The 72,089-nt window shown below is 34.9% G+C and overlaps 1 protein-coding gene across 1 annotated transcript; it reads left to right on the forward strand.

Annotated features, from left to right (window-relative positions):
• Positions 1-27,304: 27,304 nt before the first annotated feature.
• TYRP1 (tyrosinase related protein 1) lies at positions 27,305-40,962 on the forward strand. Its single transcript, XM_069474202.1, has 7 exons — positions 27,305-27,772; positions 28,914-29,233; positions 31,864-32,068; positions 35,615-35,782; positions 37,800-37,979; positions 39,266-39,412; positions 40,223-40,962. Exons 1-7 carry the CDS (start codon positions 27,388-27,390, stop codon positions 40,426-40,428), a joined length of 1,611 nt encoding a protein of 536 aa, XP_069330303.1. The 5' UTR covers positions 27,305-27,387; the 3' UTR covers positions 40,429-40,962.
• The last annotated feature ends 31,127 nt before the right edge of the window (positions 40,963-72,089 follow it).

The following is a 72,089-nucleotide window of genomic DNA, read 5'->3' on the forward strand; positions in this document are numbered from 1 at the left end:
GGCTTCAGCAAAAGCATTCCTAAGGGGAAAATTGATAGCCTGAAATGCTTATATTAAAAATAGAGAAAGATCACAAATTAACAATGTAATGTCACATCTCAAGGAACTAGAAAAGGAAGAATGAATTAAACCCAAAAACAGCAGAAGAAAAGAAATAACAAAGCTCGAAGCAGAAGTAAATGAATTGGACACCAAAATAATAATAATAATAATAATACAAAGGATCAACAAAACAAAAAGCTGGTTCTTTTAAAAGATAAACAAAGTTGATAGACCTCTTGTTAGAATAACTAGGAATAGAAAAGAAAGGACCCAAATAAGTTCAATCAGAAATGAAAAAGGAGATACTACAAACGATACCACAAAAATATAAAATATCATCCATGAATACCAGGAAAATCTCTATGTGCAAAAAGTAGAAAATGAAGAGGTGATAGACAAATTCCTGGAAACACACAATCTCCTAAGACTCAATCAGGAAGAAATAGAACTTCTGAACAGACAAATAATTAGCAGCAGGATCAAAGCAGGGATAAAAAATCTCCCCCAAAGAAAGGCCCAGACTGGATAGACCATAGGGATTCACAGCTGAATTCTAATAGATCTACAATGAGGAATTGGTACTCATAATACAAAAATTATTTCATAACATCAAGAAAGAGGAAATCCACCCTAACTCATTCTATGAAGCCAGTATCACCTTGATACCAAAGCCAGGGAAGGATACAACAACAACAAAAAAAGAAAACTACTGACCAGTATCCCTTATGAATATAGATGCAAAAATCCTCAATAAAATACTAGCAAACCAAATTTAACAGCACATAAAAAAATTCGTCCACCATTACCAAGTGGGCTTCATCCCAGGGATGTAAGGATGGTTCAACATACATAAATCAATAAATGTGTTTCATCAAGAAGCAAAAACAAAGTTCATATCTCAATAAGTGCAGAAAAAACATTTGACAAAATACAATACCCTTTCAGGATAAAAACCCTCAGCAAACTAGGCCTAGAAGGAACATATCTCAAAATTGCAAAAGCCATATATGACAAACCCACAGCCAACATCATATTGACTGGGGAAAAGTTAAAATCATTCCCCCTAAGAATTAGAAAAAAGACAAGGGTGCCCACTGTCACCACTTCTATTCAATATAGTGCTAGAAGTCATAGCCAGAGCAATCAGGCAAGAGAAAGAAAGGAAGGGCATCCAAATTAGGAAAAAGAAGGTAAAACTATCACTTTTCACTGATGATATGATCTTGGATCTAGAAAATCCCAAAGTCTCCACCAAAAGATTCTTAGAATTGATAAACAAATTCAGCAAGGTCTCAGGGTACAAAATCAATGTACACAAATCATTAACATTTCTATAAACTAATAACAGTCAAGTTGAGAGTCAAAGACTCAATATCATTCACAAGAGCTACAAAGAAAATAAAATACTTAGCAATATACTTAACCAAGGAGGTGACAGATCTCTACAAGGAGAACTATGAAACATTGATAAAAGTAATCGCAGATGACACAAACAAATGGAACAACATATCATGCTCATGGATTGATAGAATTAACATTGTTAAAATGGCCATACTGCCCAAAGTAATTAACAGATTCAATACAATCCCCATCAAAATATCAATATCATCTTTCACACATCCAGAAAAAATAATTTTATGCTTTATTTGGAACCAAAAAAGAGCCCGGATAGCCGAAGCAATCTTAAGCAAAAAGAATAATTTTTGCTATGTGCCACAGTGTCTGGCACATAGATGATCAATTTAAAGTTATATCCTTCAATTCTATCTATAACACAGGTAATTAATTTCTTCTTAGTTTTTTTCATTCCCACTATCAAGAGAAGAAATACTTGATTATACCTGACCCAACTTCCCTATTTCTTTTTTTACTCTTTCTGTGTGTGTCTGTGTGTGTGTGCACATATGTGTATGTGATTGTGTGTGTGTGTTTATCCCGGTTCTTTGACTAGAATCCAAGCATCTTGAGACCAAGACCGCTTTTATATTGTACGTATTGGTATTCACATTGTCTGGCACATAGATGATCAATAATTTTTTAAAATAATATAATAGCCCTATATCACTAAAGAAAATTAATAATTCCATCTTCTATGTTCCCATTTATTTGATCATTTACCTGTCTTTTAGCAATGAATATTATGTGCCATTTTTTAATGATTTGATATCCTTAAGAACAGAGAGCATATCTCATTTGTCTTTGTGTGCCATTCCATTAGCCAGTACCAGGCCCATAGATGGATTTATTAAATGTTAGCTGAAATGACAATGGAAGACACAGAAAGCTGATTCTATTGCTTCTCTGCAACAAAGACAGGATTATTTGGCCAGACTTTGAGATGCTTAACTGCTCAGAGGCTGGAGTTCATTCTCAAAACATTGGGTTTATTCCAGGATCATATGAGTGACGATGAAAAAGAAAGAAAAGAATGCAAACTATTTCTGCCTGAAAGCACAATCTTACTCTAAAAGTCATATGAAAAATCCATCAGCAAGTCACTGACAAATCACAAGCATCGCTGTCTGAGTTTCCTAATTATATATTATATTTTGAATACTATGTATTAGGAGACAAAGAAATGGCATTATAAAATGACCTGATTCTGGTGCATGCTTCCAACTTCTATAAAATTGGATAATTGGTTAGTGTGAGGAGCATAAAAATAGCTTAAATTTTCCTCCACATCAGATAATGAAAAAGGAAACTTGGCTTTCTCCTTTAAGGCTTTAGATCTGGGATAGATAAGAGGATGATGCTGATTTGTTAACAATTTGACACCATGCAACATCCATAAGAATGAATGTGATGAATTGGTGAAAGTCCTACATGGCAAGTAGAGGGGGCCTGTGGTTTGCCTACTGCTGTTATCACATGCTGACTTAAACCAATGCTGGCAGCTGGTTCTTTGCACTTCAGTTGAGGAGCAATGAATATATCAGTTCTATTCATATCAAATTATCCACATTCTTTGTTTGAGAATAATCTGCATGGATAAAAATGCCCTTTTTATCTTTCAATTTAAAAAAGTTACATTGCTTTTCAAAAAATAGAATATACTATATTACGTAGTTATAGAGGTTGTGCCTTAAAAACCCTGTTAGGGTTACCAGAGTTAGCAAATAAAAATATAAGACTCCTGGATAAATTTAAATATCAATAAACAATGCAAAATATTTTCGGTATATTTTTCATGCAACATATTTATACTGAAAATTATTTGTTGTTTATTTGAAATTCAAATTCATCTGAAGTCCTGTATTGTATCTGGACATCCTACCTTAAGTTCATATTTCAATTTTACTACCTTATGCTAGTTATTTAACTTCTCTAAGCTTTACTTATCTGTGAAAATGAGAGTAAACATATCTGTATCTTGCATGGATTTTTTTTTCCATTTTTTTACTGTGATAGAATACACAGCATAACTTTTACTGTCTTAACCATTTTTAGGTGTAGAGCTCAGTGACATTAAGTACATTCATATTGTTGTGCACCCATCACCACAATCCATCTCCAGAATTCTTTTCATCTTGCAAAACTCCAGCCTAGTCCCTATAAACCACCATTCTACTATGTCTATGATTTTGACTATTCTCAGTACCTCGTATATATGAAATCATACAGTATTAGTCTTTTTGTGACTGGCTTTTTTCACTTAGCATAGTGTCCTCAAGCTCCATCCATGTTATGGTGGTTGAGGCTCAGAAGACAGTACCCCAAAATGAAGGCCTTAGAGGCAAAAGTTTTCCTCTGACCTTCTTCTATCCTTCTGTCTCTCAGGCCCATTGTCCCTCAAGGCTAGCCATAGAAATAAGAATCCCTCTTCCCCAAGGTGGGTCGTAGAAACCAGAGCCCTTTTTCTCAAAAGCCAGACATAAAACCCAAAGATGTTCTGCATAAAAACTGGCCATAAAGAAATTATCTGACTTACCTCCTTTGATTGCAGCTCATAAGACCGCCATTCCAGAGAAGGCCAGGGATGCATGCTTAGAGAGGCCAGGAAAAATCCAGACATACAGGCTTTGCTGAGTTTCCCCACTCAGCCTATTAGCATTAGATCATACACCCTTTTTATCCAATCATATTTCTACATGGCTGTCCAAACTTTGTTGAACCTAAGCAAAAAAAAAAAAAAAAAAAAAAAAAATGGATAATTTCCTCATTATCTTTTGATCTTCGTCCTAAAGTCTCCCGTGTATACACATTAAATAAAATTGAATGCCTTTTCTCCTATTAATCAATCCGATTTTTCAGTGAAACTGCAGGGGGCCAAAGGCCTAGCCCCTTGCAATTTGGCATAATGAATAAGATTATCAAAGTTGCTCCACTCTTCTGGAAGCCAGAGGTAAAGAATCTAGGAACCTAACAAGCCGGCAAAAGTGTAAGAGTTTCTTACTATCCAGGCTCCCTGTCTCTCTGTCTGTATAATCCAGTTGAATGAACAGTAAAGATCATTGTTTGTCTCCTCTGCAAGGTTTTGGTTTGTTTTGTTTTGTTTTTTTGAATCAGTCTCACTCTGTCACCATGGGTAGAATTCAGTGGCGTCATCCTAGTGCATTGCGCCTGGATAATTTTTCTATTTTTAGTAGAGACAGGATAACACTCTTGCTCAGGCTGGTCTCGAACTCCTGACCTCAAGCAATCCTCCCACCTTGGCCTCCTAGAATCCTACGATTACAGGTCTGAGCCACTCTGCAAGGTTTTGATTAATAGGAGAAAAGATATGTGTGTGATAGTCTTGATGTAGGGACTCTGGTGTACTTTTTGGTATTTTGTGATATGAATATTCATATCATTTAATCTCTTTCCTACCAGAAATAGTCTTTTCCTTTGTCTATGCCTTTCTGTGTTGTTCATAATGAAGGGTACCAGATAAAGTTTCCTCTCATCTTGTTTTATGTCCTTGAGAGCTTGATTTGTGACCAAATGGGAACACTCTCTCTTGGTCTCTGCCATCTGGGGGATGTGATATTTGAGTCACGTTAGGTGGCCAGTCTGAATATGCTTGGAAACCATTTTTATCTGCATGTATTAAGCTCTTGCCGGGTTTGTCATAAGAAGACTCATCCATAAGGGGCTTTGTTAACTCAACCCTTGTTGCTTCTTTAGTGTTAGGAAAATCCAATCCCAGAAGGGCCTACCTGGTGTCACAGCTTAACTGGTCTGTGATTGGCAGCCTCCTACATATTTGTGGGATACCAGAGGCAAGCACCATCCTTAACTGTCTGTGGCAAAAACAGTCTTTTGCTATCTTAGACTATTTCTGGGAGTGTGCAGGGAGATCTTTGGGATTGCTTCTTCTCTGAAGAGGCTATTGAATTGAGGCATGATTGGAAAAAAATGTATCACTGAAAATTTCAACTATCAATCACCAGATATGGATATTTTTAATTAGAAAAACTTCCAAATTTAAAGAAAAATTTAGGGATCTCACATTCTAAGCAATTGTCTTATTATTTATATTTATGAAAAGATCAAATTTTTAAAAGGACATGTATTAGTGACTTGGCTAGCCTTAAAAATTTTCTTTACAAAATTAAAGAGGAAAAATGTGACCTAAAACAAAGATAAAATCCTCTGTACGCTAAATTGGGAGTGACAATAAAGGCCACTCCACCTTGTGGCCTGTAAATTAAAGTTCCATGTTTTCACGGCGTGGGCTTGATTTCTGTCCCTCTTGCCCCTCTTGGTTTGATATCTGTGTGACTTAGGGGTGCCCATTTATTATTGATCCTTTTCCCATCCTTGGGCAGCTTTTAATTTCCTGTCTTCTTTAGTCTGTGGGGGACACGCAAGGCCTTTATGCCTTTGTATGTAGATGGTGAGCTGAAACATTATAGAAAATATAGCCAAACAGAAATGAAGATTTTTACCCCCATTTATGTCTAGCAAAACTTTCTATTCTTTGCACTGTCTTTGGGGCAGATCTGGGTCTTGTAAAATCTGCTTTCAACCTCTTGGAAGACACCCTGTGCATCCCTGGGTAAGTCATAAACTTGAGTATGCTTAACTTAGAAGGTGTCTTTGGTTTTAAAAAAAAAAGTTCAAAAGCCAGAAATATCAGGGGTTTGTCCTGTCTAAAATCTAATAATAAGGTATTTAAAAGGATTTTTAAGAGCTCTATAGTCAAAAGTCAACTTATACTTTATATTAAAACTAATATTTAGACTATACATGTATACAGTTTTAAGGCCTCTGTTCTCTCTGTGTAAAAATTTCTCATTCAACCAAATTCTTCTCTTCTTAACCCCTCCAAACCATATGGGCTCCCTTTGTCTGAATCTTGAAATTCTTCCCAAGTCTAAAGCTCTGCGCTCTTTTGCATTAAACTTCTCTATCTCTTTCAGCTTTAGATATGCACATGTGTACTGTAAATGTATATTGTGTCTACATATATGTATATGTGTGTCTCTCTCTCTATATATATGTTTATATATTATCTATACATGGTACCATATTAACTTAAAGATAAATGAGTACTCATAAATTAAATAACTAGCCCAAATACTTTTCAGGTTCACATGACTTTAGTAATCTCTAGTAAATAAAGATAGCTTTAACATTGTTAGTAAAGTAAAATAAAAGCTACCGTCAGAATTTAATTCAGACATTTTACTCAAGTACTGGTCAGACAGCTTAGGCTATTTCTGCTAGATGTTTTAAGGTCATAAAACTGTTGCTTTGGTGATATTTTTGATACTATCTTAACTTGTCTGTGCACTTGGGTCTTGGGATTTGAACCCTTGGGCCATAGTGAGGCCTAGAGACACCACCAGGCTAATCCTTCCTAGGCCCAGCTGTGCCTCTTGGCTGAGAAGGTTAAATTTTCTAAACATTGCCCCTTTTCATGTGCTCTGCACCTGATACATAATTAAAATTGCTTGTTTTTAGGTTTTTCACTAAAAATAAGGATCACCTAAGAATTAACACTGTGCTTAATATATGTAATCGAACCTAGTAGATTTCAGAGAAACAATTCTATATTCAAAGGGTAACGAAAATAGGATGTGTTTTGATAAGAAAGGTTATGAAAAGGTATGGGAATGTGGTTTTTATTAAAGGGAAAGTAGTTTAGAGGTTTTAAAAATTGTTTTATTTTTTTTTTTTTTTGAGACAGAGTCTCACTCTGTTGCCCAGGCTAGAGTGAGTGCCGTGGCGTCAGCCTAGCTCACAGCAACCTCAAACTCCTGAGCTCAAGCGATCCTCCTGTCTCAGCCTCCCGAGTAGCTGGGACTACAGGCATGCACCACCATGCCCAGCTAATTTTTTCTATATATATATTTTTTTTTTAGCTGTCCATATAATTTCTTTCTATTTTTAATAGAGATGGGGTCTCGCTCTTGCTCAGGCTGGTCTCGAACTCCTGAGCTCAAACGATCCGCCCACCTCGGCCTCCCAGAGTGCTAGGATTACAGGCGTGAGCCACCGCACCCGGCCTTAAAAATTGTTTTAAATTAAAGGGGAAAAGTGGTAAATAAAACTGAATGGATACAAAAAGTTAGGAAAAGAAAAAGAATGGAAAAAATTGTAAGATTATAAAAAGTTTACAAAACTTTTATTTTCTGTGGTTAAAACTGAGCTGATTGAGAATGGATGGATTTGCTTATAAGGTCTTATTAAAATTAGCTTTAACATTAATAATAAACTAATGAAAGATAAAATTTAGTTGTCTCTTTTAAACAAGATTTCATGTAATATCAATAAAAGATAGTAAAAGAGTTTTGTTGACCTTTTAAGTAAATAGCAATAAAAAAAGAGGGGAGGTAGGGACAGACTCAGTTTCTCAGTTTGTGTTATGTTGTCTTATGATTGTTTGGGAAACTGAGTCTCCTGTCTATCAAAGAGAAAAGGTTTTAATTTCATAAATATTTCAATTATGATTTTGGCTAAATAAATGACTATTATTTTACAGTGACCCGTGATCCTATTTTGAACAAGTGTTTAAACCTTTGATGTTTGACAAACTTTCCAAAATCAAAAGTTAAAATTCTAAATTCAGTAATTCAGTCTTTTTAACCTCAAACTTTGATATTAGGGTGCCTAGAAGTCCAAGAGAGACATATTAGGCCTACTTGGTATGTTAATATCATATGGAAAACATTGTCAGATATGAAATGGTGTTTAACTTTCTTTGGATTATATTTATATAAATCTGTTATTGATATATGTTCCAGATTTGTATGGGATTCCTAAAATTCTGAAATATCTTGGTGTATATTATTAGTAATAACTGTTATGTGAAATTTATGAATGCAGAACTAACCAAATTTCCTTATCAATTGTACATTTAACGATGGCTATTATACGACTTTTGTCATCCACAGATAATTATTGTTTTACTTTAATTGTTCTCAAAAAGCCATTTATAATCAGCTATAGTCCAAAATTTGCTCCTCCTTTAAGGAAATTTATGGAAAGAACTCTGAAAAGTACTATCAAAAACTGATTTCTGATAACTTTGAAGATCATACCATTGGAGTCGTAAAAAACTTCCAGGGCTTTAATTAAAAAGCTGATCCCTTAATGAAGAGTGCTAACCCATCAACAATGCACAAGGCTTCAAGTTTCTCCACATGCTTGCCAACCTTTGTTATTTTTTCTTATTTTGATGATTGTCATCCTAAGGGTGTTAGGTCATAGTATCACATTGTAGTTTTGGTTTGCACTTCCCTAATGATTAGTGATATTGAGTATCTTTTCATATGCTTATTGGCCATTTGTATATCTTCTTTGGAGAAATATAAATTCAAGTCCTTTGCCTATTTTTTAATTGGGTTTTTTTGTTGTTTTTCAATTTAGGATTTCTATATATATATCCTGATATTGAAATCTTATCAGATATATGATTTTCAAACATTTTCTCACATTCTGTGGGTATCAGAGTAATGTTAAACTCATACATACAATGAGTTAAGATATATTCCCTCTTCTTCGATTTTTTTTGAAAAGTTTGAGAAGAGTTGGATTAGTAATTTTTTAAATGTTTGGTAAAATTCACTTGTGAAGCCATCAGGTCCAGGGTTTTTCTTTGTCTGTAAATTTTTGATTATTGATTCGATTTCCTAACTAGTTATAGGATTATTCAGATTTTCTATATTGTCATGGTTTAGTCTTGGTAGATTTTGTGTTTCTAGAAATTTTTTCATTTCACTTGGGTTATCCAATTTGTTGGCATACAATTGGTCATAATACTTCCTTATAATCCTTTTTATTTCTGCAGAACTAGTAGTAATAGCTCTGATTTAGTAATTTGAATCTTCCTTTTTTCTTAGTTCATCTAGCTAACAGTCTGTCAATTTTTTTGATCTTTCTGAAGAATGACTTTTAGTTTTATGGATGTTCTCTATTATTTTTCTATTTTCCAGTTTTTAAATTTCTGGTCTAATCTTTATTATTCTCCCCCACTTTCTACTAGCTTTGGTTTTAATTTGGAGGGGTTAGTTTTTTCTCCCCTTCTCTTATATCAGTTTTTGCTTTTAATATTTTGACAGTCTGTTATTAGCTGTGTAAATGTTAATGTTGTATTCCCTTGCTGTATTGAACCTTTCATTAATATATAATGTCTTTCTTTGTCTCTTGTAATCATTTTGGATCTAAAGTCTATTTTGTATGATATTAGTATAGCCACCATGCTTTCTTTCAATTGTTATTTTCTGACAATTTTTAAAGGATTCCTTGTATGTGATAAGTCACTTTTCTCTTGCTGCTTTCAAGATTCTTTTTTTGTCTGTAGCTTTCAACTGTTTGATTATAATGTGTCTCAGTGAGGGTCTCCTTGAGTTCATTCTATTTAGAGGTCGTTGAACCTCTTGGATGTTGATATTTATGTCTTTAATCAAATTTGGAAAATTTTCAGCCATTATTTCTTCAAATATTCTCTCTGCTCCTTTCTTTCTTCTTCTGGAATGCCCACAATGCATTTGTTACTCCACTCGATGGTGTCACACACGTCCCTTAGGCTCTGTTCACTTTTCTTCAGTCTGTTTTCTTTCTGTTCTTCAGACAATAACTTTCATTGCCCTATCTTTAGGTTCACTGATTCTTTCACTTACCTGCTCAAATTTGCCTTTGAAGTCCTGTATCAAATTTTTTATTTTAATTATTATACTTTTCAGTTCCAGAATTTCTCTTTAGTTTCTTTTTAGATTTCCTATCTCTTCACTGATATTCCCATTTTGTTCATACATCATTTTGTTTTCTTTCTCTACATTTTCCTTTAGTTCTTTGAGCATCTTTAAAACAGCTGTTTTAAAGTGTTTGTCTAGGATATTTGTCATCAAGTCCTATGTAGACAGTTGCAGTTGAATGTCCTAGATGTCCACGCGTGACTTCCAACGTGCGAAAAAGAGGAAAGTGAAGTGGGTGAGATGCTGAAGTCACATGAGTCAGAGATAGAGGGGCTTGCAAAAATAAGTGAAGGTCCAATAACAATGACCAGGACAGGACATCTTTGTCTTCACCTACCATCGCTAATCACAAGTAGCGATCAGAGATCAGAGCACACACTCCAGATTTTTGGAGGATGGAGTCCTCTTTGTCTACTCCGACTCCCACAGGCTGTGTGCAAGCTGATCTAGGAATATGTGCACAGAATATTTACAGCAGACAGATGCTGCCAGTGCAGTTGTTATCTGGGTAGTGCTTCCTACCCCACCAGCTTCCCAGAATTATATAGTTTTTGAGATAATTAATTGAAATGTTACTGTGTTTTCTGGCATAGATATCAGATCAGAAGTAAATCTAAACACACCTTTCAATATGAAAACATTTTTAGTCGAGAGAAGATGAAGTATATAGTATGATAACAATTTCGGAGTCTCAATCTCTGAATATAAAAAGTTTATTTTTCATATATGTAGCATTAGTTGGAATTCTGTGCAGTGTTTCAGTAATTCAGATTGTTTGGGTCTCATAGCCCTACAATTTCAGCATGGGGCACCCTCCATAATTGTCAGATACAAGTAAAAAAGACGTAAAAAATTTTTCATTAAATGATGCAGCCTGGAAGTGAAACACTTCAATTTTGTACACAATCTATAGACAAAACCTATCATATAGCCCTGCCTAGCTATAAGGGGGAAGCAATATGTAATCCTCATATGCCTAGAAGGAGAGAAGAACCAGGTTTGTACTACAAGTCTTTACCACACTATTTACCATGATATTTAGAAGTGATAGTAGAAATTGCAAGTTAGGTAAGTACTCGGTAATCTAAAATCCTTCCTCTTGTGGAAATAGGTTCTAAGATGTCACCAGTTCTTTGTCTAGCTTTTGTTCAAATGCCTCTAATGATGTGGGGCTCACAGCCTCATTATTAAATGTTTTCTTCTTAGCTGAATATGTGAAATTGAAATCTGCTTTCTTATAATTCTTCAGATTTTCCCCACCTTGTAACTGTCATTGCCAATGCTTGTACTTTATTTAAAAAAAAGAAAAACTAGTATAGAAAATAAGGTACAAATTAAGAAGGTATAATTATTGTAAGAATGAAGAAAAACACATACTTGAAAAAAGAACAGATCACTTTTTAAAGCTAAGAATGTTTAAGAAAAATCACAATATATAATAAATCAATTATAATTTTCTTTTAATTTCTTAGACTACAAACTACCTTTCAGAAGATGGGAATAGTGGTGCAATGGGTGCCTTTCTTTTTGTTTTTATTTTCTGGTTGCTGTGAGTATGTAACATTTTTGTGTTGAAAAAAAGCTTTATGCAGAAAATTTCTAAATATACATATATAAAAAAGAAAGCTTGAGAGCTTTGACAAATTTTAGGCTAAATTTCTTAATCTATTAGCCAGGTAAAAGTATTCTGTGTACCAAGTTGTGTTTTTAAAAAAATAACAAACTCTGATAATGGCAGTGCCTAATATTTTGAGGATTTCATTGTTTTAAATTCAGGGATTAAAATAGTGATGGGAATACTTAATATATACTCTCCATTTATGTTCTCTGAGAACATAAATTATTTTGTAACTGGACAACTATGTTTCATCCACTCAAAATAAGGTTTTGTTTGTTTCCCCTTGATCTTTCCTACTGATTAATATCTAGGTTTAATTTGCTCTCTCAGGTTTCTATTTTGTTTGTTTAAACTTCTCCTACATGTTAGAGAAAAATCATCGAGCACTTCAGAAAGAATATAGAGCTCTATTTTTACTGACCTAGTTATAATTATGCATAAGAAAATAACCTACTCATGAGCTCATTTCAAAATACAGAAAAAGATTTAATAATGATCACTGACTGAAGGGAGACTCAAATAGCACCTGAAAGATTGCAGTAGGATTAGACAAGAAGTTTGATGTTAAAAGATCACAGGCTATTTTGTCTATAATTGTCAATGCAAGATATCAACACAGCTCATAGATGAAATATATGTCCTATCAATTTATGTCTTAGTTCTTAAGACATCAGTTTGACTGATTTTTGTAATTCCCTCTCTGCGCTTCCATCCCTATACCCTTCCTTTAATTACCTTGTTTATTTTAAATAATACAACAACACAACCAAAGCCAGCTGTGATGTTGTGGAAATAGTGCTGGAAATGGGACTAAGAAAACCTGTTTAGTCCCAGCAGCTTGCTTATTTACTGGTCTACAAACTTAAGCAAATCATTTTAGTTTTTTAAACCTCCATGAATAAGGATAATTACCTTATATTAATAGCACTGGTATGAGGATTAAATGTAAGATGTGTTGTAAATTTGCCCCCAAATTGTAAGTACCTCTTGAGTAATGGTTTTCTTCCCTTTTTGATGCCCACAGACATAATAAAGCTTATAACAAATGCTTAAGCTAGGTATGCCTTTACCATCAACAGTCTAGATGAGAAAATAGAATTATGAAATAAGCAAAAGCCAAATATAGAAGCTGAAAAATAGAAATTCATGATTTCTTGAAAGATATCAATATAAAATAAACAGTGCTCACAGGTCCTTCCCTAATAGGCCTTTTCTCTATATAGTCTATATCAGCACATTTTTACAATCATACTTAAGAATTTTTATAAATATTTTACAAAGGTAAGAGATCACTGTTGACAAAGCCATTCCATAGACCTCACGAATTTCCAGATACCGTGTGTAACAGATGTGACTAAACAGGCATGACAACACCAATATTTGTAATGAGGAGAGGCCAGGCTACTGAATTAACTCCCTCGTTTTCCCAGTATGACCCTTAAGAAAACCAGTACATTTTTTTCTGCCAGCTTCCTCTGTGGATATGCATTTCCACATGAGGACTACTATTTCTTACCCATTGCCTCATGGTGAACATTCCAGGTCTCTGAGCTTCCTGATTAACAGAGTATTATTAAGAAATAATAACATAACCAAGTGCCTAAATTCTTTTATATTGTTAACAATCTCTGTAACCCTCTGCTGTGACTCTACCATGAAACGGCAACGTGGCATAGCACCCCCAAATAAAAGCCTTAACTCACCAAACTCACTCAGTTAAAGACAGAATTTATTTTATTCATCTGCTTAATTTAAGTTTAATTGATATTTCTCAACCATACAGAGTCCACGGGCTAACTATGATTGGGATAGCCTCCCCGTAGTCTATCAACGTGCGTCTGAGCACAGTCACTGTACATGGACCCTCGTCCTCCTGGTGCAGCCTCCACTGTCACCTTCCAGTGACCCTCAACTTCCCTCTCCCTCCTGCCCTCTCTCCCTCCATGAGCACCCAGTGCCACCAATTTCTTCATTCCTGCCCTGTGGTAACTTCTAACCTCTAGTCTCCATGGCAGGCTGTCCAATGGAGTGGAGAGGAAGCAGAGGGTAAACTTTGACCCTGGTGAAGAAGTGGAAGGGGCAGTGAGGACTCTTCCATCGTCTGACTCCTGGAAGGTTTCCTGAAAAACAAAGAGGCATCCTTAATAAGAGTATTAACCAAATGTCAACTGTCTCCTCAAATTTCTTATTTTTTTTTTTAAACTCTGTCTTCTTACTGAGTTGGGGTTACATCACCAAAGGTCCCTTAGGCATCATAGGTAACAAGATAAGGACTATATGGTGTAAATGGTGTGTGTGTGTGTGTGTGTGTGTGTGTGTTTAGAGAGAAAAGGGAGGGGTGATAACTGTTCTAAACATATCAAAACTACTTATAAGAAAAAATAACTAATTATATACACACTCAAGTCTCTTATTTTTGGTAATGCTTTTCCTGTATTTCTCTGCATCCCCTAATTTTAATTTGCTAAATATCTCATCTTTCCCCTCTATAAATTGGAAAATTATAATAAGCTGATTCAATAAAAAAAAAGAAAATTCATTTGAAATGTAGCCAAACTCATTTGATCTTTCTCAACTCAGTACTGCATATGGGTTTCAGCCCATTTTCTTAATAAATTTGACACTGATTATGATAAATCTATCCAGAGCCACACTTCTCCACCTGTACATTTCAAGGTTTAATTTTAAATGTTTTAAGGTAGGGGCATTTTTAAAAATTCCAACCTCATAGGATTTCAAAGACCTTATTTCAAAACGTTTCAATATGGTCATTCCTATATATGAGATTTTTATACTTCTACATCAGAGATAAAATGATATAAATGTAATTTGAATTTACAAAAAGAGATTTAGGTTATTTAGGCTTTAGGTTGCTTCTCTTTATACATGAAGCTACTTTTATGAGCAAAATGATAGGATCAGTGAGATGCTTGGAAGTCTGTGTTTTGTTGGACAGACCAATCTGCTTCTTATATATAACTGATATATGTTACATGATATATTTCTATATAGTGGGTCTATAATGGGTCACTGAGATCCTTGCCTCTTCCTGTGCTTCTTCCTCTGTGGGGGCCATTGTCACAACATCATTCATGTAGTGTACGCCCTTGTCCTGAATGATGTTACATACATTTTGTAAATTGGATTTTTCAAATGGTTAATGAGGAAAAAATGGTTCAGAAGTCATTCTGTATACACTGACACTTTTTTACTATAGAGTTCTATGACTGCTTGACAGTTTTTTTGCTAACAAAGTCTATCACTATGCCTATACCTTATATTATAAATATTATAATAGAAGTTAAAGCAGAAATAGTATCAAAATTATTGATATAGAGATAAAGGCTTGATATTTTGCTCTTGTTTTCATAATTTCAAAATATGGAGCAAAAAGTAAAAGAGCCAATTTGCTCATAATACACTGATAAAATGTGTGTATACAAATACTCATGTGTTATGTATTATATATGTATAATTATCTATTTTATAAACATTTGATGTATAATCATACTACCTGTCTTTTCCAAAGCATCAGCACCTGGTTTACCTCCTTGCATAGTACATGCTAAAAAGGGGGTGATGACCATTATAGATACATGTTGAGAAATACTGAAATAATGGAAACATTATTTTTTACCATTATTATAGTCCAGACTTAATCTTTGGAAATGAGCACAATAATTTTTACTGCACAATACAATAAATACACTTCGCAATTCTACTCTAAGCACAATTATCTTTGATTATTTTGACTTTGATGCCTCACACGTATATTTAGAAATTTCTCTGTAGAGAAGTCTTAAAAGGTTATTTGCTAAAACAAGCAGAATGTAAATCATCAGTAATAGAAATATTTTAAATGCTTTAATCTTAATTTAGCAGGAGAGAATTTCACTGAACAGAAAGCAAATTATTGTTAACTGGCCCTGCACCACTATTCACAGTTTTGTGTTGGATTTTGAAAACTCAATTAAGAAACTAATTGCACAGTTTATCAGAGACCATGTTATCTGAGCCCTCAACTACATATATTCTGCCCCAAAATAAAAATGTTATATTTGACTGAATCTCTGCTCAGTGACACAAAAACACAAGCCTTTCATTTTCTCTCCCTTCCTTTCACTGAATTTAAGCTTTTCCATGAGGTAAAAACACATGACTGGTCTAACAGATGACTTCGAGTTGACTTAATGCTTGTGGAATTCTTAGCCATTAATCTAAGCTTAGTACAACTAAGCATATAATTTAATAACATGTAATCCAATTGGACAATTAATACATTCAGTATCATTTGGCACAAATGATCACTAAAGATATTAATATTCATTAACAATATTTCTGAAAAACTACAGATATCTTTCTCCTCAATTTATCCTAAATTCCTGCTCTTCATCATTTAGATTTTTTATTAATTCTTTTATAAATGACAATCGTAAGACTTCAAAAACATTGAAAGGGGGATCAGTCCTTTTCCTGAGATACGATCTTAGCATTGACTATGAATGCTCGACACACAAACCAGTGGTGATTATTATTTAGCTTATGCTGCCAATGTATGTATTTCTGAACAGTCCAATTCTTAATTCTCCATCAAGTACTCTTTTTTTTTTTTTTTTTTTTTGCTTATCCCCTGTTTTCTTCAAAGCTATTTCTTTGATTTAAAAGTGCACTCATATTAAGAGATAACTTAAAGAAGATGAAGGCTGAATAAGGGAGTAATGAATGATGAGATTAAGGATCAAGGGGTCCATTTTAGGTGGAGGGGTCAGGCAAGTTCTATCTGAAGAGATCATATTGGATCAGAGATGGAAATGAAGTGACAGAGCGAACTATTCAAAGACCTGGAGAAATGGCAGAGGGAATAGCATGAGTAAGGCCCTGAGGTAGTAATGAGCTTGCTCTTGAGCAAAGCAGCGGGGAATGGAGTCCAAATGGAGATGGTAGGTTGTTGGAGATGGGAGGAGGCAGATCACTCGTGTTGGCTTCTGTAAGGAATTGGGTTTTCTCTAGGTCGGTCCAGAAGCCATTGAAAGGTTTTCCTGTGAGCAGTAGTGATCAAGTTTTAGCAATCAAAAGCTCTCTCAGGCTCCTAAGTGGAGAATAAACTCCTAGGTGGTTAAGTATGGAAGGTGAGGGGGTAAATTATTAGGTTTTTGCCACACGCCAAGTAAAAGATAATGATGGAGTAAAATTTGAGTCAGTTAGATTAACTGATGAATGCAAGTTGTATGGACAAAGAGAAAGAAACAGTGACTTCTGTGTGTGCATTTTTTTCCCTAAGCAGTGGGTAAATGGTGATTCCATTTATTGAGATAGGAAAGACTGAGGAACATATTTTATAAATGTCTGATGGACCTAGTAGATATCTAAGTGGACTTAGCAAGTAGGGAGTTAGATATGTAAGTCAGAACCTTGATGGAAAGATTGCTATTAGAGTTATTAACTTGGGATTTACCAGCTCATATAAGAATTCCAGTGAATGTCTAAGATCATCCAGAGTAATGGTTTCCAAAGGGGGATTCCTCCAACCCCTCAGAGGGTACACAAATCCGTTAGGATACAGAAAGTATCAGAATATCATTTTATATTTATTCTTATATTTAATTGGTATTATATGGTTTGACACTTATGCCCCGACTTGATCCATAATAGTCATTTTTGTATCAGATTGCACTTAGGGTGTCCTGAGGTAACTGTGGGAATTATGCAACAAAGAAATGTAATAAGCCGGCCGGGCGCGGTGGCTCACGCCTGTAATCCTAGCACTCTGGGAGGCCGAGGTGGGCGGATCGTTTGAGCTCAGAAGTTCGAGACCAGCCTGAGCAAGAGCGAGACCCCATCTCTACTAAAAATAGAAAGAAATTATATGGACAGCTAAAAATATATATAGAAAAAAAAATTAGCCGGGCATGGTGGTGCATGCCTGTAGTCCCAGCTACTCGGGAGGCTGAGACAGGAGGATCACTTGAGCTCAGGAGTTTGAGGTTGCTGTGAGCTAGGCTAACGCCACGGCACTCACTCTAGCCTGGGCAACAGAGTGAGACTCTGTCTCAAAAAAAAAAAAAAAAAAAAAAAAAAAAGAAATGTAATAAGCAAAGCCTCAGTCTGTTTTTTTTTTTCTTTTATCATAATGTGACACACTGTAGTTTACTTGTATCTTTACAGATGAGTATGCATGAGTATATATATGCTTACCTCTAAGAAAATGTGTCAGTTTCTATTTTCTCCCATTTACCTGCTGCACCAGTTGTTAGCTACTATTTGGTAATATAATAACACGTAAAAATTGGCGCTAAAACACAGGCCATATTTTAAGGTAAACTTATTGGCATTTTAACTTTAATTTTCTGTGACAGGCCAGATTATAGGAGTAAATTTTGATATCTTTTAAGCCATCCCATATAATAGTCTGAATGCTTTACTCACATGAGGGCCAAAACAAATCTATATCAAGTTTTGTTATTGGTTAAATAGGAATAAGAAACACTTAGGAAAATTTATACCCATTCGACAACTATATATTGTAACTCAATTGGGAAATTTTAAAATACATAGATCTATTTGGAATAAGCAGGCCTCTTTTGTAACTATTACTCTAGCTCAACCATCAAATATAATTTTGGGTATCTGTATGATGACTGGTGGGGTAATTTTCATTATTTTGTTTTACAACTATGCAAGGAACAGAAAAAGTAGTCATGAATTCTTAATATGTATATTGAGCTTGGTGACTTGAGATCACATTTTATGGTTATAGAACCACTTGCTGGAGATATTGATACATTCCATAACTACCTGGGAATAGAGCCAGATTGTAATATAATGATACAATTCTCACCTTGTGTTTTATAATTATAAAATTCAGACTCAGGCTGTTGACCATATCCTTGTAAGTCCTAAAAGTCAGTGTGAGGTAGGTTTGATTGCTCACAATATTCCTGGGTGCTCATCATCGCCTACAGAAAATAATTAAATAATATTTCACAGTTTTAGAGGCAAAAAAAATTGTAGGTAAGGACCTATGGCCAAGTAATTACATTTTAGGATATAAGGTAATGATTTGAAAAAGAAAATTTAGATCTATCCAAATCACATGTTACATGAATCTCAGATGAGTTAAAGATTTAAAGAAAGAAAAAAAGAAAGTCCAATTTCTTAATGAGAAGGAATTTTTATGCAAAAAATTTCAAGAAGAAACAGTGAAATAAATCCCTGGTAGTTTTAACTATTAAAATGCATATAAACATAACACAAAGAAATCGTGAACAAAAAACTACAAACTTGGAAATATATTTGAGGTATGAAAAATAGGCAGAAGATGAATATTCTTACTATATAAAGAAGTCATATTATGCAACCTCACTTATGAAACTACAACTGCACAGATTTATCAATATACCATATTCTAATTGGAATATATTATTTTGAAAGTGGTTATAGTCATTATTTGGAAAAAGTGAATAAGTGATAATCTCTGTAGTTATCCATAGTCATTTTCCCAAGGTAGATCAAAAATCTTTCTTTTATTTTTCATTTCCTCTGTCCCAAGCATTACACTCACAGAAAAATAGCTAAGGAAGCATTCTGAGCTTAAGAGTTCACTCAAGAATCATTGATAATAATGAAGAACTGGAAACAAAGCACTAATTATTGATAAGGTGTTCATGAAAAATAACCATTGATATTAATGTTTTATAATATTTTATCCTATGGGGGAGAAGTGCGTGAAATATTAAGCTTATAAAACAGACTCCAGCAGTTTAGGAAAGATGTATACATAACTTTTATTTTATAAAATAAATACATTTCACACAGAGAGACAAACAAGTGTATGTGACAGAGAGGTTTAAGAAAGAGTAAGCAAAAGTGTCTGTGTTAGACTAAAATTAGAAAAAAGTTTAAATGGGCTCCTCTTAGTGACACTGGAATTATAGATAATTTTTTATTTTCTTTTTTATACTGCTCTGTATTTTAAAATGTTTTAATAGATATTTAATTTATTATTAGAAAGAATACTTTTAAACATAACTGGTTATTTGAAATAAAGTGACAAGTGTATCACTATTATAAAATTGATTCATCTAGCCATTTATTACAAACTATTTATTGAGAAACTTCTACATGTAAAATCTGCTGGTTTATGGAGATAAAACTGTCCCATTTACATTTTTATTCATAGAAACTGAAATATTTAAATAAATATCTTATATACAGATCCTAGTATATTAATCAGTAAATATTTGTTAATTAAATGAAATGTAACTAAATGAAAGTGAAATAATGGAGCCAAAGTATAGCAGGGACACAATAAAGAAATATTAACTAAACTTTAGTGGATAATTAATTGCAAATTAAACATATGAAAAATCAGAAACAGTCCTCTCCTTTTTTTAATAAGGTACAATTCTTTTTTTTTATTTTATTTTTTTTATTTTTATTTATTTATTTATTTTTATTTTTTTGTTTTTCAGCTCATTATGGGGGTACAAAAGTTCAGGTTATATATATTGCCCATGCTTCCCCATCCCCCCGAGTCTGAGCTTCAATTGTGTACATTCCCTAGACAGTGCACATTGCACTCATCATGTAGGTGTGCCCCCATCCCCTCCCTCCCACCCCATCCTCCCCAGTCAGAACTTCAAGCGTGTCCATTCCCCAGGCAGTGCGCATCGCACTCATCAAGTAGGTATACACCCATCCCTTCCACCCAGCCCCGACCTCTGTCCGATACCCATTGGTGTTATTCCCAAATGAGCACTCAGGGAAACCAGTTTGCTGCTGAGTACATGTGGTGCTTATTTTTCCATTCTTGGGATACTTCACTTAATAGAATGGATTCCAACTCTCTCCAGGAGAACCAAAGAGATGCCATATCGCCATTATTTCTAATAGCTGAGTAATATTCCATGGTATATATATACCACATTTTGCTAATCCATTCATGAATTGATGGGCATTTGGGTCGTTTCCACATCTTTGCAATTGTGAATTGTGCTGCTATAAACATTCAGGTGCAGGTGTATTTTTTATAGAATGACTTTTGTTCTTCTGGGTAGATGCCCAAATAATGGGATTGCTGGATCGAATGGTAGGTCTACTTGAATCTGTTTAAGGTATCTCCACATTGTTTTCCACAGGGGTTGCACTAGTTTACAGTCCCACCAGCAGTGTATGAGTGTACCTGTCTCTCCACATCCACACCAACATGTATAGTTTTGGGACTTTTTGATAAAGGCCATTCTCACTGAAGTTAAGTGATATCTCATTGTGGTTTTGATTTGCATTTCCCTGATGATTAGAGATGTTGAACACTTTTTCAAATGTTTGTTAGCCATTTTTATATCTTCTTTTGAAAAATTTCTATTCATGTCCTTTGCCCACTCATCATTTTTCACAGATATAGAAAAAATAATTTTACACTTTGTATGGAACTAGAGAAGACCCCGTTTAGCAAAAGCAATCTTAAGCAACAGAAACAAAATGGGAGTTATTAATTTGCCAGACTTCAAACTATACTACAAGGCTGTGGTTCTTAAAACTGCCTGGTATTGGCACAAGTGCAGGGACACAGACCAGTGGAACAGAACAGAAAATCCAAATATAAAACCATCCTCATATAGCCATCTAATCTTTGACAAAGCAGACAAAAACATACTCTGGGGAAAAGATTCCTTATTTAATAAATGGTGCTGGGAAAACTGGATATCCACATGTAGAAGACTAAAACAGGAAACACAGCTCTCATCTCTCACAAAAATCAAATCACAGTGGTTAACAGACTTAAACCTTAGGTCGGAAACTATTAGAATTCTACAAGAAAACATAGGAAAGACTCTTACAGACATTAGCCTAGGCAAAGAATTTATGAAGAAGACTCCTAAGGCAATCACAGCAACAACAAAAATAAATAAATGGGACCTGATCAAATAAAAAGCTTCTGCACAGCCAAAGAAACAGTCACGAGAGTAAACAGACAACCTACAGAATGGGAAAAAATTTTCTCATACTACATATCAGATAAAGGACTGATAACAAGAATCTATTTAGAACTCAGGAAAATCAGTAAGAAAAAATTGTACAATTCTTAAATATACAAAAGAATGAAATATGAGCGTAACTATTAAAGTATCCTATGAAAACTAAAGACCTAAGTTTGGTATTAATAGAAGATTTTTCCCCCAGGATTATCACTATTATTATTTCTTTTACACGTTTTAATACGATTTTACAGTTGATTTTAGGTAATTCCAACTGACTGCTATGACAATATTTTAAAAATTCAGTAACTTATATGTACCTTCCAATAGAAGCCATTGACTCTGTCTATTTGTAAACAATATAAAAGGCAGGTTAAGAGATATGGAGTATGAAATGACAGTCTCTAACATATGCCTCATCATAGTCCTGGAAGAAGTAAACCAAGTGTGGAGATGAAACAAGATTTAAAGAGAAAATTGTTGAGAAATTTCCTGAATTGATAAGGCCATAAACCCACAAATGCATAGAGCAAAAAGTACAGCATGTAGAATAAATTTAAAAAGATTCATTTCTGTCCATAATCTATGAAAGCAGAGACAAAAACAAGTCCTTAAAAATAGCCAGAGTAAGAAAAGACAGATCACGTACAAAGAAACATCCATGAGAATGACAGCAGACTTCGGAACAGCCACAATGCTAGCAAGAAAACAGCACAGTAATATCTTCAAAATTATGAGAAAAAATAACTGTCGGTCTAGAATTGAGTACTAAGTAAAACTATCACTCAGGGACTAAAGTAAAATAAGACACCTGCAGATAAAAAGTGAGAGAATTTACCACAGAGAGGTTTGCCATAGGGAGACACACAATATGCCATGTACCGGGCCATGAAGCAGATAAAACAAATTTCACATAAACAGTATTTTTTGAGACTCAAATCAATTAAATAATATTCATTTTTAAAAATATAAATAAAGTATAAAACTATACATTTCAAAACTTGGAAAATCAATGAAGCAAAAATAAAACCTAAGAGGAAATAAATAGCTGTATTAATCAGGGTTTTCTGGAGGAATAAACCAAAGGGGGTGTGCGTGTGTGTGTGTGTGTGTGTGTGTTTGTGTTTCTGTGAAGAGAGAGAGAAAGAGACAGAGAGACAGACAGGCAGACAGAGAGAAGAGAGAAGGTGATTTATTATAAGGAATTAGCCCACACAATTATGGATACTGGTGAGTTCAAAATCCACAGTGTGAGCCAGCAGGTTAGAAACTTAGGATTTCTGGTGGTGCAGATGAAGTCTGAAGGCTGTCTTCTGGAAAATTCCCTCTTGCTCAGAGAGTTCAGGCCTTTTGTTCTGTTCAGGCTTTCAACTGACGAATGAGGGGTGATGGAGGGCAATATGCTCACTCAAAGTTCACCAATTTAAATGTCAATTTCATCCAAAAATACCTTCCATGTTAACATATAAAATTAACCATTACAATAGCCTTAAATATTTAGATTTGGAAAAAGGAATTCTGAATATTAAACAAGTAAGCATGCAACTTAAGTTGGAAAAAGAACAGTAGAATAAAAGCAAAAGAAAGGGAAGATATAAAGCACAAAAATTAATGTAATAGATAAAAATATATATTTGAGGTCAACAGAACCTAAATTTCCTTCTTTGAAAGCACTGCAGTCAAACCTCTGGCCAGACTGATCAAACAAAAAGGGGCAAAGATACAAATGTATTAAATACTGCTAGGAATTTTTAAAAGAAGGGCATACCTATAAACACACAAAGATTAGCAAGTGAATAACCAATGCTATTGTATATCAGATTTACATAAATAAAATTGAAAAGTTTAGTGGAATAGAAAAGTTCCTTGGAGCAATGTATCAAAAATGGCTCAAGAAAAAGTAGAAAGCATGAATAATCATATAGGCATTGAAGATATTCAATGAATAATTTAAAATCTTTCCACAAAAAGAGCAACTATCCCAGATGAATTGACAAAGAACAAATTATCCCACTATTACCTAAACACCTTCACAGATAAGAAAAGGGGGACACACTCCACAATTTATTCAATGATTACAGAATAACTTTGATGCTGAATATAGACAAGTATAGTAGTAGAAGAAAAGACATATCTCACTCATGAACATAGATGCAAAAATATTCTAGACAAAATTTTAGCCAACCTAAGATTAGAAAACATTCTAGTTTTAATTCCACTGTGGTCTGAGAAGTTACATAGTATGATTTCTATTTTTTTTAATTTGTTGAGCCATGTTTTGTTGCCTCAGATATGATCAATCTTAGAGAATGTTCCACATGCTGATGAGAAGAATGTAAATTCAGTAGTTTTGGGGTACAGTGTTCTGTAAATGTCTGTTAGGCCCATTTCTTTGAGTGTCCCTTTTAAGTCCAGTGTTTCTTTATTTATTTTCGCGTTGGATGATCCGTCCAGTTCTGTCAGTGGGGTGTTGAAGTCCCCGGCAAATACGATGCTGCTGTTTGTCCCTTTGCTTAGATCTCGTAGGGTTTGCTATATGAATCTGTCACTCCTGTGTTAGGTGCATAAATATTTAGGATTGTTATATCTTCTTGTTGAATTGCTTCCTTTACCATTATATAATAACCATCTTTGTCTTTCTTTACTGTTGTTGATTTGAAGTCAATTTTATCTGATATGAGAATGGCTACACGTGCTTTCTTTTGGTTTCTATTTACATATAAAGATATAAAAAATACTTCATTTCCTTGGAATAGGAATGATTTCTTAACCAAGACATGGAAACTACAAACCACTAAAAAAAAGTTGGCTACAATGATATTAAAATTAAGAACTATTCATCAGAAAACTGTATAAAGAATGTGAAAATTAAGCTACAAGTTGGAATATTTTCAGTATATTATATTTATTTACCTAACAGAAGATTAGAATTCAGAATGTATAAAGAACTTCTATATATCAAGAATAAGACAAAAACACAATTGAAAAATGGTTAATAGACATGAGAAAAGCATTTCATAGTATTAAACCTCGTTAGCTATTGAGATAAATGGATTATGATTTTCCATACATATGATTGGCAATTAATTCTATTAATACAAAGTCTTAGTAAGTTTGTGAATCAATAAGAAACCTTTGCCACTGCTGGTGGGAAAAGAAATCTATACAATCACTTTGGAAAACAATTGGAATTATCTTACAAATATTCACAAACCCTATGAATAGCTATCCTCTTTCTAGATATTCACCATGAAGAAATTTTTATATATGTTCACTACGAAACATTTAAAGACTATTTACAGCAGCACTATTCATAAGACAAAAAAAAATTATCCTGGAAAATAACCCAAATGTCCACTAATAAGAGAATGGCTGAACGTATGGTGTTATGTTCTTACAATGTCATTTTAAAAATCCTACAAAATACTACTACAGTATTTTACATGCTACTGCTGGGATACATTTTAGACATAGTATTAGTGGGAAAAAAATCTGGTCAAGGAAGCCTTCTATAGTAATGATACCATTTTTGTTATTCTAATAGTCTAGAGATCCAGAAAAAAAAAGTTCTCCCCTATGTATGGGAAAAATCATCACCAGAATTGTTGTTTTTTAAAGCACTTTAGGAAATATCCTAATATGTATACACATTAATGGAATGTCATGTATATAACAGACCAGAAAAGAAAAAGAAAAAAGAAAGACATTTTAGATTCACAGACATATATCTTAAATAACTATGATTTGATATTTTTATAATAAGTCATGTTGATGGCATAGACAAGAGGCTATGAACAGGAGATTCCTGTTATTCTTTCTTTCTTTAATTTATAGATAGATATATATTTAGTAGCCTTTTTGTTTATAACCATACACTTAATTTTTTAATATAGTTTTCTAGACAATTTGATGGCTTAGAGTCAAATAGGACAGCCAAGCCAGATCATGAATTCTGATAACCTTTATACAGTAATTGTGTGTTCCAAACTAGAGATTAGATTTAAAGATTGACTTCATATGCATGGGTTTTCAATTCCAGAACAAAATTCCTCCTGAAGCACATGAATCTATTACTTTTAGTGCTCTTGGCCCTAGTTGTCTTTTTTGTTTGTAACCATACATTCAATTCTGTTCAATAATTTTCTGGAAAATTTTCTAGCTGAGAGTCAGAAAGGACAGCTAACACTGATTATGAATTCTTCTAATATTTGCAGAGTAATTATGTATTATTAAAACAAACTAAAACTGGCATTTGAAGATTGACTTCCTATGCATAAATTTTCAACTCCAAGATAAAATTGCTCTTGAAGTCTATGAATCTCTTATCCTTAGTGCCACTGGTTTTAGATTGCTTGAAGAGAATGTAGGAAATAAGAAGCCATTCAGTTGGCATCTTCTAAACAATGGAAGGAGCAGCTATCCTGTGGTGCTTTGCCACAAAAGAGATACAGCTTCTATGGAAGGAGGTGATAGAATAGGACCACCTTCTCTGTGAAAGCCCAGTGTGAAAGCCCATTGCCACCATGACAGGCAATGCTACGGTGCTGTGGTGTAATCATATCTGATGCCTTTTCTATTATAATTACTCTCTCTACAAATTGTAAGAATGGCAGCATTTGTTTTCAAGACAGAGCACAACCAAAATCTACCATTAGGTACAAGCACTGGCCTGGCCTTCGTACCACTAAGAAAAAGTAATTAATCTTATTTCCTCCTCCAAAGATACACTGTCAGAGGAAAAAAGTAAAATCTCTACAATGAAAACAAATTTCTCTAATTTCACTGACTTATATTCCAAATTAGTGCTTCTGACCTTTTCCTAAAACCTTAAGCATCACAAGGCTTCCAGTGAGAAAGGAATCATGTGCTGATCAAGTTCTTAAAGAGCAGAAAAACCCACTGAAGTGAAAAGGGATTAGTAAAGGGTAGAGAAGGGGACTAGCCCCTCCCAGCTCGGGTGAGCTGATGTGGGATTAATTATCAGGCAGAAACCCACGTGCAATTAACAGCTCTGACATCAGGGGACACACAAGTATAAAACACTCAACTCTAAGGGAAGTTCAGCAGAGAAACCCCCCTGGAATTTAAGGTACTAGAGAGAAGCTCTATGGTGAGTGGGTGGGCTCTCGCCACAACTCCATTAGCATGCGGGCCTTTAAATCACAGAAATTAACTTGCTGGAAATCTGCTCCAAATTCTTCTTTACATGGTTAAATGTAATTAATGGTGGTGACCTGCTAATAAATGCTCTTGATAAGTGATATCCAGGAGAAGTGTGTGTGTGTGTGTGTGTGTGTGTACACACACACACACACACACATAAAAGGAAGAAAACTAAATGACTAGGACAGGGAATTTAATTATGTAGTTATGACATACATCTAATTTTTAAAGGTAAATTATTATTTTTAGTATTTGTTTGAAATGTCATTTTACAGATATGGATTCCATTTTGAAGGTAAGTTGAGAAGGGCTCCTACCATTTATAAGAGTACAAAAAAAACCTTGCATAATTCCATTTTACTTTCTCCTTTTCAGGGGGATTTTAATCGGTGTGCCTTAATCTTCTCTAGGTAGAGGGCCATAAACCAGATCTCTGTTCTGCACTCTTACTTCAAGCAGAATGGAAGCTCATAAACTCCTGTCTCTGGGATGTGTCTTCTTCCCCCTGCTGCTTTTTCAGCAGGCCTGGGCTCAATTCCCACGGGAATGCGCCACCGTTGAGGCTTTGAGAAGTGGTGAGTGTTGCCCAGACCTGTCCCCTGTGTCTGGGCCCGGGACAGACCAGTGTGGCTCATCCTCCGGGAGGGGCAGGTGCGAGGTTGTGATCGCAGACTCGCGGCCCCACAGTCGCCACTACCCCCACGATGGCAGAGATGATCGGGAGGGCTGGCCCATGCGGTTCTTCAATAGGACATGCCGCTGCAATGGCAATTTCTCAGGACACAACTGTGGGACTTGCCGTCCTGGGTGGAGAGGAGCTGCCTGCGACCAGAGGGTTCTCACAGGTAAAGGGGGGGGGGGAGAAATGGGTTTATAGTCCTGATGAGACTCAAGGCTCTAAATAGAATCCTAAATCATTGGAGCTGGAATACCTAGAAATCATAGTTTTCACAGTTGGGGAAACTGAGGCTTAGAAAGGTTAGGAAACTTATTTGATTTAAAGGGTTGGGGTTGAAGCTCAGACCTTCTGACTAGTATTTCCTTCTGACACATTTGTTCAGTAATCATTATATGTTAGGAGCTGTGTTTATAACTAGTCCTTTCAGTAACTCCTCAAGGTAAATATGTTCATTGTCATAGGTGAGGTTCAAAGAAGTAAAATCCACATAGTTGGTACTTGATAAAGCTGATTCACCTGCAATCTGTCTAGCTCTTATATTTCAACTTCTTCTGCTACCCCTGCTAAAGCACAAAGAAGTTTCTTAACGTCATGATCAAATTCAGGCATTTTAGATGAACTGTCTGGCCTATCACCTAAATAGCATTAAATAAGAAAGTATTCAATAGTAACTGCCAGCAATATTTGATTATTTTCTATACACCAGAAATTGGACTAAGTATTGAACAGAACATTTATTGAGTCTTTATTATAAGCTGTGCCCTGATCTAATTGCTTTTATGTGTGTGTTCTTTGATCTTTACAACTCTATGAAGCAGGCATTATTTTCATACACATTTTACAGATGAAAAACTGAGGCTTAGAAAAATGTGCCCAAAGTCATAGAACAAGTCTCTGGTGTTTAGCCACTAAGCTACACCACCGACCTTTTCTTTGTAAGATTTATGACGTTAAAAGGCAGAAAAATCCAAGAAAAATGCCAATAGTGGGCAAAAAATAATGTGACAAGAATCACAGAATCATAAAATCCATAAGTAAAATTAAAGAAAACTAACAAGAATCCTAGATTCAACTGGAGAGAGAAAAAGACAGAGGGAGAGAAAGAAAGAGAAAGAGAAAGAGAAAGAAAGGGGTTTGAGTTAGGGGTATTTTTAAAGGTACAAAATAATTTAAAACAGATTTGAATATATGGACACAGAACCATGAACGGATAAAGGAGTCATGGGCTGTTACAAGATGAATATTATTCTTTTCTACCCATCCCCACAAAGCAGGTGTTTTCATGTTTGAATTTTGTATCCTTCAAGTCAGGAGAAATCTTCTGGACTTAAGTAAAGAAGAAAAGAACCACTTTGTCCGGGCCCTAGATATGGCAAAGCGCACAACTCACCCTTTATTTGTCATTGCCACCAGGAGATCAGAAGAAATATTGGGTCCAGATGGCAACACGCCACAATTTGAGAACATTTCCATTTATAACTACTTTATTTGGACACACTACTACTCAGTCAAAAAGACTTTCCTTGGGGCAGGGCAAGAAAGCTTTGAAGTGGATTTTTCTCATGAGGGACCAGCTTTTCTCACGTGGCACAGGTACCACCTACTGTGTTTGGAGAGAGACATGCAGGTATGTAGGAAACCTTTCAGTTTTCAGACCCTTTACAGACGAAGTGCCCTGTTGGTAAGTCATCTTAATTCACTGCTTTTCCAAATGATCAGAACATGTGATGACAAAGCAGTTTCATAGTATTAATCTGCCTCTGACACTCAGTTACGTTTCTCCTTGTTTTGATTACTTGTTAATGAATCTTTATCTTTTGTGAAGTGAAAAGAGGGTAATAGGAATAATGAGAAAGCTAACTGAGATATTTGTAGGTGTGAATTAAGAGTTTGAAAATATTCTACAACACTATAATTTAAGAAATGACTCTCATAAAATTGTAAATAAAAGAGTCTCATTTGACATGTCTCCCTTCTCCACTAACCATAAGCAAATGTCCCCCCCTGGTCTGGATGATACAGGTGTGTAGATAATTCTCAGTATTCCCAGTCTCAAATGTGTACCTCGTCATTCCACTTGGTTCTTTCCAATACAGCATAGGGTTAAATCGTGAAAAAAAAATTCCTTTCCATTTTGATTGCCATATTTTCATTGAACTACATCCTTTTCCATGCCCCTTACCACTTTGGTGCTTATAGAAGAAACCTATTGAAAAATTTTACATCGCTATATGAGATGACAAATATGTTAATTTGACATATCTTGACTGTAGTAATCACTTTACCATGTATATGTATACCAAAATACCATGTTGTACACCTTAAATATATATAATTTGAAAAAAGGATCAAAATATCAAATCAGTCAGGCATTATTTTTAGTGAGGAAACATTGGCCTTTTTTTGTCATAAAGTGAACCTCAACTTAAGCACAGTTATTTCATGCTTATTTTTCAAGCAGATATGCTCAAAACACATTACAGTATCTAGTAACATAGATACCTTATTCTTCTTTCTTTTACCAACTTCTCTGTTTCCTGAGAAAAATTATTGCTATTTTAAAATAAGAAATTATTAGATTTCAACTAGGAAATCTACAAAGTAAGCCTGTTTCCCATGTGAAATAGCAGCAATAAATTTCTCCCTCCAAATTAAAATTTAAAAATTAACCTAAAAGTGTCTAAAGACAGAAAAGATGTTTAAATTCATTTATTGATTTTCAGAATGTCTGTGCCAGCATTATTCCAAGAAAAAAATGGTTAGAAGAGAGAATTAATGCACTAAAATATGAAATAAAATATTCTTTTGAAAGTAGTCTATCCATATGCAGTTTGAGAGTGATTAAATGAATTCATCTGATACTCTGAACACCATATTTTATAGCTCTGATTACAAGTAAGACATTTAGTAGATTATGAGTAGATAAATCTGTCATTTGTAATTTACGGCAGATCTTCATGCCTGTAAAGTCATTTTCCCATGGGCACACCAAAATGAAAGGGCAGGTGGAAAGTATCTAAAAGCTTCGATTTTTCCTGTGTAAACTTCAACCTCCATGACTTACATTTTTAAAACCCAACAGCATGAGGGATCCAGCAAATTACAATCTAAATGTAATGCACAGCTGAAATGCCACATGAATATGCTCTGGCTCCCAAATGTCAGTTGCTGAACCACAAAGCTACTCTTAATGATCCCTTGGAAGCTGTTACTAATTTTTGTGAACCACAATGATGGCTTTCTAAAGGAGGGCTACAAACCCCTGGAGACCAATAAATGGGGATGACTTGGAAAGCTTTTGGCTCTCTAGAACATCCAAGGATAAGGAAATGCTTCCTAGAGAGGGATTTAAAATGAAAAAGCCAAAATGTATTGAGTGCTTGGGATTTAAGATAAAACAATGGCAATCCCTACATTTAAATCTCACACTCTAAATATAACTCTTCAAAGGCAAAAAAAAACTGAGAAATAACAAGTAAATATATGTCCTAAGGAACACAGTAAAATAAGCATGTGATCTTGAGCCCAGCATTTTTTTAAAATATGAGATCAGCTCTAAATAGAAACTAGGTCTCTGGTCTAAAGAACAATAGGCACAAAGATTAATTTTGCTTCTGTTCAGCATTTCTGTCTGTATGAGTTTTATCCAGAAGCCTGAGTCTTAATAGTTTACATTCAGAAGCAGGGTCTCTAAATGAAACACCAAATCGTGCCCAGGCAGATAAGTGTGAAAGAGCCCATGTGACCTGTGGCCAAACCAGAATCTAAATACCTAAAGTCATTCAAATGAAATTTCAAAACAGAACAAAACAAAAATCACTGTTGCACAAAACATATTTCAAGGCTGGATCTGGCTCCAGACTAAAAGTTAGTGATGCTTGAATGAAAGATTGGAAAATGGAGGACTGTGGAAATGTCAAGGAGAGGATGTTATTACTGATCATTTCTGGTATAACCAATAGAAATGTAATTACCTGTCCAAAAAAGAAAAGGAAGACCTTTTTCTCCTCCAAATCACTTGCAGATTTTCTTCATAATGAGTTGAGTTTCATTCCCTCTGGTGCTTATCATAAATTCTAAGCTTTGTTAAATTAGGTGTTTGACCCCTTTGGGGCCCTCAGACACCACTGATACACTGACTGGTACTTCAGTGGCTGAAAGGAGCTACTAGAAATAGACTGCCAGAGAGTAAACCAAGCAAAGAAGAAGAATTGGAAACAGAAACAGAAAATATTAACAAGAGTTTTTGTGATCTAGGACATGTTGCAAGAGCCTTCTTTCTCCCTTCCTTACTGGAATTTTGCAACTGGGAGAAACGTTTGTGATATCTGCACCGATGACTTGATGGGATCAACTAGCAACTTTGATTCCACTCTTATAAGCCCGAACTCTGTCTTTTCTCAATGGCGAGTGCTCTGTGACTCTTTGGAAGATTATGATACCCTGGGAACGCTTTGTAACAGTAAGTTCCAAATGACAGCTAGGAGTCAGAACTTCTCTTTAGAAGTTAAATATTTTAAAGTTTAAATATGCTGCCTGGAAGGCCCTCTCATTCTACTAGGGAGTTCAGACTAAAATCTACTTGTATTATATAGAATCAGTGTAGAACTATTCACTGAGTGCCTCGAATATTCAAGGCAATCTATAAGGTGCTCCAGAGGAAACAAAGTGCGTACACATTTTTAAATTCCTTTTCTTGAGTAATTTGGTCAGTGCATTGCTAACTTCCTTATTTTGGAAATGTCTAGGTGTATAAACTAATCCTCTTAGTTTTCTTAGCACCGCTTAGTAGTCATGTGTCTTGTGTTGGAATTTCACAGAAAATATTTCCCAAGAATATCTGAAAAAATGTGCAAAAAGAGTTGGAAATATCCTGGGAGGAAAAAAAAAAGAAAAAAAAATAGTTCTTTATGCTTATTTAGTCAGAAAGTTAAAAACCAAAAGGTGATATCAGGGATACCTTTTAGAAAAGGAAGGTATTGTATTGATGTGTGGCAGCTAGTTGCTTTCCAGCTATCCCAAAGTAAACACAGTAAAAGAATGTCTAACCATGCCTAACCCATTGACTTAGCATCCTTTCTCCAGTGATCTGAATGCCACCTCTGTCAGAGGTCAAGTTTCTGTATATTTGTCCTTAAGCTTTATATTCTCGTCCTTTGGTCATATTATAATCTGTCCCTGTGCTAATAATCAAGATTTAATTATTAGACTCTCCAAACCCACTTTATTTTTCATTTTCAGGCATGTCTGGCTATTTTGAACTTTTGTTCTTCCATATAAAACTAGAATTATGTGAATGTATTTTATTATTACAGTCATTCATATTTATTCTGCATATATTTTTATGTATAAAATATTAAGTTATTTATAAACTTATAAAAAGTGTATTCTAAATACATCAGACGGAATTAGGTATATTTTTCACCATTAGAAGATTATTTAGCTGTACATAGGAATTAAAGAAAGGATAGTGTATATGAAATTATCCTTTGTATAAGTTTAAAAATTAGAATAAATTTTTGTTTGGCATGTTGAACAAGTGGTCCCACCTTGTGGCAGAGAAATGAAATTGATGATCAGAATATCTTCAGATGCCAAAGCATTTATTTCTTTCTGACTATGCTGTTGTATTTTGGCCTGGGAATTTTCCAGACATTTTCCAATCTTCCTGATGATTGAATACCAAAATTAACACAATTTAAATGAGTAAATAAAATTATAACATAGGAGGGGAGAAGAAAGAAGAAGAGATTTTGTTTTTATCACAGTTTTTCTTGTCAGTTAATATACCAAATTTCCTAACTCAGACACATAGTTTCATGACAAATTGAAGATTATTTATTTTAAGTTAAACAAATTTCAAATTTCTTGTCTTGGTTAAAAATATAAAGACTTAGCTTAGCATTTTATTTATTAGACTAGAGAAAGAAAATAACCTAACATTTTATTGAACACATATTATGTGTCTGATATGGTGTTAAATGCTTTAATATGGTATTCTATTTAATCTTCATAGCAATTTTTTCTTCCCTCTACTTTTCTTTTGGGATGATCTTATTGCTGTGGTTTCATTGATCACTTTTTTATAAGAGACCCATACATATACATATTTAGATCAAATTTCTCTTAGGTATTTTATATCTATGTCTTCATATCCTTGTTACATAGTATCTCTTCAGCATTCCATTAATGCACCAAACTTGGTAGATTGAAAATGTAAATTGTTATACTTAACATTCTTCCAGCAACTAAAATATCATCATTGATTCTTCATGTAAAGAACATTGTTCTTTCTTCATAATACTTCTAAAGTCTATTTTTTCCTTCAGATAATTGGAACTTTCCACTTATATTTAGGTGGAACTACCACGGGACTCAGATCCATAATAGATGCAATGGCAGAGGTTGTCCATGGGCAAACAAATTTAAAAATCAGTGGGCTAAAAATATAGTGGTTTAAGTAGTTTCTTTACTGTCAGAATTCTCTGCTATGAGGTTCCATGGGCAAAATAGGATGTAGCATTTCAAAACCCAAGTAATCAATGCCTGTTTCTTGGAATTTATTGATAGTTCCCTAAGCAGTAATCCCCAAAACATCAACTTGAATTAATAGTTTAATTAGTGGAAAGTTTTTGGTAATATACACCCCAAAAATATACATGCATTTTCCAGTCCCAATATAGGCATATGTTTTATTTATATATTATATAAAGTTCATTATGCCAATTCTTCAGGTACTACTTACTATGTTAGTTGTAAAGCACAGAACACAGGAAGCTTTACGAATGAGATAAAAGGAATATGAGATGAAGTTGTAATATTATCTCTCCCAGTCTAGTGGATTAATTTGCTTGTCCTTCTAGGACACATATATTCTTCTCTGGAGACCATTGGATAGACTGGTGGAAAATGCTCCTAACCAATCTCTTCTCCCACCAATCTAAGGCTTCAATTTCTCTTTACTTCCTAATGAATTAAATATAACTTTCTCATCTTGGTATTTGATTTTTTCACAATATGGCTCTTGTCTGGCCTCCCATTTTTCCCACAGTCCACAACTCTCCTACATTGCCACATACTCCAGACAAGCTATTTCCCAAACAGGCCCTTTTGTACAGTTAGCATGATCTTTCCCATATAATGACAGGCATCAAACAACTCTTCAGCACCTATTAAATGACAGACACTATGCCAAGACTGAGAGACACAAAGATTTTTTATTATAGATAGGAGTTTTTTTAATAGAGATAAGAAAGCTTATCATCTTGTTATTTCCTCTGCCTAAAATGTTTGTCTTGTAAAATTTCTATTTCACCTGTGGAAATTCATCTCAATCCTTCAAAGCTCTTTGTAAATCTCTTCTTTATGAAGCCCCCCTCTTCCTCTCTCTCCCCCTCTCCTTTAAGGATTCTGTCATATTATCTATCCTTAGTATCACAGCTCTTTGTTTGCCTGTTTGTTCCTGCCTTTCAAAATCTTAGTTTATTCCTCACATTAATTGCTGGAAAAGGTGAGAAATATGTGTTGATTGAAATATGTCCTACTTTCCAAAGAGATTTAAGGTTATTTTTGCTTCTTTTTCTGAAGGCTAAACCAATGGCGTTTGGGTGCAAAATTTAGTGTATATATGAAATATAGATTTCAACGTGGAATTTAAGTTTATGAGATTATTTTGGCATAATTCAGTTTTCCATGGAATTTTCATTTTAGTACATTCTCGTGAAAGAAGCTTACATCGGCTTAACAAACACCAGGGCCGTATCTGTTAGTGTGATCATTTTTTTCTTCGTATGTTTTTTATGTATCACATATCTATTCTACTCACAGAAGTAGGACATAGTAACTTAGATTTTTCTCACGTTCCTGCTACTACATATGCATTTTTAAATTTTCTCTTCTACCAAGGAGAACCTATATTTCAGTGTTTGTGCTATATATGAAGTTTTAAAGAGCAATGCTAAGACCTCTAAACATTTTGTGAATGTTTGCATACCCCATCTTTTTCTAGGCACTGAGAATGGGCCAATTAGGAGAAATCCGGCAGGAAATGTGGCTAGACCAATGGTGCAACGTCTTCCTGAACCACAGGATGTCGCTCAGTGCTTGGAAGTTGGTATATTTGACACACCTCCTTTTTATTCCAATTCTACAAATAGTTTCCGAAACACTGTAGAAGGTAAGTAAACAAAATCAGTGCTTTGAATTGACCTAGTTGCCAGAGTAAACCGAAGTATTCAAAAGCAGGTCTCTTTGAAATGGATTTGAATAGCATATTGACCCTGTGAGTTTAGGTGAATGAGGTTGCCTATTATTATGCAGAAGTTCAGAAAAGAACGTTCTTAAAGAGAATTGTCAGACCATGAAACTCTTTTGAATTATTATAGGAGAAGCCCTTGGAAATTATTCTTCAGTCTCTTAAACATCTAAAAACTATTTAAATTCATATTTCTGATAACTAGCTGCCAATATGTGTAACTATACCAGGGTCTAGCATTGGCAAATATTAGTCATATTCAAAACTTTGACAGCTTACTAAAATTTTTTTCTTTAAAAAAATAAGAGTAACAATAAAAGAATTCCAAACAATCAGTTGACATGCAGTAAAGCCTGGTTTGGGCAAATGCTTTGTTTAGGTCTGTATCAACCTGTAACTTTTTTTGAAGGTCTATAAAAATTCAAATTAGCATCTACTGACATTTAATTTGATTTTCTTTGTTTCTCTCAAAGGTTTTTTAAAACTGAGGTCTAAAGAGGCAAATCCAAATCGTCTGAATCCATACTTTTATATAATAAATTCTGATATCTCCAAATCATGCTTGATATATATTTAAAGTTCAAAAGGAATATAACCACATTTAACTTTGTTATAAACTTGTTCTTGTCAAATTTTACCATAAAAATAACATGGAACATGTCAGATTTATCCTACTCCCCTCAAAAATGGTAATAGAATTCCCTGCCCTATGATCCAAGATAGTTGACACATAAATCTGATAATTATTTTTAATTCTTTCCCCTTTATGCTCAAAATTTATGCCATGTTTATTTATCTTTATGCTTATTTTAATTTTAATAACTGCATGAATACATCGATTTGGAGATCATTCAATAAATAATCACTGTATTTTGACTAAACTGACATCCATAAACTAAGGCTATAAGTACTAATATCTTAAAAAATGTGCAGATTGTGTCTTCTTAATGCCCAATCAGAAGACAAATTATACTGATTTCCTGACACAATGTATAAAAAGACTAGTGACTAGCCATAAGCCACATACATTAGAGACAATCTTTAAATGCTTTTTGAATCAAGTAATAATGCAATAAATGCATGAAAAAGTAATTAATGAATAAATAATTGTCTGTAAGTATACAATTAATCTTAGGCAAAGAGAGAACAGGTTAACATATTTTAAATTTGGATTTCATTTATAATATACAACTTTCTCCTGATCTCCCACTCCTAGTCTTTCAAGCCAATCAGACAACCTACATCATAGATCCTCCCTTTTAATTTGTGACCTGTCCTGTGTCTATCTTGGTCTTCTCCCTTATATATGGAATTTATAGAGAAATACATATGTGAAATGGAGGTATTTATCAAAAGTTTTATAAATGTTTTGACAGTAGGCTTTCCAAATGTTTAAAACTAGTACAGAGATGGTAAGAAAGATCTGGAAAATTATAACTTCCCCACAAAAATAATTTTCTAAAAATAAACATGCTGACAGTCATTCAAAAGGAGTAAGGTAGGAGGCTGAAGTAACATCTGGCAATTTAAGTTCCAAGACAATCAGAGAGGTGTTCTCCCAATTGTGTCAGCAGTTTTTAGTAGAAACTGGAGATTTCTACTATCTTTATTTCTGTGTAGAACAATGTCTGCCTTGTCAAAATAGAGTGTTCTATATATTCTGACTGGTATCCTTTGCAGGTCATTATTTTTAACCTAGAGGCTACATTTAGAATGTCATACTACTAGCTACATTTAGAATGTCATACTACCTAGCTCTGGGTATAGCAAGCAAATGTCATCAACCATAGATACAGAGAAGCAATGCTATCATATTAAGGCAAAGATTGGCCTGACATGCTTAGAAAAAATTGTTTCCCTGTATAATCACTGCCGTTGACTTGAAAAGTGAGGTATTTGCAATGGTTTTTACTATTCCCATCCTTGCTTTTATATCTAGGTTACAGTGATCCCACAGGAAAGTATGACCCTGCTGTTCGAACCCTTCACAATTTGGCTCATCTATTCCTGAATGGAACAGGGGGACAAACCCATGTATCTCCAAATGATCCTATTTTTGTCCTCCTGCATACTTTCACTGATGCAGTCTTTGATGAATGGCTGAGGAGATACAATCCTGGTGAGATACTTTCAAGTACCTTTTGCAGACTTAGCCAAACAGACGGTTATAGTGGCAAAGTTGTCAGTTGACACATAAAATACACTTCAAAATAAGGATAAAATAGCTATGATATCTAGCCATTTCCAAGTGTTCAACCCCACTTTCAAAAGGCAGGCAAGTTTCTTACAGTTATGGAGGCTGAGAAGTCCAAGGTTGAGGGGCTGCATCTATTGAGAGCTTTCTTGCTGGTGTGGACTCTGTATAGTCCCAAGTTGGCATGGGACATCGCATCCTAGACTGAACATCCTAGCTCAGGTCTCTTCTCTTTCTCTTCTTATAAAACCACCAGTTCCTCTCCCATGATGACCCATCAGTCCATTAATACGTGAAAGGATTAATCTATTCATGAGAGCAGAGTCCTCATGAAGGGGACAAATATTCAAACCCAGCCTTCTCTTACATTCTGACTCTTCCAAATATATTCCCATTAGTGTCTTCCCAAGCCCACTTCCAATTCTGATTTTATGACATTGTATTTGGTGTTTAATTTTTCCATCATAAATATAGGATAAACAAACAAACAAAACCAATATTTTGACACAAATAACCTATCACTCCTTTTATCCCTGATGGCAGAAACTCACTAATAATATAAATGCCCATTGTTTATGCTTAAATAGAAAGAGAAGAGATGGCAGCAAGCAAATAGGATTGCAGGACCTTGATTCAAAACTTTAATTATTTTTCATTAATTATATTTCATTAATTATATTTTCATTAATTATATTTCATTCCCAGAGTAAAACCCTGGGAATAAAGCAAATAATGATTTCTCTAAAAGTAAACAGAAAAAATAAAAAGTATCAAGTAGAAATATTCATAGTCAAGGACAACCTCCAGTAGATACACTGTATCTCAAATTTCAATTATAGATGATACTACAACAAATGTCAGGTCCACCTTTTTCTTTGGTTTTGAAAAATAAGTTTAATAAATTTTATTCAAATGAGTTTCTGTAATTTAAAAATAAAACGATTGATGATCATCATAGGTGATAAAATACTAAAACTCCTCTGCTTTTAAACCTTCATTTTCTATTAAGTGATATGTTGTTGCTGTGTTCAAAGCATTTGAACTCTGTTTTATGTAATTTCCTGTTCTGCTGTAGGGAAACTTTCTTTGTCTTTATTCGGTGTAAAATTTTTTCATGTTCTCCTTGAATATCGGACATCTTCAGAACATAATAATGACATTAATAGTAACTTTATTATGTTCATTAACAAGTTGTCTTTGGAATAATTTAGATATATCCACATTTCCATTGGAAAATGCCCCTATTGGACACAATAGACAATACAATATGGTGCCATTCTGGCCTCCCATTACCAACACGGAAATGTTTGTTACTGCTCCAGACAACCTGGGATATACTTATGAAGTTCAATGGCCAAGTAAGTATTGAAAATGTAATTTTACTGTGATGATTTCCCAAGGAAAATTTGTTCTCTTTAAAGTAATCACAGTATTCTGAGGCTACAGTTTCCATTTGGATTTAGAGGCTTTTATTTGGATTTTTATTTGGGGATAAAGAGAGGGAATTTAACATTTGCTAAGAGCCCACTCTAACCTGGTATTGAGCTGATTACAAAGTACTCTATCTCATTTAACCTTCACAACCCTTTGAAGTGACTATTATGATCCTCCTTTTACACATAAGGAAGCTGAGTCTTAAAGAGATTAATTGTTAAAGATCCTCATTTCTGGTAAGGGGAGAGAATGAGTTTTGAGCTTAGGCCCATGTAATAGTTCCAGTTTTTCTACTACACCATGTTGCCTCCATTCATCTATCCTAAAGCAAGAGGAAGTGAGATACTCTGAGCTACTTTTTCTGAGATTTTGAACTTCAGAACTTTTTAAATTTTAAATTTCTGTCTCAACAAAGGCAGTAGGGCATAGTGGAAGAGCACAGAATTTGGATTCTGAAAAACCTGGACTCCAAAACCAATCCTACTACTTATTCACCAAATAACCTTGGTCAAGTCACTCAAACTCTTTGAGCCATCATTTTCTCATCTTTGGGATATTAAAAGAAATTAGAAAGTGCCTTTGAGATGACAAGTGCAACCCTAGGCAATGTGACCAATATAAATTAAATATCAGGATTTTGGTTACAGTGCCTGGGATAGTGCCTAAATTTGGGGCATTGAATTTTTGGTGATAGCTATTTTAATGTTTATTTTTTTACTCTTCTTTTCCAATAGGTCGAGATTTTAGTATATCTGAGATCATTACCATAGCAGTAGTTGCTGCTTTAGTATTGGTTGCAGTCATTTTTGTGGGTGCTTCTTGTCTGATTCGTGCCAGAAGCAACATGGATGAAGCCAATCAGCCTCTCCTCACTGATCAGTATCAACACTATGATGAAGAGTATGAAAAGTTACAGAATCCTAATCAGTCTATGGTCTGATGACAAGTGACCTAATTTCTTAGACATTAGTGCCACAAAATTATCTGGTTGAAAAATAATAAATTGAGTTACTAACAATATTTTCTTACACTTTCTTTCATATATATGCATATGTTGGAACTGAAGTTCCATGCATTTTTTTTCAGAGCTGGGAAGAATCATTCAGACTCTTTTCATGAGGTTCTAATTTTCAGCTCTTTTTAAAGTGGTGGGTTGCACTATTTCTATGATATTTAAGGGGATAGTATAAATTTGGCATGTTTTAAAGGTTGACTATATGATGCTGTACTTTGCTTATATGTTGAAGGAAAATAATGTTTGCTAGTAACTCTATGTTTAAAATACATGGGTGGGCATTTCTATATTGTTAAAATATAAATACATTTCCATTCATTAATATTGGTCAACAGATATAAAGGAAGCCATATGTATTAGTTAAAATAAATTATATGGTGTTATAAATAAATGAGGTCTTGATTAACTTCTTAAAATTGGTCTTCCCATTTAAAGATCATTCAAATATATCATGTAGTCTTAGGTTCGAGGCCACAACAAAAAAATCAAGAAAACTGAGGTTTTTTTGGAAAAAATAAACAAAATTGACAAACCCTCATGTAAACTAAGAAGAAAAGAGAAAAGATTCAAAATCAGAAATGAAACAGGAGGCATTAAAAAGGAAAAGAAGGGACTTTTATGAACAATTGTATGACAAAAATTAGATAATCTATAATAAATGAATAAATTCCTAGAAACATACAACATACCAAGACTGAATTAAGAAGAAATAGAAAGTCTGACTAGATCAATAACAAATAAGGAGATTAAATCAGTAATTGAAAACCTCCCCACAAAAAATAAGTTCAGGACCAGATGACTTAAAAGGTAAATTTTACCCACTCAGAGGAGAACTCATACCAATTTTTAAATTCTTCCAAAAATATAAAAAGAAGGGATATTTCCGAATTCATTTTATGATACTAGCATCACCCTGATGCCAAAGCCAGAGAAAGACACTGCAAGAAGAGAACATTACAGGCCAATATCCCTGATGAAAATAAATGCAAAAATCCTTAATAAAATGCTAGCAAAATGAAATCAATAGCACTTCAAAAGATTATATACCATGACCAAGTAGTATTTATCCCTGGTTTGCAAGTTTGGTTCAATATACATAAATCAAAAAATGTGACATACCACATAAATAGAATGAAAGATAAAAGAACATGGTCATTTCAATAGATGTGGAAAAATATTTGATAAAATGCAACACCTTTTCGTGGTAAAACTCTCAGCAAATCAGGTATGAAAGGAACCTACCTCAACACAAAAAAGACCACATATGAAAAACCCATAGCTAACATCATAGACAATGGGAAAAAACTGAAAGCTCTTCCTTTAAAATTCAGTACAAGGCAAGGTGCCCATTCTTACCACTTCTATTTAACATTGTACTGGAAGTTCTAGCCAGGGAAATTAGGCAAGAAAAAGAAATAGAACACATCCATACCGGAAAGGATAAAGTCAAATTACCTCTGTTTGCAGAAGACATGCTCTTATTTGTAGACAACCCTGACTGCTCCACAGAAAATAAAACTTTTAGAACTAATAAACCAATTCAGCAAATTTGCAGGATAAAAAATTGACATAGTAAAATCAGTGATGTATCCATACACTAACAATGAACTTTCCGAAAATAAAATCAAGGAAACAATCTCATTTACAATAGCATCAAAAAAGAATAAATTACTTGGGAACGAATTTAATCGAGGAGGTAAAATATCTGTACACTGAAAACAATAAAACATTGATAAGAGAAATTGAAAAAGACACAAATAAATGGAAAGATTCCCCACATTGGTGGATTGGAAGAATTAATATTATTAAAATGTCCATAATACCCAAAGCAATCTACAGTTTCAATGCAATCCCTATCAAAACCCCAAAGGTATTTTTCAAAGAAATAAAGAAAATCCTAATATCAAAATGGAGCCACAAAATATTGCCAAAACAGTCTTGAGAAAGAAGAACAAAACTGGAGGTATCATACTTTCTGATTTCAATATATATTATAAAGCTATGGTAATCAAAAGAGTATTGTATGAGCATAAAAGATAAACAAATGGAATAGAATAGAGAGCTCAGAAATAAATCCATGCATATCCAGTCAGTTAATCTTCAACAAAGTTTTCGAGAACACACATTATGGAAAGGATAATCTTCAAAAAATGGTTTTAGGAATACTGAATATGCACATGCAAAAGAATGAAATTGGACTTGTATTGCATCAAGCACAAAAACAACACAAAATGGACTAAAGACTTCAACATAAGACCTGAAACCATAAAACTCCTAATGGAAATCATAAGGAAAAAGATTCTTGATATTTTGGGGGACAATAATTTCTTGGATATGACACCAAAACCACAGGCAATGAAAGCAAAAATAGACAAGTGAGACTATGTGAAACTGAAAAGCTGCACAGCAGATGAAACAATCAACACAATGAAAATGCATCCTAAAGACTGGGAGACAGTATTGGTAAACCATATATCTGAGAGTGGGTTAATACCCAAAATATAGAAGGAACACATACAGTTTAATAGCAACCAAAAATATAACACAATTAGACAAAGGAAATAGACATTACTCTAAAGAAGACATATAAATGTCCAATAGTTTATAAAAACTTGCTCAAGATCATTAATCATGGGAAATGCAAATTAAAAGCACAATGAGATATCACTGCACCTTTGTTAGAATGGCTAATATGGAAAAAGACAAGTGTTGGCAAGGAGGTGGCGAAAAGGGAACTCTTGTACATGTTGTGAGAATGTAAATTGATGCAGCCACCATTATGGAAAACAATAAGGCAATTCTCAAAAACTTAAAAATAGAACTACCATATGATCAAGCAATCCCAGTTATCAGTATTTGTCCAAAGAAAATATAATCAACATCTCAAAGAGATATATGCACTCTCCTGTTTATTGCAACATTATTTACAATAACTAAGATATAGAAATAACCCTAGTTTATGTCAACAGATGAATGGATAAAGAAATTGTGGTGTGTGTATATATACAAAGGAATATTATTTGGCCTTAAAAACGAAGGAAATCCTGCTATTTGCAACAACATAGATGAATCTGGAGGACATTATGCTAAGTGAAATAAGCCAGAAACAGAAAGAAAAATATTACATGATCTCATTTATGTGTAGAATCTAAAACAGTGGAAGTCATAGAAGCACAGTGTAGAATAGTGGTTACCAGAGGAAGGGGTGGGGAAACCAGTAAGATGTTGGTTGGTCAAAGGGTACAAAGTTTCAGTTATTTAGGATGAATAAGTTCTAGAGATGAAATGTATAGCATTGTGATTACAGTTAATAATATTTTATTGTATACTAGAAATTTGCTAAGAGAGTAGGTCTTAACTTATCACAAAAAAGTGAGGTGGTGGATATGTTGATTAGCTTTACTGTAGTAAATGTGTACATGTACAATGCATATGCATATCCAAATATCAAATTAAATTTCAATAAAGTTGTTATTTAAAATATATATAGCTTTGATACTTTCTCTCTAAATGTGCTGCTTTATTTTCCTTGCATTCAAGAACTTCTTTCTATTATTGCACAACTCTGTAAGATCTTGGAAGTTATCTTGATTGGGTGAACATTACTCTTCCTATAATATGCTATATTACTCATTACAAATAATATTCATTTGCTACGTTGGAGATTTTGCACTGTTCTCAGTTTTTCAGTTCTCTTATAAGACATAGTGAATGAGATTATTATGCACTCACTGCAAAACAAATTGCATACAACTTTAAACTCATTCTTTCTTGTATAAGCACCTATTTTATGTGAATGTTACAAATTGAGCTGAGCTTTATCGTATACATGGAGTGAGTAAAAATGCCTGACTAGACTTTCTAATACAATGAAAAATAAAAAGCTATTACTTTTGTGGCCCTCAGTTATATCCTATCTTCCTACCATGAAACAGATTTCAGAAATAGTGTCCACTTCCAGCTCCATGTAATTTCTAAAATTGGATGAAGGGAAAAAGAAGTTTTGGCTATTAAAATAACTGTTTTATGGTTTGGTTATGGGACATTTGTTCTGAGTTCAGTCCATGAATATCCAATAATGCTATGTATTTTATTCTTTGCTATACACTGGTCAAAATTTCTATCAACCAACCAATCAATGGAAGATCATGATGAGCAGAGAGCAAATATAAAATAGAAAAAAAGATTTTTAAACATATTAAAAAGCCAAAAAGAGAGACTGGTATGAAAGAGATGAAATATAAAAGGGGAAAACGCAAAATTTGGTAGTTCAAAAGTTGTGATTGCAAAACTAAACAGTAGAGAAAGATAGGAACTAGCAGGATTCTTTACAAAGTAACCAGGAGATTTTAGTGGAATTCAAATTGAAGATAAGCCAACGGTGCAATGTAACCAATAAAGGGGGAAAACGGCATGCCATTGATAAAGGGGGGAAAGTGCTTATGTATTGGACTTCATTAATACATAAAAAAAAAATTTGTTGTGTCCAAGTAACATCTGGAGCATATATGCAACTTTAAGGCCATACTGTAAGGGGAACATTGTCAAATTGACCTTCTGCCTGGATGTTTTATCCATTATCAAAAGTGGAATATTGAAGTCTCCTACTGTCATTGTATTGCTGTCAATTCCTCCCTTCAGATATGCCAATATTCACTTTACACAATTAGGTGCTCCAGTATTGGGTAGGTATATATTTATAATTGTTATATCTTCTTATCAAATTGACCCTCTTATTATATAATGATCTTCATCCCTACAGACAATTTTTTACTTAAAGTCTATTTTATCTGATAAAAGTATAGTCACTCATGCTTTCTTTTGGTTAACATTTGGGAATATCTTTTGACACCAGTTCTCTTCCAGCCTACATGCTTCCTTAAATCTAAAGTGAGTCTCTTGTAGACAGCAAGTCACTGGATCTTGTTTTTTTTCATAATTCAGTATTGACACATTGTCTATTTCTAGGAATTTAGCCATGTCTTCTAAATTATCTGATTTTTTGGCATATCATTGTTAATAAAAGTCCTTTATGATACTTTTTTATTTCAGAAGCATATATTGCAGTAATTTTTGCCCTTAATCATCAAGGGCGAGGCACCCACAAATTTCCTCCCAATTCTCCTGAACTCAAGGCAATGTTCTTAAAGAAGGCTTTGTTGTCAGAAGATTTTAAAGAACAAATTAACTGCAATATTTTCAAGATATTATACTAGAAATCATACTTTATCCATGTTTTCTTTGGTTTGTTGTATCCTAATATATAGCTGTGGGTAGTAAAAGTGGAAGAGAATTTTAAAAACTAGGGATTTATATGGGTTTAAACCAAATTCATTTATCTTCAACATAGTACATTTCCTAATTTTCCTCCATTGGAATTTTCCTATAAAGCTGGAAGGAATCTTAGCACTATCCAGTCTGGCTTTTTAATACCCAGATGAGAAAACTGCCTGCCATGGAGGTGAATAGACTTGTACGAGGCAATACAACTAGGAAGAAGATAATGAAGGCTAGAATCCAAGCCTACCAATTTCCAGAGAAGTGAAGCAGCTTCTCAAGCATTTATATGTAGTGTCCTATTGTTACCACTCCAAAGTTATTAAAGAGAAATATCTTAGTCACTTTCCTGTTAACACACTTACTTTTATATTTCTTTACCACTCATTTCATTTGGTAAGGGGGATACAGGATAATACAGAGATTATGAGGTAAAGCAAGGGTGTAAACAGCACAGAAAAGAGGTGGTTGTCTCATAAGCACAGAGATCAGAATGACTAGGCTAATCAACGTCATTTCACCAATTTCTAGTGTAGTGAAAAGTAAATGTCCACCAAGGGAAAGAAAGAATGGACATATTTTACTGGTAGAAGTATACATGGAACTGAAAGATAAATGAAACCCAACACAGTTATTAGAAAGCAGGAAAGATGAAATTGATAAGGTCCTAAAAAAGGCAATATTGTTGACTGAGACTATAGAATTAATACAGGAGGAATTAACTATCTATTAGAAACTTTTCCAGAAATAACTTAAGCCTCAAAAACCAGTTGGAAATATGTAATTGTGTAGATAAGGCATCACACTGAATGTTTTCTAGCATAAATAAATACATACATGAATGTAATAAATATTAGTTTTATAATTATTTTCTAAATATATTATTAAGTTTTTTGAAATACAGAGCTAAGTTTTTGTATATTTCTCTATCCTCACCCTAGTAAAGTGTCTGCATCTAATAAGTTATGAATAAATGCTTCTTAAAAACAATAATAATGGTTTGAAGAGAATAATGATGCCACAGCTAATGCAAATTAATGATAATAATTATGATTTCAGGGCAAGGAGGGGGATTAAACAATCAAAATTTGTTAAAACTGATTATCCAGAGGGCAATATTTGGGGAATGCAAATATTTCTATTGCTAGACAAGTATACTCTATAATCAAAATAAGTAGTTTAATAATTCCTATGTCCTTAAGGAGTTACTACTAAAATTTTACCATTTTCATTTTCTATTATTCCATGCTTAAATAAGAATATGAAATGATTGGTTTGTTTCTTATAACAAGAAAAAAGAAAAAAGCATATTAATGAACAGTTGGTAAAATAAGCACCCCCTTGTAAATTAATAAACTGTCTTTCTCATACACTTGGGAACATCAGTAATACATACCTTTACTTTAGGACCTATCTTACACACTTGAATGATTTGTATGTAAAAGTTCTAAAACTAACCTTTGCAAAGAAGAGAGACTCAGCACTGAACTAGCCAAAATAATGTCTGCCAGTCCCCCCCCCCCAAAAGTTAATATTTATTACTTTGAAATGATCAAATGAATAACTACATTTCATGTCACGTGAAAGAGACAGAGAATATAAAAGGTTTCTCTTCAGAGGGAGAAAAATAGTAAAATAGTTTTCTTGAGATGTATATTCAGTTCTACTAAGTTAGAGAAATTAATTCATATAAGTACATAAAAGACTAGACAAATATAAAAGTGAGAAAATTATTAATGCTAATAAAACAGCCATTTGTGTCAGAAAGAAAATGTTATTGTAGTAAATAGTAAAAACATTGATTAAATAACAACAACAAATGTGATATAACTAAATTGGAAAATGGAGGCAAGGGTGAAGTAAAAACGGTTGGTGGGAGGGCTATGATAAAACCTAAGTCTTCATTATCCCTAGTAAAACATCAAAACATACTATTCCTAAATTTAGAAGAAAGATAAGAAATATAAGTTTAAATATACTATTTAGAAACAGAGGCAAAATCAGAGGAAGCAGCTTGATAATCGTATCAAGAGGTGTGATGGGAGGAGGTTGGAGCAGGGGACCTTGGTAGTTCTTCATCAACCTTGACTTTTTAAACTGGAAGTTTTAAAGACAAGGATGATGCCTCTGGGAACCTCAGTGAAGAATGATTTATTTCAGAATTTATATCTCTAAGCAGAAATTTATTCTTAATGTTTTCCTCTGTTATGTAGAAAACTATACACTTTTAATTTGGGGAAAAGGGGAAAAAAAGAACAATGAATAAAATTTGTTAAGGCTTTCAAATAGAAACTTACCAAAATGAGTAAGCACAGTTATCAATCAATTTGATTAAATAAGTAAATTACACATGGAAATACGCTCTGGCATTCTTTTATATTCTGGCTTCAAAATACAGGCTTCTGACATGTCGTAAGATGTATTTCTGCATTGTTGTTTCTTTCTAGTCTTCAGATTTAACCAGATTTTTGTCAATAGATCTGCTAAAAATTGAATAGACTATTACCACAAGATGGCAGCTATGAACATATTTCAAAATGTTGATTATGAACATCAAATGCCTCCAACTGAAATGAACAGTGAAGACATCTGCTATTCCTTTGCTGATTTAAAAAATGTTCATGTGATCCTTGAAAGTAGAAGACATGAAATTTTCATTTTGGTGGAAATGTGTTTATGTGACTAATAACCTCCACATGGCTGAAATTCTCAACTCAATAATGATGATGAAAATGTATCTTCTTTATAGACTAAAACTCTCCTGTATACATTATCCCCCTTCATCATGATCACTGATCATCAAGGCCTTCTGGACCACAAAATGAAGAGTGAGTGGCATATCACCCAAATGGTTTCACATACAATAGATGATTATGCCAGGACCAAAGACACTGATAATTTGTGACAAGGGTGAAAGGGCTAGCCAGCTATGGGAATCGGCTGAGAATACAGATAGTGAAAGTCATGGTTAACTTTGCAGATGTACACACACCTATAGCTTTCAAAACTGGCCTAACACAAGAGTAAAAAAAAAAAATTCATTTTTAACATACGTTGAAAAAATTCAAATTTATAGAATAGTTGCAAGAATACAATGAACTCCCATGTACATTGTACCTAGATTTACCAGTTGTCAATATTTTGAACATTTGCCTTGTCACTCAATTTCCATGTATACCTATGTATAGTTTATTATTATTAATATTTTTCCTGAACAAGATTGAAAGCAAATAGCAGCTAGTAGGTCCTTTATCCCTGTTTCAGTGTGTGCCTCCTATGAACAATGCCATTCTTTTATGTAACTACAGTATTAACCATCAGGAAATTTAAAATGGATATAATGTTACCTTCTAACACATATCCCATATTCAAATATTTCAAATTGTTCCAACACTATCCTCTAGAGTAATTTTTTTAAATAACCAACTCAACACTTTGAAGAAGAAATAAAAATAGTATGACATAAAAATATCAACAATATAAGAGAAATTTAAAGAGTAGAAAAAAGGTGAGGAGAGGATCTTCTATTGAATTCCATTTGAAAAAAAGTCAACATCTGTTTCTGACATTATAGGAGTAACTTGGATCCAAACAGCCCTAGGTTGGCTTCCCGTCTCTTCCATTTATTAGCAATGTGTCCTTGAGCAAGTTGCAGCATTTCCTTAAACCCCAGTTTTCTTATCTGTAAAATAAGGGAGATTCTTACAAAGTAGGGATTTTTAGAACATCAAAAGTGATAATGTAAGAATATCCCGAATGCCTAGAATGTAGTAAGTGCTTAATACATTTTAATTTTTATTCCTACAATCAGGAAAACTTAACTCTTTCCAACAACTTCCTTAAAAAAATGGTTTGGCAAAAAAGAATTTATGCTCCAAAGTTAAATCTCTTGGTTCATGATACCATGTTGCACACTGGTTTCCAACTGAACGCGCTCATCCCGCTGCCATCGAGGGGCATGTCACAGCTAATTATCTGTCATCACGCCCTGTTGCATAGGCAGTACCTTGCCTGCTGCTGCTGGGACCTCAGCGCTGTCTGTTGATTCATTTGCATTGCCTCCTGAGTGTCTCTGCTGTGTGTGGATCACACAGAATGAAGCCCAGGGGCCAACTGGCAGGCCCATCTGAATTGTGGAACATATCTAAGTCCCCTCCTCATTACTTAGTGAGTAATGTGGGGGATGTTCCCTGGTTCACACACCCTGGCAATGTAAACGGTCATCTGCTGCCTCATCTGCTTCTCTGCGTCTGGGGTGCAGGACCAGATCGGCTGAGGAACTTTGCTAGCACTTATGCAAATAGCTATGGGAGCTCCTGGCTTTGGCAACATTCCTTTCGGAAGCCTCATTTGTGGCTGCACCGTCTGCCTCTTTTGTGCTTTCACAGCTTTGTGAGGCAACCTCAAAATAGATCTCTCCCATACTCAAGTTGTATTTATGTCCCTTCACCGTGGAAAGACTAAAACCCTTCCCAATACGTTTAGTGGTCCCTGTTCAGTGTCTGAGAGACTGTGATGTTTTCATTTAAATTCTGCAAGAACATGTATTTGAGACAGAATCAAGTACTATGCATATCTAGTTCTGATTCCTCAATTTAGATTAAAACACATAAGTAAATTCTTACAGCGTGCGTAGACATAGAACAAGTCCCAAACTGTTAGGCATATATGTATAATATACTTTTGTTACACTATAAACATTCTTCCAAATAAACTGCATAATACTTTTAAAAAATAAAATGAATCTGCTTTGAATTTTTAAATTAGCTTTAAAGTACTGACTTCAGGAAGTCACTCTGGCATCCACAACAGGGCATTACGGAGTGACAAGGACACAGTTTAATCTTGGCATGATTTCTTATTTCATTAATTGATGAAGTTTCTTAATTTTTCCTTCTCTTTTCTTTACATTATGCTATACTTTTACTATGAGATACTCCTGTAGAAACTAAACTGAATGTCTCCTTGGAAAGGAAGGGAAAAGTAAAGCATTGTAAATCAGCCCTAAATACGGGAAATTTATCTACAAGAGGCTGTAAAAACCACCGGAAATAAGTGATGCTTAAAGCTGATTTCCTCTAGGTGTCAGTATAGTCCTAGAATTTTCAAACCTTAGATGTAATGAAAAAAGAGCACAGTAAAATAAATGTTTATTGCCAGTCCATACTATTTATACATTTCAAAGATTTTTCTTTTGAAAACTGAACTAAATTTGCAACTATGAATGTTCATCTGCAGATGACAGAATGGATTTTGTACTAGAAAGAACGAAATGTGGTTATGATATATTTCCACAAACACACACTGTTTTCCACATATTTTTTGGCATTGTAAGACCTTATCATTCATTGTTAGATACCATAACTTACCCTGTCTTGTATATACGCATTAACATTTTAAAAGCTTAATAAACATAATCTTAGAAAATTATTGATACTCATTCAACAATTGGACCCAACTTAACATGCTCATTGGCATGGAGTCTTGCATTATATCTTGATCATCAACATGTAGATTTAATTAGATTAACGTAGAGTTTTAAAAGTAATATAACATATTAATAAAAATATGTTAATGAGTGTGCAGTTGATATTTATCATAACATGTACTCTATCAAAACTCTATCCCCATTTGTCTAGCCATGGAGAATCCTTCTCTGTCTTTTCTCTAAATCAAGTTTTCTCAGTAGGTTATGTATCACCTGGATGCCTCCCATTGATCAGACCAGGGTAGCAACAGTGACATTTCTGCACCTATATATTTAGTATATTTCAGAAATTCATTATATCCTACCTCATAATTTTACTCCAAACTTTATTTTTAAAAATGTCATATCTCCAGAAAATTAAAAAAAGAAACCCAATAAATAGTCACATACACTTCATTTATTTTATCTGTTATGGAGATTTTATGATGTTTTATTTCTCTGAATAAATATCTTGACATGTAATTTTAAGTAAAACATATTTCTAAAGAGCTAATAGAAATCATTGTTAATCAAAAACTTGGGCGACATAAATAACCCGGCCAGTTTTCCATGAAGTCCTCAATCCAATTTTTTGTCACACTTGAGGGGTGTATGTACATATATAAGTGTCTACATGTGAGCTGGTATGATTTGTAGTCCCCCCAAAATGCTGGAGATCTGATGAGCCAGACCCTCACACACACAGCAATCAGGAAGCAATAGTGTGTTGACAGGAACTTCGAGATCCCTTTCAGAGCTCACACGCCAAAGCCAGCACAATCTCCATCCTCTGAACATGCAGGGCATTTTGGGTCTCGTGTTTCTAACATTATCTGAGGAGAGAGCAAACTATGGAGAAGTCTAGATGTTCTAGATTACCAATCTATCAGGGTCTGGAGGACATCACTGGAAATTCAGAACTATGGCTCTAATGACCTCAAAGACAACTCCTTTCAATAATAGCAAAATGTGGTCCCTCTCTAATCAAAGGAGACAGAAACGGAAAAAAAAAACCCAAAAAAACCAACAACAACTAAACACCATGATGGAAGTGACCCTGCCTACTAAATAAATGAATCTTTATTCATTTATTGACAAATTGTTAGCCTATCCTGGGCAACAAATTTTCCATAGTCCTATAGCCAACTGTACTGGTCACATCACTCTCACGGTTGAATATTATGAGATTATAGTTGAAGATCCAAGTTCTCCAGAGAATAGATTTGGAACTAGGCGAACTTTTTTTGAGGGTTTATTTTGCATTTTGTCAACACATTAAAAAAAAGTCTATTTTGCTTCAGTAGAGATTTTAAGGAATACCTTTGGAGAGCTCTAGAACAATTATTTTATAAGTTTAAAATTCTGTTTTGCCACTATAACAAATTACGATAAACCTAGTGGTTTAAAACAACACAAATTTATTTTCCTTCAATTCTGGAAGCCACAATCCCAATATCAGTTTTGATGAGCTGGTATCAATGTGTAACTGGGCTTGTACTCCCTCTGGAGGTTCTAGGGGATAACACTTTTCCTTTTCTTTTCCAGTTTCTAGAGCATTTTACCTTGCATTCCTTGGCTCATGGCCCCTTCCTCCATCTCCAAAGCCGGTAAGATGACATCTTCTTTCTCTGACTCTGCTTACATTTGCTTCTGCCACATGGCCTTCTTTGCCTGGGTCAAATCTCACTCTGCCTCCACCTTATGAGAAAATTTATGATTGTATTTAGGGCCCACCCAGATAATCCAGGATAATCTCTATTTCAAGGTCCTTAATTTAATCATGTCTGCAAAGTCCATTTTATCATGTAAGGTAACATTCACAAGTTACAGGAATTAGGACCTGACTATCTTTGGGGGCCATTTTTCAGCCTGCCGTAAATGCTTTCTCTGTGTGTCCATTTCAAGAAATTGGCTCAGCTATTACTAAGAAAGAAAAATGAGGCCAATTCCAAATTTTTCATTTTTCTTCATTAAATTGCCATGAAAAGTTTATCCTTAGCCTTTTTTTTTTTTTTTTTTTTTTTTTTTCTGGTAATGATAGAAGACACCGAATCAAAACTGTAAAACTGACTGGAGAATTTTGCTTTATGCTCATAAATCTTCCATGAAGTTTCCTGCTCTCCAATTATTTTCCCTCCTCTCCACCTGGAATCCTTATCTTCTGCTATATTTCTACTCAAATTACTTCTATGATAAATATTTTGGTCCCAACATTTAGCAGAGAATTTAAAATTTTCTCTCTTAAACCTAGTTTGTTTGTTTTCCTTTTCTTTAAACATTCATGTAATCAAGATGGCTTTAGAAGTCACAGCTTTCACAAGAAAGGTTAACTCACCTGCCCTTGTAAAAAAAATCTTGCAGACTTAAGAATAGTCCCAAGGGGGCTCCCTCCGTTCATTGCTCTTCGCAGGCTATACGTTCTCCTTGGGTGATCTCAACCATTTTCATAGTTTCAATTACCATTCTTAAACTAATAATTCCCAAATCTCTATATTTAGCCTTAGCCACTACTGTGAGCGTCAGTTTCACGTATTTAACTGAAGGCTAGACAAATCCATGTGACTAGCTCTCAAGAACATCAAACTCCATGAATCCCAAATGCAACTATTTATTTTCCCTACAAAAAAAATGCCTCATCCTCCTTCACCCTGTGCCTCAAAGTGCTACCATTCATTAGTCACTTCAGCAGAATCCTGAAAGTCATTTTGGATTTCTCCTTTCTCCTTAATCTGCCAATCAGTCGTCACCTCGTCTTTATAATGAATATATGCCCTGTCTGCTCATATATCTTCCAAACTATTTTTCAATTGTCTTTTCTTTCTCCAATCCTTTACCACTGCCTAGATCTTTCCAGAGCTTAAGAAAGGCCTACGACATTTTTACTTTGTGAAACTTTCAGTATGTTAACACATAAAAGCAAAATGCCACATTGATTATAAAATATATACGTTAAATACATTGAACAAATTAATACTTCAATATAAGCAAAACTGTTATTCGTGAGACAATTATAGGACTTATAAAAATTCAGATTGTGTTTCAGGAAATATGGCTAATATCAGAATATAAGTTTAAAATTATGTGATAATATAATATATTCTTTCAAAACTAATAGTATTTATCTGAGACTGACAATACAGTCTCATTTGCAGATAATCCTAACATCTATATTTAAGACTCTCCAAATGGGAGTCCAATACCAATGGCCTTCCTGTGACTTCCCTCTGCCCTGCCTCTCTCTCATGGGTAGAACTGGAAGACTGAGGCTTCACATCTATCCTCCTCTCCACCAACAGACCAATCTACTAAGTCTTGACTATCTTCCTGCCTCAATTGCAACAGTAAAGTACAATCTCCTTAGTACGGTGTCCTGTGCCTTCTGTGACCAGTCTGTGATAGCTCTTTCTACAGTAGGTTCATCTTTTGTTTCTTCCACCTACCAAATTTTAAGTTCTAGGATTACAAATTGCTTTTCTGAAAAAAAAAACAATGCTTTTTCTTACTTCTGTGTTATCATTCATGCTGTTCCCTCTGGTCTACCATTTCTACACCTGACCACTTCTCTGGGGTCCACCAGACAAGAATCGTCCACTCCAGGTATCCTCTCCCAACTGCCCAGCAAGGGCAAGGTCCTCCTCTAGGGTATGGTCCTCCTTTGGGGCACGTCTCTCCTCTGTGCTGCAATTTGCCCAGGGCATATCCTTGGCAGTTTTCATGCCTGAAGCCTCTCAATTCTGTGTTCTTCAAGAGCAGAAACCACATCTTATTTATTTTTGTGACCAGCTATCCTGCAGATTGGGTCGGTTAGAGTGGAAGCAAGCAGATATTTATCAAATTGAACAAAACTGTGTGAACTTGGAAGGTGCTGTTGTCACATCTCCCAACTTCCACCAGGTGGCACTATTTTATTCTCAATGGAGACCAAGTCACAAAAATAGGATGGTGTTCAGTATCTTAGTATATGTATTAATAAAAACCCATGCATGTGTTTGTGCATGTGTAGAAGGGAACTCTTCTCACAGGTATTCTTTACTAGTGCAAAATACCAGTGGTCAAGTTGATAATTTCCTTTACGTCTTTACCAAAGCAAAGTTGAAAAAATATTAAGTTAGTGGGCAGATATTAGAGTAGATCTCCTTAAACAAAAGGGAACTGGTGTTTTTTTCATTTACAGTGTTATTGCCCAAAGGTTTTCAAAAGTAGAGGTAACACTGAATTTCGATGGTTGGGATGATTCAAGTATATTCCCAACTAGTGAGAAAGGAGGATGGGAAGATTTGGGGGCTTGTTTAGCAAGGAGACCCTGCCCAGGACAATTTTCTGACAATTTTTCTCTGAAATTCACTGTCTCAAGTATGAAAACTGGATAAAAATTCTTGTCTTTAAACCATGATGTGTAGGATTAAACATTATGCAATCTATAATACATTTAAATATCTGACACAAAGAAGAAACTGAGGATATGATGATGATGACAATGATGATTAGAGACAGCAGGAAACTTAGGAATTTTATCTGGCCTTGATGTTTAAAGAATTCAAACTGCTTTTTTTTTTTTTTCAACAGACTACCTGGGCTGGAATCTGTTTCAACCACTTTTTATGTGTAACAAGTCACCTAAGCCTCATTTTTCTTAGCTATAAAATGAAATTTGTAGCAATCCCTGCCTCATTTGGTTGTTAGAAGGATTGACTTCAATATTGCCCATTAATCTAAATAGTACTGGTAGAGCAAGACTAGTAAAAGTCTTTTTTTTTTTTTTTTTTTTTTTGAGACAGAGTCTCACTCTGTTGCCCAGGCTAGAGTGAGTGCCGTGGCGTCAGCCTAGCTCACAGCGACCTCAAACTTCTGGGCTTAAGCGATCCTACTGCCTCAGCCTCCCGAGTCGCTGGGACTACAGGCATGCGCCACCATGCCCGGCTAATTTTTTGTATATATATATTTTAGTTGTCCATATAATTTCTTTCTATTTCTAGTAGAGACGGGGTCTCGCTCTTGCTCAGGCTGGTCTCGAACTCCTGACCTCGAGCGATCCACCCGCCTCGGCCTCCCAGAGTGCTAGGATTACAGGCGTGAGCCACCGCGCCCGGCCTAGTAAAAGTCTTAATGTGGCAAATTATTTGCCCAAAGCTCTATCCGTCAGTCCCAAACCATGGTTCAAAGCTAACATTTCAGTTCAGAATGCTGATCCCGCTAAAGTTGCTGGGTTCAGAGAAATTATGTTTAGATAATTCAAAATGGGGTTTAAAAAATGGAACTTAATGTGTATTTTGTGACCTCTCTCTCTGAAAGAAGGTGCTGTTTCCATTTAAAGAAACAAAGCCCTTCCACCTGGTCTGTATATCTACATGGCAAATGCACCGTACAGATGCTGCCTTAATTCCTGTGCTCATGCTTCCCGTAGTTGAGTGAAAATATATTCTATAACAATGACATTGTTAGCAATAATACTCTATTTGGAAGTTCTGCCTTTCTTAAGTAGAGATTAAATACATCTTTCTTAAATATTGAGTAGCCACGGAAGAAACAGGAAACCTGGAGGGTGTGTATGTATTTAAATAAAAACATGACTACCTAGAAAATTATCCCTTTTTATTATTCCTTATTAGTCACCAGTGCCCACCTGGGTGTTTGCTAGTCTAACTAGAACACTGCCTACTACTTCCATGGTTGGAACACAAAGGCATAGGGAAGTGAATATCTGAGAAAATGAATACCTCCCTCAATAAGTAGTTAATTCCTAAAATTCCTCAGTTAAAGATTCATTCTTTTGACTTAAAATCTTTGACCTCTGGTAAACACATGCCTGAGCAGGTGACTCTTGAAGTCTTATTTGCACCTAAGTATGAGTGATCTTATCAGATTACCTCCCCTTAAACAGGTTCTGAAAAGGCAGGGTGAAGGAAGCATAAAGTCTTCAAAACCCGGAGAGGGACCGTGGTGGGTGGTGGTGTTTGGTGTACACTAATCCCATCATTTTATATACTCCACCCAATTATGCAGCAGTTCCTATTTTTAACATATTTATTCTTATTTTATAGATAAAGTGAAGTTAAGAGAGGCCAAGTAACAGCTAGTAGGAGAGGCTTTATTCAGATGAAAATCACTATCTCCAAGTCATATACAGTCAAAGGCCACATAAGAACATTTTGGTCAATGGTGCATTGAGTATACCACAGTGATCTCATAAGATTATGCAGGAGCTGAAAAATTCCAATCGTCTAGTAAGTAACATCACAGCTGTCTTAAGGACCATCTTAAAGGTCATAGTGCAAAGCATTACCCACGTGTTTGCAGTGATGCTGGTGTAAACAAACCTAGAACTGCCAGTCATATAAAAGTCTGACACATACAATTACACACAGTACCTAATACTTGATAATAAAATGAATGACTACTGGTTTATGTATTTACTATACTATATTTTTATTATTATTTTAAAATGTACTCCTTCTACTTATATATTTATATAAAAGTTAACTGCAAAACAGCTTCAGGCAGGTCGTTCAGGAGATATTCTAGAAGTAGGCATTGCTATGTCATAAGCGATGACTGCTCCATGGGTGTGAACACCCCTGAAGACAGTGGGACAAGATGTGGAGGTGGAAGACAATGATATTGATGATCCTGACCCTGTGTAGGTCTATGCTAATGTGTGTGTTTGTGTCTGTGTCTTAGTTTCTAACCAAAAATTTTAAAAAGTTAAAAAAATTAAAATACAGAAAAGCTTATAGAATAAATAGATAAAGAAATAATATTTTTGTATAGCTATACAATGTGTTTGTATTTTAAACTGAGTGTTACTACAAAGAGTCAAAAAGTTTTTAAAAATTGAAAAATTAATAAAGTTCAAAAGTCATAGTAAGCTAAGTTTAACTTATTGAAGAAAGAAAAAATTTTATAAATTTAGTGTAGCCAAATATACAGTGTTTATGAAGTCTAGGTGTGCACAGTAGCGTCCTAGGCCTTCACATTCACTCACCACTCACTCACTGACTCGTGTAGAGCAACTTCCAGTCCTGCAACCTCCATTCATAGTAAGTGCCCTGTGCAGGTGTACTATTTTTAATGTTTTATACTGTATTTTTGACTGTACCTTCTCTATGCTTTCATACACAGCTGCCTACAGTATGCAGTACAGTATCGTGCTGTACAGGCTTGTAGCCTCAGAGCAATAGGCTATACCGTTTAGCCTAGGTGTGTAGTAGCCTACACCATTTAGGTTTCTGTCAGTGCACTCTATGATGTTCACAGATGCATTTCTCAGAAGGTATTCCCATCACGAAGTGATGTGTGATGTATATCCATAATTCAGACTATGAGACCAAGATAAGACTGACTTTATCAATGCCACAGTTCTGTCTTGGAGGCTCTGCCTCTCCCAGTTCATATTTCTACAAGGCTTCCAAGTTAAGGACAGGTAAAAAAAAAAGGGGGGGGGATTCTTTAAATAGGGAATCCTTGTTAAAATGGCAACCTTAACTTTACAGCTCTTATCCATACATCTAGATCTGTCTCCTTTGTCATTCCACACATACTAATAAGTTAAATATATGCAGGAAACTTGAAGAATGTGTTTTAACTTCTAGCTATCTTTCAGCAGCTGTGAGTGTTCATAAAAAATATGACAAAAAGGAGTGGCTTTATGAACTTTTCTCCACAACTAAAAATTATTTCACTTGCTAGCCCAGCTGTTTTCTTTCCCCACTTAAAGCAACTAAAATTTTAAGAGATGTGGTGGAGAAACGTAAAATGATATTATACTGCTTTCCTTCACAAAATTCAATATAGACATTGAAACTGACCTCTGTTAATATTCTTTCCAAAATTTCAGCATTATAGCTTGACATAACTAATAGCATTTTGCAAAAGTGTTGGCTTTATCGTGAGGTTTTCAGCATTTCTATCACTGTCTTGACAGATGGTAAAATATATTTCTACTAGCAAAAGGACAAAAGCAAATATATCTAAATTCTTGGTAATCAAATGTTTGTTAGCGCAATGCCAGGCCAGATCTCATATATCACCTTTAAAAACCAACCACTTTGTTGAAATTCAATGATGATAGAGGACGTATTCAATAATCATGATCCATGATGCAATTTTCTTATTTGTCTAGAATTGTGGTTTTCTAAAGTGCTCTCCTTAGTTGACTAATCAAAGAGACTATAAAAATAAACCTTTTCAAATGAAGAATTTATAAGATCTGGCAAAGGTTTCATTTATTTGTTCATTGGTTCAATTCATTCAACAAGTAATATATTACAAGTATAGTGTGCATAGGGTGCTATGAGTTTACAAATATGTGTAAGGCATGGGCCTTGGCCTCTAGAAACTTAAAATATAGGAAACCCACATATGAAAAACAACCTTGCAAAATAGCATTTGATAAACCAGGTACCCAAATAACCGTGCTATGTTAAGAGTCCCAAGCTATGGGCAAGAGTCAAATGTCTACAGGGGCCAGCGGGCAATATAAATGAATGAGATGGATCAGGAAACATATATCCTTCTAAAAGGGCAGCTGCCACCCAACCTAAGGTAATCGTTATCATGCAAGTATGCATAGGGGAGAAAAAATATCTTGTCTTTTTTCTCATCTTATGTCCATTGGCTGGGGCCCCTGTAACAAAAGACAGATCAACGAGATAAAGGTATAAACATTTATTTAATATAAGTTTTGCATGACACAGGAGCCTTCATAAGGAAATGATGACTTGAAGAAATGACCTAACCTGAGTGTTTTTGTACTCGGTTTGATGAAGAGTGGACTGTTGTGCAGAAATATGACAGAGTGAAGAGGATGAGCTACAAATAATAAGCTGAGGAAAATTTAGGAAGCCTTGTTGATTTGGATCTTTCTCAGTGTCCCTCCATCTTGGAGATAAGGATATTCCTTTCCTCCAGGTATAGGGAGGGGACCATTTCACATAAGAGTCTTTACCTGCTTTAGGAGAGACTGATGGGGGTAGATCAGAGATTTTCCTGTTTCTGCCATTTTCCCAAACTGCTTCAGGTTAAAATATTCAATATGCCAAAGTGTCATATTTTAGGGTAATGCGTCCTGACCCTCATCACATACAAGTTCAAGATTGTCAGGTTTTATGATTTTTCAAAATGAAATTCATCTTTTTATGTGGAAATCTCCCAATATTTAATTAGTATCACCTACAGATTTTTTTAGAATTTCTGTGCAATCTTAACAAAAACATATAAAAACAAAGAACAACAAAAATTCAACTTGCAAACTCTGTATAGTTTTCAAGTGAGAAAAAAACCTGCATCTGACCAGCATGACCTAAAAAGATGCAAAAGACAGTATTATAGTTGTGTCTTAAAAAACAGATAAAGTTTTCAAAAGACGGCAGGAAAAATAAGCATTTCAAGTGAAGGCAAAGTTTTAAAGAAAGAGAAGTCAGTTGGAAAATGTATTCAGGATTCAGACAAGTGTTTTTTTGTTTTTTTTTTTAATACGTCTTTAGAATTCTTTATGTGGAGATACCTTAAGTGTTCGTTGATAGACTGGTAGATAAAGAAAATGTGTGTGGGGGTGTGGGGGTGTGTGTTTACACACATATAATGGAATATTATTCAACCATAAAAAGGAGATCCTGACACTTTTAACAATACAGATAAATCTAAAGGACACTATGCTGAGTGAAATAAGCCAGGCACAAAAGGACAAATATTGTATAAACTCACATATATTTGGAATCTAAAAATGTCAAACTCACGGAAGCAGAGAGCAGAAGGCTGGTTGCCAGGGGCTTGGCGGGGGGTTGGAGGGAAGAAAGAGGGAGATGTTGATCAAAAGGTACAAACTTTCAGTTATTAGGTGGATAAGTTCTCAGGATCCAATGTACAGTATGGTGACTATAGTTAATAGTTCTTATTGTATGATTGAGATTTTCTAAGAGAGTCCTCCAAAAATGTCTTCTTGTGTCTCATATACTCATTTATGAACCATTTCCTATGATAAGAGAAAGGCTTTCAATGGGTTGGCTTAGGCCAGTATTTCTAAATTAATCAGTGGGAAAAGTGTGTTTTCCTAAGACCAACAAGGCTCAACTCCAGGACTGGGAGCAGGAAAATGTTAGCTGTGAATTAATAGGGGCAACATGGATTATTGAACATAAATCAAAAATCGTAGGGACGGAGTTAATAGACTGAATAAGCAACCAATGGCTTTCACTACAGTATATAACAATACAACAAACACCATTAGAAAAAGAAAAGTAGAGAGACAATGAGGTTGTACAACCATTATTTCCTTAAGATTTTTTCCTAGAAGAGGAATTGCTAGAGCAAAGGAGATTTTTTTAAATGTGGGTTTTTGTGTGATTTGTTTTGTTTTGTTATGTTTGTGCAATGCCAAATTGCCAACCAGAATTGGTGTGCCAATTTATACTCTTTCCAGCAGTGTCTGAGTTCCAAGAAAGAAAGGTCCATTTGGCTGACACAAAAGTGTAAGTGGTCTAAGTGGCTGATACTTGATAAGACTAGAAATATAGTCTTTTACTGAACAGTGAATACCCTTAACTTCCGGAATGAGGGATTTAAACTTTAGTAGGCATTTAAACATTTTAACTATTTTTTATTTGACATGCTACCTTTCCTAAAAAAGATCTAAAATGACTTAAAGTAAATGTGCAATAAGATTAATTAAATATAAATGAGGACGAATGAAAAACAAGCTAGACTGGAAGAAATATTTGTAAAAGACACATTAAAGTACTGTTATCCAAAATTTATCAAAAACTACTAAAACTCAACAATAGGAAATGAACAACCCGGTTAAAAAATAGGCAAATTATGTGAACAGACACATCACCAAAGAGAATGTAGGGAAGGCCAGTAAGCGAATGAAAAGATGCTCCACATATCATATGTCCTTAGGGAAATGCAAATTAAAACAACAATTAGATACCAGTACACACCTATTGGAATGGCTAAATCCATATACTGACAGCACCAAATGCTGGTGAGTATATGGGGCAATGGGAACTCCTATTCAATCCTGGTGGAAATGCAAAATGGTGTAGCCCCTTTGGAAGACAGTTTGACGGTTTCTCACAAAGCTAAACATAATCTTACTATACAATCCAGCATTTTTACTCCTAGGTATTTACCTACTAAATTAAAAAACTTAGGCTCACACAAAAACTTGCACAGGGGTCTTTATGGCAGCTTCATCCATAATCACCAAAACATGGAAGACATTCTTCAGTAAGTGAATGGATAAATAAACTATGGTACCTCCGAGCAATGGAATATTGTTCAGTAATAAAAAAAATGAGCCAAAAAGCCATAAAAAGATACTGCAGAAACTTAAATGTGAATAACTAAGTGAAAGAAGCCAATTAAAAAGGCTAAATACTGTATGATCCCAGCTATAGGAGATTCAGGAGAAAACAAAATTATGAAGACAGTAAAAAGATGAGTGGTTTCCAAGGGTGCATGGGAGGGAGAGGTGAATAGACTGGGAACGAAGGATTTTTAGGGCAGTGAAACTATTCTGTGTGACACTGTAATGGTGGCTACATGTCATCACATTTGTGAAAACCCGTAGAATGTACACCAGGCATGAACCCTAATGTAAACTATGCACTTTGGCTGATAATCGTGCATCATTTTAGACTCACTGATTGTTGTAAATATACAATCTGTGATGAGAATGTTGATCGTGGGGGAGGCTGTGCATATGTGAGGAAAGAGAGTATACAGTAACTCTCAATTTTGCTGTGAACCTAAAACTGCTCTAAAAAAATAAAGCTTATTAATTTATATTAATATTTATATGTAAACATATATATGAGGCATTTTTTTTTGTTAAAAAAAAAGTGTTCTAATCCTACAATATTATTAAGGAAGAACTAAAAGCACATGAAACTGATGAAAGATATAGGTAGAGAGCCTATTATACTTGCCCAGGTGAGGAGTTATAAAATTTTAAAGTAGGGTATCAGTAGATGACAATAGGATACACATAGGAAATAGAAGAAACAATAAGATTTGCCAACTGATTGAATGCTGACCTGTTTGGGGCAAGATCCCACTGAATATTCATAGAACTTGGGGAAAACTGTATTCAACTTTACCATTCTCAAATGGCAAATAATCAGTGTTAGCTAACCCTTTTCTGTCTTTTCAGCCTCATCCCCTGTAACTTCTCATTTTTATCTTTACTGAAGTATAGTGGATTATTTGGCTTTCTCTAGAGGATACCATATCCTTTCATGCCTTTGTAGCCTTGCACAATCTTTTCCCCAAGATAGAACTCTCTTTCCCTGACAGGGTAGGTTAAAACATCAGGTTAGCCACTTACTGGCTGTGTGACATTGAGTAAGTTAATCCTCTTTCGAGTTTCACTTTATTTACCCATAAAATTGAAGAAATAAAATAAAAATACACACCTCACAGGTTTGTTAAGGATATTAATTGAGATTATATCAAATATTATGCAGAGTACTAGAATATAGTCAATGTACAATAATTTTTGTCTTCTCCCTGTGCAGTGACCCTTACACACACACACACCACACACGCACACACAGGAAGTCTCTGTTGATCCGGTTTACTCTCTAATCAGCTCCCCTTAAAACTTGCCATGAAAAGACCCAATAAAGTATTTCCTATAAGAGTATAAATAATTGATAACCCATGAAGTGTTCTTTTGAGGTCTTTACTAGGTTACATAGAATTGAAGCCAAAAAAAATTATAATTGGGACCAACACATTCTTACTTACTACTTCCAAGCCGTCAAGCCCTCCCCTCTCCTACTGTCTCTACCTGAGTGCATACCTGAGTGTATCAGACGTCCTTGCTGGTATGTGACTTTTTCTTACCAGGTGGTGAGCTACTTGAAGAAGAGATTCAGTTTTTCGAATTTGCATGGAACCTGGAAAACCATATATAATGAATAAATGTTTGTTGAATAAATACATGTAAATTATTGATAGCAAAACAGCAGATATTTTATTAATTTAGTTCAAGAGAATTCTGACCCTTTCTTTTCCCAATGCCATATCTATGAATATAAATATTAACATTTGGAGACTATATTGGAATGGTCATGGATAAGCTCTGAACTATTCATGATTTCTTTGTCAAGAGGAGGCATAGTCCTCTTTCTTTTCCTGCTCATATTATATCCCCACTGTGCCCCTAACATTTAAACATGAGGGTTAGAGGGTCGTGCCACTTGTGGAATACTGAGTGACACCTAACTTTCCCTTGCTTGTTTTACTTCTGATGAACCACCCTAGCAGAGTCAAGCCTCCTTCAGAAAAGTGAGCTTTTTTGCAAAGAGTTACATGAATAGTGTAGTAGGCTGATAATGGCTCCCAAAGATATTTAATATATTCCCACTCTAATCCCAGGAACCTGTGAATGTTTTCTTATTTGAAAAATGTTTTTTCCAGATGCTATTAAGTTGAGGATCTTGAGATGATAAGACTATCCTGTATTATCCAGATGGGCTCTAAATGCCATGACAAGTGTCCTTAGAAGCATGAGGCGGAGATAGATTAGACACACACGTACAGAGGAGGAAGACGGAGGTAGAGATTTAAGTGACACACAAACCAAGGGACCTCTGCAGCCATCAGGAGGTGACAAAGGCATGGAATGGATTCTGCCCCAGAGCCTCCAGAGAAGCATGGCCTTGTTGACACCTTGATTTCTGACTCTCGCCTCCTTAATTGTGAGAAAATAAGTTTCTCTTGTTATAAGCCCCCAAGTTTGTGGTAATTTGCTATGGCAGCCACAGGAAACTATTCAAATAGGAATGGATCTGAGGCAGGCAAGCCATCAATGACCTGAGCAACTTTACAAATTATCAGTTTCCCTGTGGTTCTCTTATGCAAAATGCCCTAGCTTTTCTCTGTTCTCTTCTCCTTTTTCTCAATGTTTTTTTTTCCCCTCCACTCCCTATAGTTCTCTATCTCATATTTTCCACTTACTCTTAGTTTCTGTTACACCATAATTTCAGTCTGCCGTGATTCCTCATTTTATTGCTTCTACATCATGGAATTGCTCTGTGCATCCTTTCTATGTTAAGTCCTGTCTCTAGCTGCCAGCTCATTTCATTATTCTCCAGTTCACAGTCCTAAAATAGTGAAAATATTAATAATTGGCCCAGCATACCATAGATTACTTTGAATATGTTTCTCTTACATCAGATCTACAGATCCAAACAGCTACAGCTTGGGACTCACTGTACTCACCAATATGGCGGCCTATGTCCAGTCCTTCAACAGAGATCCCATAAATATGTAAATCCCACTAAATATGACTATTGGTGTGGTCCCATGTGACACATCTATCATGCTTCTCACGTTCAGAAAGTTATAAGCAGGCTGAGGAGAGAATAATCCAGCCACTGTCATCAGCACCATATCTTTACAATACCCTTACCTTACTGCTGCTAAAACCAAATGAAAATGTTGTAGCCTTATGAGGTTCATTTTCATAGATGCTTGGGCAAGAATTTTGCATGTGTATCACTGCAGTAATTTTGACAGTAAAATCACATTGCTTTGGCTAATCTATTCTGAGCACCTTTTGAATGTTCAGGAAAAAAAATGGACACGTTTGGTCAGTTTACAAATAGACTTAAGTGTACATACATAAGAGGCTCAGAATTATTGTGAAAGTGGAATGGCTGAACATCTAATCATGGCTTTACATTGTTATGATTTCATGAGGTCATTTTATTAGACTGAACAAGCAACAGACCTCTCTGTGTTAGGACAGGATAAGAGGTACTAAGGATTCTTCCTTTCTCAAAATATCCTAAGTAAAACAGCATTCAGGATGCAGGAAGTTACAAAAATACTTTTAGGGGATTTCCTGAAAGTAGTTATTGAGAACCAATTTTAATTTAAAAAGCAGCAGCATTTGACACAGGAGGAGGGGAGCAACAGGATATAATGCTATACACAAAAGCACATGCACACTTAATAGCAGTAAATATGGGCAATGTGACAAAGACCATTGTTCTACCTTCCCAGTTCCATCTGCTCACACTCAAAAGGTAATCTGAAATGCTTTACATATGATACCTGTAGGCACTGAAACAAAGGCAATGAAACAAGGACAGAAAATTTAATATTATTTAAAGTTTAATTGTCCCAATATTTTCGTCATGTTCCCAAACTTGCACATTGATCAACAGCTTTTTGATATTTAATCAGATTTCCCTGTGCTGTTTTATTTACTACTACTTAACTTTTTAATAAAGAAATTGTGTTTCAAAGAAACTATAAGGACTACAGCAAATTATACTTTTTTTTTTTTTTTTTTTTGAGACAGAGTGTCGCTTTGTTGCCCTGGCTAGAGTGAGTGCCATGGCATCAGCCTAGCTCACAGCAACCTCAAACTCCTGGGCTTAAGCAATCCTACTGCCTCAGCCTCCTGAGTAGCTGGGACTACAGCCATGCGCCACCATGCCCGGCTAATTTTTTTTCTATATATATTTTAGTTGGCCAGATAATTTCTTTCTATTTTTAGCAGAGACGGGGTCTCGCTCTTGCTCAGGCTGGTCTTGAAATCCTGATCTCGAGCGATCCACCCGCCTCGGCCTCCCAGAGTGCTAGGATTACAGGCGTGAGCCACCGCACCCGGCCAAATTATACTTTTTGATGAGAAATTATGTCCAAATGATTAGATAATTTTGAAGAAATATTTACAGATTACTTTCAGAAAAGTATTAACTTTTCCCTTCTATATGTTTTCTGCTAAACTAAGATAAAAAATAATTCAAATGGCTTCATTTTGTTTTTCTCATGTGGGTATGATCTGCGTTAGCCTTTAAGTAGATGATCTGGTTCTGAGGTTGATGTTTTGTTGGATGCAGCACACCTGCATCTCCAAGTATAAAGACAAGCTCTGTGCAGTCTTAGAAGTTCAGAACTCACAGCAGCTGATCTGACCTACCAGCTTCCTTATTAGGGGAATAAAATTAGATATGTACCTCCCAAGGAACTCCCTTCTAGACATACTGGCACTTTCAATGTTAAAATTGAGAATTGGAGATTCCCTTAGAACTTCTACTAGAGCTTTCCATCTCATTTCTATTTTCCTATCTGAAAAATCCATTCCTACCCGGTGACTGGCTGAGCAATGACCTCACTTTGAAGGTGAGCCCCTGACATATTCACATAGAGGCATCAAATTATGATTCAGATACCTTATAGCTACTTAGATCAGCACACTAGTGGTTTCACTCATTCAAGTGGCAGAGCACCTGGGAGTCATAGATATTTAGCAAATTTCCCCAGAACATTTATGTATGCTCAAAATAAACAAATGCATTGTTTTATTCTAAGTGAGTAACAATCTCATGCCGGATTTGTGGTGCCAGATGTTAAAGGTTTCAAAAAACTTGTGAGAGAAAAATTCAAAGTTAAGAAAAATCAAATTAGTACATTATTTCCCTGAGAATAAGAAAAGACTCCCATTAGGGAATTTTATTTCAGGCATTGAACACAAGTATTACATCCAAGCATAGTTTGTGAATGACTACAATCCAATAAACATAGCGTCACACAAGTAGTAGAAAGTGTGGCATCTGTGAGACTGAGAAATTCCAGAAAGAAGAGTTGTCCTTTGTCCAGAAAGACACTGACTTTAGGGATGTGTGCTATCTGACAAAGTTTTCTCTCAGCTTCAAAGTTAGACCAAAAATCCTCTATCCATAAAGGAGTCTAGTTCAGTTTAGCTTTAGCAAAATGAGACTCTGTCACCCAGTTCACAGCCATTGCACAATGGTACCAATGCAGAAAATGTGTGGGAATTTGGGCGAATAGCTTTTACACCTAAGACACAATGTCTCTTCAGTTAAGCTCTTCTTAAGCCATAGAGCTTGACTGCATTTTCAGTTTGATAATTCTGATAATGTATTTCTAGAACTGGTTTTATATAATTATCATTATTCATGTGATGAAGTGCATTACCTTCCATTAATGAGCTCATTTCTTAATGAGTCTAGCCTCTTTTCCTCAGAGATCCTTTAGGAATCTTAACCATGTGGTTAAGCATGGTTAAGTGGCAACATCTGCTGCTCATTTTTAGATCTTCTTAATGGGACTTTTTCAGTTCTTAACAATGGAATAGGATCATTTCATATATAGCCCTCGTCTTCAATGAGACTCATTAAAAAGATTGTTGAAAAGTATTTTTAAACTATTATTTTTGGCCGGGCGCGGTGGCTCACGCCTGTAATCCTAGCACTCTGGGAGGCCGAGGCGGGTGGATCGCTCGAGGTCAGGAGTTCGAGACCAGCCTGAGCAAGAGTGAGACCCCCGTCTCTACTAAAAATAGAAAGAAATTATATGGACAACTAAAATATATATATACAAAAAATTAGCCGGGCATGGTGGTGCATGCCTGTAGTCCCAGCTACTCGGGAGGCTGAGGCAGTAGGATCGCTTGAGCCCAGGAGTTTGAGGTTGCTGTGAGCTAGGCTGAAGCCACGGCACTCACTCTAGCCTGGGCAACAGAGTGAGACTCTGTCTCAAAAAAAATAAATAAAAAAAAAAAAATAAACTATTATTTTTTTGGTAAAAAGGCTGTATGTAGTTCTGCCTCATGTTTAAGTGTGGGTTGAACAAGGAATGTTGTGAACCAAATTTGGGATAATTTTATCTTCTTGCCAGGTGGTAGCTTTATGGTTTATCTTCTCACAAAATCTGTAATGAGAGAGCTGTTTTACTTCAGAACTGGCCTAGGTCCTGCTAATTATTGCTGTCTCAGGAAGGACTTCCTCAACCAAGCCCAACTTGTTGGAAAGCTGCCCTTCTCCCAGCTCACTGCCCTATCTCTGGCCGCCCTAGACTCACACGTGTCTGGTGTCTGGATGAGGAAAGCTTATGCTCCACAAGATGATTGCTGTGAGTTTTCAGTGTTACCTCCAAGTGTGGTCTGCAGACAACTGCATCAGAATCACTTGGGTGTGCTTGCTATAAACATAAAGTATTGGACTGTAACCCAGATCTATGAATTTGTCTCTGGGGGTGATGCCCAGGAATCTGCCTTTTGCAAGCTCCCCAAGTGAACCTTATAAGCATTCACTTGGGAATAACTGAGAAAGAAGTAGGGTGATAATATTACAACCCAGAGATGACACCAGTTGTCTAAATGTGGTGTTTACCTATCCTTAGGAGACCAAATTGGTCTGAAAATAAATTAAAATGGAGAGGGTTTCATATTTCTTTCTGCTGATTTAGAAAGCCTTTAACTTGATGAAACCCATATCTTCATTGCAGATTTAAATCTAGTAGATTGAATACAGGTCCATCTAGGTTTTAGGATTTTTATGTTCCTACTGAAAATGGACTTACTTGACTTTGCGGCAGAAATCTATGAAAACATTTAATGTCAAGTATATCCTTAAATCTGTTGTGTAACAGAATAGCCAATAGGAACATCTGGGAACCAAGCTTTATTACAAGTCAAGTTTTAAGTTTGTTGTCATTGGCACCAAGGAACCAGTTCTATGGTGCTCCAGGAGGCTACAAGAAAAATGTTGAATAAAAGGGATGCTTTAGTGTTGACATATACTTCTGTGCATGTTTTATAGCTCTCAGTACAATTATTTGATTACTTGTGGGGAGTTATACTGCCTTTACTTAGCAACCATTTTTCCTGTGTGGTCATTTTCATGTTAATAATATGCAGCTGGTTAAATATTTCTTTAACTACCAGTAAAAAATAAACACTTGATACACTGAAATTGCAGCCTGGATAAATGTAGAGAGAGAGGGTGGGAAGAAATGATAAAGAGAATGAATGGACTAGACTACTCATTTGACTCTTGGTTTAGGAATCTGGTTTCTGACCCCATTTTTGACAGGGCAGTGTGAAAAGGAAACTGAGGGAAATGGAAAATGCACAGCACTACAAGACAGGACACCAGTGGGTTCATCCTATGCTCCTACAATCTGTGTGATTGGTTGAATATTTTATTCTAACCTCTTATTTCCTCTTCTATAAGGAATTTCTGACCTTTTATTCCTTGTCTATAATATATGTAAAGGAATCAAACTGAAGTATATCAAGGATTCCTTTAATGTCTAACATAATAGTTCTAAATATAGAAAATTTTATCCAACTTAGTCAAAAAGTAAAATAAACAATGAGTGAGTTAATTTGACTTTATTTGTAATAATATGGAACAGTAATTCAGACATTTTATGTATGAGAACATCTCTTGTTCAAGGAAATATCATAAATCCTATGTGATAACATTTTTATTTTTATTATCTATTTAAAAGCAACATAAATTCTGATGCTTAGTAAAGTCTGAAATAAAAAAATAAAAAACAGTGTCAAAATCTATTACAATATCAGAAATACACTTAAATTTTAATTTTCTTAATCATGGCAACATCCACCCACTCTTGAAAAATAGCATCTATGGACATAAAATGGAAATGATTCAATGTAAAAGCAATTCTTAGTTTACACAAAGATTCTTGGATCCCTGGCAATAACTCCAAAAATAAATCCAAAAATATTTGGGAACTCTGGGAACTACCAAAATAGAATGTGAAGAGATAAACTTGACCATCCCTTGAATAGAAGCTAGATCTTATTCATCTAAAGGAGATACCAAAAAATGGGGATCAGCTTAAACCTGACAGTCAGGGGAGTCTTCCTGTGGTGGTATTTTATCCTGAAACCTAAAAGAACCGGAAGAACCTGGCACACAAAGCTGCGGAAAGAACATTCCAGAGAGAGGGTGTGGCATGTAAAAGTCTGTGCAGGTAGACTATGCGGTCTTTTCAGTGACAGTAATAAGATGGAATGACTTTAGAGAGATAGACAATACAGATTGTAAGGCAGAGTCTTATAATTTGTCATAAAGAGTATACATTAAGACAAAGCACAAAGAGAAAACAACGAAAGATTTTAAGCCAGCCACATAATGCAGCTACATTTTGAGAAAAATCATCTCTGCTGCTGTATATGTAATAGATTGGAATGAGGAGAGAGAGTAAATGAAAAGACCAGTAAAGACATATATACCCTAGTCCAAGGAAAAGATGATGCTGTCCTGTCTTAAAGGTAAAGGCGATACGGATAGAAAGAAATGAAAAGATGTGAGGAGACATTCGGAATTAACAAGACTGGATGACAGTTGAATCCTTGGGGAAATTGGACAACTAGAAATTATTCCTAGTTGTTTGGCTTGTATTACTGAGCAGCTGATGATTTTACTGAGATATAGAACATTGTGGTTGAGGAAATAAGCAGGGTGAGAAAAATACATGAATTATACTTAACAATTTTCTAATAAATTGTGCATGCAATTTATTATTTGGGAAATAAGTAAGATGAGTAGAAAACACTAGATGCTAAAGGAGAATTTATTAACTCATTGCAATAGTTTTTTCAGGTTAAAAACATTCTAAAAGATCTGTAAGATTTCTGTTAACTTGGATATGTCAGTCATTTAATGAAAACCCTATTCCCACAGATTGTAGTGGAATCTTCAACCTTCACGGTTCATACTGGCCTGATTCTTGTCCTTCCACTTGCAGTCATGTTCCCAGTGAGAACGTGTGTCAGCCCTGAGCCCTGAGGCAACATTCTGGAATGGGGAGTGGCAAGAGGCTGCTTGTTAACTAGTCATGACAATATCCACCCACGCTGTGACTTCATTCCTGCTTTAATGGGAGCACAAGTGGGTGGATATGGCTCTAGGGCTGTCTGACCAAGAAATGTGAGACTAAAACTATTGTTCTAAACCCAGTATATGCTGGAAAAAATGTGGGAAGTAACATTTTCCACATTTTTATTATGAAATTTTTCAATATACAGCAAAATTGAAAAAAGCTT

The sequence above is a fragment of the Eulemur rufifrons genome, chromosome 7, assembly GCF_041146395.1.
Source record: "Eulemur rufifrons isolate Redbay chromosome 7, OSU_ERuf_1, whole genome shotgun sequence".
Taxonomy (NCBI): Eukaryota; Metazoa; Chordata; class Mammalia; order Primates; family Lemuridae; genus Eulemur; species Eulemur rufifrons.

Coding starts and splice junctions, on each gene's coding strand:
- TYRP1 (XM_069474202.1), top strand. CDS start 27,388: ATGGAAGCTCATAAACTCCTGTCTCTGGGATGTGTCTTCTTCCCCCTG. Junction 27,773..28,913: donor CGACCAGAGGGTTCTCACAG/GTAAAGGGGGGG, acceptor GTATCCTTCAAG/TCAGGAGAAATCTTCTGGAC. Junction 32,069..35,614: donor CCTGGGAACGCTTTGTAACA/GTAAGTTCCAAA, acceptor ATCTTTTTCTAG/GCACTGAGAATGGGCCAATT.